Source organism: Jaculus jaculus, chromosome 1, assembly GCF_020740685.1.
Source record: "Jaculus jaculus isolate mJacJac1 chromosome 1, mJacJac1.mat.Y.cur, whole genome shotgun sequence".
Lineage (NCBI taxonomy): Eukaryota > Metazoa > Chordata > Mammalia > Rodentia > Dipodidae > Jaculus > Jaculus jaculus.
In genome coordinates this window covers 317,489,561-317,561,649 of record NC_059102.1, presented here as the reverse complement: position 1 = coordinate 317,561,649, position 72,089 = coordinate 317,489,561, and the positions used below count along the sequence as shown (strand labels likewise).

The 72,089-nt window shown below is 40.0% G+C and overlaps 5 protein-coding genes across 5 annotated transcripts; 1 reads left to right on the top strand and 4 right to left on the bottom strand.

Annotated features, from left to right (window-relative positions):
* Positions 1 to 162: 162 nt before the first annotated feature.
* LOC101602475 (olfactory receptor 6N1) lies at positions 163 to 4,279 on the bottom strand. The gene is made up of 3 exons (XM_004671092.2): positions 4,186 to 4,279; positions 3,364 to 3,409; positions 163 to 1,119 (listed from the first exon to the last, which is right to left on the bottom strand). Exon 3 carries the CDS (start codon positions 1,099 to 1,101, stop codon positions 163 to 165), a length of 939 nt encoding a protein of 312 aa, XP_004671149.1. The 5' UTR covers positions 1,102 to 1,119; positions 3,364 to 3,409; positions 4,186 to 4,279.
* An 8,391-nt stretch (positions 4,280 to 12,670) lies between these two features.
* LOC101596098 (olfactory receptor 6N2) lies at positions 12,671 to 24,885 on the bottom strand. Its single transcript, XM_004671155.2, has 2 exons — positions 24,768 to 24,885; positions 12,671 to 13,629 (listed from the first exon to the last, which is right to left on the bottom strand). Exons 1-2 carry the CDS (start codon positions 24,808 to 24,810, stop codon positions 12,671 to 12,673), a joined length of 1,002 nt encoding a protein of 333 aa, XP_004671212.2. The 5' UTR covers positions 24,811 to 24,885.
* Positions 24,886 to 25,554: 669 nt separating this feature from the next.
* On the bottom strand, positions 25,555 to 26,499 carry LOC123458761 (olfactory receptor 6N2-like). Its single transcript, XM_045144032.1, has one exon. It carries the CDS (start codon positions 26,497 to 26,499, stop codon positions 25,555 to 25,557), a length of 945 nt encoding a protein of 314 aa, XP_044999967.1.
* Positions 26,500 to 35,348: 8,849 nt separating this feature from the next.
* Positions 35,349 to 36,293, bottom strand: LOC101602774 (olfactory receptor 6N1-like). Its single transcript, XM_004671093.2, has one exon. The coding sequence runs from the start codon at positions 36,291 to 36,293 to the stop codon at positions 35,349 to 35,351; it is 945 nt and encodes a 314-aa protein (XP_004671150.2).
* A 14,268-nt stretch (positions 36,294 to 50,561) lies between these two features.
* On the top strand, positions 50,562 to 59,665 carry Mnda (myeloid cell nuclear differentiation antigen). Its single transcript, XM_045142482.1, has 7 exons — positions 50,562 to 50,862; positions 52,130 to 52,414; positions 53,505 to 53,617; positions 54,370 to 54,528; positions 56,863 to 57,279; positions 58,073 to 58,261; positions 59,531 to 59,665. Exons 2-7 carry the CDS (start codon positions 52,150 to 52,152, stop codon positions 59,606 to 59,608), a joined length of 1,221 nt encoding a protein of 406 aa, XP_044998417.1. The 5' UTR covers positions 50,562 to 50,862; positions 52,130 to 52,149; the 3' UTR covers positions 59,609 to 59,665.
* Positions 59,666 to 72,089: the final 12,424 nt, after the last annotated feature.

Sequence of the window (72,089 nt, the reverse complement as noted above, 5' to 3'; positions counted from 1 at the left end):
TACCCTGAGCAGATAATATAATGTAACACTGAAAGCCAGCCAGCACTTGCCCCAGCTCTATCATCCCACAGAAAAGCCTGGAAAGATTGATCCCCCCACCCCACTGATGAGCCAGTCCTACGACGATACTGTGATCCCTTCTTCCACCTGCTCTGCCCACAGTCACCCCAGTATCCCTGCTCTCTTCAGCTGCCTCTTCACGGCCTCCTTGATCTCCTTGTTACGCAAGCTGTAGATGAAGGGGTTCAGAAAGGGGGTGATCACTGAGTAGACCACTGCCAGGGCTCGGTCATAGTCCAATGAGTAACTCTTCTTCAGCCTCACGTACATGAAGAGGATGCTGCCGTAGAAGATGAGGACGACCGTGAGGTGCGAGGCACACGTGGAGAAGGCCTTCCTCTTGCCTGCAGCTGAGGGGATCCTGAGTACAGTGCAGATTATCTGCACGTAAGAGCTGAGGATCAGCAGGAAGGTGGCCAGGATCTTGCAGGAGTTGATAACAAAATCCACCAGGACATTGATAGACGTGTCAGTACAAGCCAGACTTAGCACAGGGGGGAAGTCACAAAAGATGTGTTCAATGTGATTGGGGCCACAGAAAGGAAGGCGAGACACCAAGGAAATTTCAGCCACTGGCCCGGCCAAACCTCCCAACCAACAGCCGACAGAGATCTTGGTACTGAGTGCCCGGGTCATGAGGGTGGGGTAGCGGAGGGGCCGACAGATGGCTAAGTACCTATCATAAGCCATTGCTGTCAGAAGGTAGCACTCGGTAGCTCCAAGCGAGTGGAAGAAATAGATCTGTAGGAGACATCCAGCGAATGAAATCGTCTTCTTTTCACTAAGCAAGTTTGCCAGCATCTTAGGGATAGTGGCAGCCGTGTAGCCCAGCTCCAGGAGGGAGAGCACACTGACAAAGTGATACATAGGTGTGTGCAGCCTGGGGTCCAGGTGGACCACCAAAAATATCAGCAGGTTTCCCAGGACAGTGGTGAGGTAAATGGCAAGTAACAAGGAAAAGAGATAAGCGTGGACACCTTGGAGGTGAGGGAAGCCCAAAATGACAAATTCCGTTACCTGGCTCCAGTTTCCAGTGCCCATTACTCTGTGTTCATGCCTCTACAGAGGAAAACACAGAAGAGACAAGGGGGGAATTAAGCCATAGAAATCTAGAAAGTACTTCTCCAAACACCTTTGATTCCCCCCCCCAAAGTAAGGTGTTCCTCAGCAAATACTCAGAGGCTAGCATTTAAACTCGACTCCTGCATACTTCTCCAGTCAACAGACTTCTTCAGAGTCTCCACTGGATAGTTAGACTTAAAATGCCTTTTCTCAATAACATAACCCGTTTTTGGCCCCCACGTTCCATACTATAACCTGATTGCTTTGCTTAATGAAATCTAGTAGGCTTTCGAAAATTAAATATTCCTTATCTAAATCATGCATTGTCATTTATGTAATCTTCCTTTTCTAATGTATAAACCATCACTTATACTAATAGAATACGGCTATGGTATGTATAGCCGTATTCTATTAGTATAATATGAGGTGCATTTTCTTATTCCATGCTCCAAATTATTTTGTTCTTCAGCTTCTTGACTGCTATAACATCAAATCTTTTCTCCTAAAGTTTTCTCATGGAAACCTCTATCCAAAGTCGTCTTTCTCTGAGCACAGAGATCACAGTTTCAGAATTCTCTTCAAAAGTGGTTAAAAGAGCTGGGCATGCTGGTGAACACCTTTAATCCCAGAACTTGGGAGGCAGAGGTAGGAGGATCACCATGAGTTTGAGGCCACCCTGAGACTCCATAGTGAATCCCAGGTCAGTCTGGGCTACAGTGAGACCCTACCTCAAAAAAAAAAAAAAAAAAAAAGTGGTCAAAAGAGTAGATTTGAGAAAGTTTGAGCAAATAGAAGAGGTTCAGGGCGGGAGAGATGGCTTATAGGTTAAAGTGCTTACCTATGAACCCTAAGGACTCAGGTTACCCATGTAAGCCAGGTGAGCAGGAAGGCACATGCGACCGGAGTTCATTTGCAGTGGATGGAGGTCCCATCCTCTCTCTCTCTCTCTCACTCTTTCGCTCTTGCTCTCCTTCTTACTCTCTTTCCATATATATGTGTATGTGTGTGTGTATATCTGCCTCTTTGTCTCTCAAATAATTAAATAAATTTTTAAAAAGAGGTTCAGAAAGACAGGCAGCAAATCCAGCCTTCCCGATCCTTTTCTATACTCCTGCTCCATGCCAGCCCTTTCCTTGGGTTCTTCTCTTTCATGCTCCAGTTCCCCTAACCTTGATGTACTATTCTAATTTATTTATCCTACAGGTAACATGTGTTATGTTCTGCTGGGATGAGATCACGTGACAAAAATGGAGCATTTCCTATGCTACATACTTAAAAGATAAATAAAATGTGGTGCCTAGCACTACAAAATTACTATTCTTGCTTTAAATAAATTTTAACATCTTTCCGTTGCCCATGAATTTGAATGTTTCTGTCTTGTACAGCATGATGTGGTGAAGTATGGGGCATTGAGGAATGATTAGATAGAGCTAGTGAATATATGACTATGGCTATCATTTTAGTGGTGAGAAAATTTAACATCCATTCTGTGAATATTTTCAAAAATATACTGTTACTAACTGTGGTCTTCATGTTGTCTGAGAAAACCAACATCCTAATAAAGAAAATATGCAACTAATTTTGAGACAGCCATTTTCCAGAACATTCCATTAATATATAAATGTGGCATTACTTTCAGTGTAAAACAGCAAACCTCCACTCTTAACCCACTGTTTTCCAATAACCTGCTTTACTTCTTCCCCTATCTCCAAACACAACTCACTTCAATTCTTTGCTTGCGGCTCAGCATCTCTCTGGTCTTTTGGGGGCACCTTATATAGAAGTCCAGACTTTTGCCATCCAGCATCCATACTGTGGACTGCCATCACCATTCCCAATTCATCACTTTTTTTCCACAAGATTTGTCATCTTCTAGCAAATAAAGTGTGCCTTTTGTTCCTTTTACTTATTACCTCCTCTGTGAAGAAACTTCCATGAGGGAAAGGAAATTATCATTTTATTGTGCTAACTGGTGTAATACTTCCTCAACTTCATATATTCCTATCCTGAGTCGAATGAAGACACCTAAACCATTGTTTAGCTCAAACTCACCACTTTCTTTCCTTGACTTTCATGGTAAAATTGACCTTCCTACCTCCTTATACCCAGTGGTACTTCCCCAGCGCTCTTCCAATTGTATCTCATCAGCCACTGCAAGAATTTTATTCATAAGTCATTATCCCAAAGCATCTTTCCACAAATATTTAGAAATTAATAAACAAACTACGTACCTTAACTTACCTGCAAAAATGCTTGTTACGAAGTCACATGTACTTCAGCGATGGCGCTTGAAGAGAAAGATGATGGCAACTAAGATGATGCCCTGGCTCCTTGCCTCTGGTTACTCACCCCTTCCACTGGTGCCCTGACTGGAGTCCAGGCTTGTACAAAACCCCGCATACACACACATTGACTTTTTTCTTACTTAGCTCCTTAAAATCGTATTTCATTGCTCTCCCTTCACTTCAGTACATGTTTAAAATTAGTGAGGCTTTTTTGGTATTCTGTTCTACTTTGTTACAGCTACATATTCCGGGGCTTATGTCAACTGAAGCAAAAGTCCAAAGAGCTTAAACAAGAAAGTATCTCAGTCACTGTCTTCATTTTTATAAAAGAGGAAACTGGGATCCAGAAAGGTAAGATGCCTTGCTCAAGGCTCTATAGTTAATTAGAAACATAGCCAAATTTCCAATCCTGGGACAGGATTCTTCAATGTAGCATTGAAAAAGCTGGATGTGGTAGCTCACATCTATAATCCCAGCATTCAGAAGACTGAGTCAGGAAGGTTGGTGAAATTTTAAGGCCATTGTGGTCTACATAGTGAATTTCAGGTCAGCCTGGGCTATAGTGTGTGACTCTGTCTCAAAACAAACAATAAGAACACCTTACTTATTAATAATAAATTGCAACATAAAAAGCAGATTATGTCAATAGTAATATTTTGTGTTCTGAATAATATGTTCCATGAACCCTAATTATTCAATACTTTTCCCTATTTGTGAATACTCTAGATCTATTCTTACTGATCAGACTATAAATAAACATGATAAAATGTCTACCTACCACATCCTTACCCAGGGCTTGACTCTGACAATTGGATCCAGCAGTGATTCCTGTCAGGGTTGAAGTTGGAAGAGAACAGTCTGCTCACTTCATAGTTCTTATTTGCAGAGCAACATGCAGCCATTCCTGAGTCCTGGAAGACTCAAAGTTTATCACTTAGATAAAACCTGTGGGAGTAAATCAAACCCTAAAACATTCCTCTCCCATGACCTATACTCGTGATTGGGCAGAAGTCCCCCGGCTTTGGAAGCTGACCCCATGAGATTGCCAAAACACTCCCTCAGGAAGGAAACTGGCAACCACGAAGTTCATTACCCAGTAGTCCTTCCTCACAGACACATGCACTGCAGAAATAACTACCAGTCCAAATTGAGGTAAAATGTGCCTCATGACAACAGTTTCCTGAGTAAGTAAAACACAATAAGCAACCTTGAAAGTCAGGGCCAAGTGAGTGCCTATGATGTGTGACTTGGGAGAAACCACTAACTCCCAGTTATGACAGGGAACCTTCATCAAAGGTGATAGCCTGCTCAGACCCCAAGATAGTGAGGACAAGCTGATCCCTAATCTTGACTGCCATTATATCTACAGTCACTTCAGCTTCTGTTGGCCACCAGTTCCTCATTGAAGTGTGTGTTGTCCAAATGAGATGCAAAGGTTACTTTAAAAAAAAATTTTTGTTGTTTTTGTCGGGTAAACATTAAAATAATGATTTAATATTTGAACTAAAGTATTATTTTATGTCTTGTTATGGTTAGACTTTAAGTGACCATTTTGTTTTTGCATAAACTTATTCAGATTTTCTAAATATCTATGATTGTGAGCTAAATGACCTCTACTACATTTTTTTATTAGAATGCCCACCCACCTATCTTCTTAAATCACTTCCTTTTTCTGAACTCGAATGCTCTTTATCAATAAGAGATCTACATGTATTCCTGTGAGTAACTGTCTAAAAATCATTTGTTTTTTTTTTTTTTTTTTTTTTTTTTGTTCCTGGTGAGAATTCTGTATAGCCATGATCCTTCAAGCCCTTTTCTTGACGACACCTCAATCTCAGCCTATAAAAATATTGGGTTCTCAGTACAAATGAATGTATCTACCATCTCTTCTGGCCCCAGCATACATTAAAATAATTAAGTTAATTCAAACATGCTTTATAGCTCACATCCATATCCGTAGGATGCTAATAGCTCCTCCCCATGTCTGTCTATTAAAGCTCAAGGCTATCAAAATGGGTTGCTTGTTTTAGCCAACGCTTGTATGCCATGACAACCCTTTCTTACCAAAAAGGTTCACATTGGTGAGCCTTTCCTTGACCACTTGAAGATTTATATGTGTAACCTATAATTCAGGATAATGTTAAAGTTTTTCAGTTATGCCATTAGAGTGGGATCAAATTCAACCTGGGATGTATCTTTACAAAAGCACAAAAATTGGGTATATTACAGAAATGGACATGAACCAAGGAAAGATTAGATACACTAAGAAGGTAATATCTATAAGCCAAAGAGAAATGCTGTTAAGTAATTTATCTTGGACTTCTGGCCCAAAGCTCTCTTAGGAAGTGTTCATATTATTTAAGAGTCAGTCTATCTTATTTTGACATGGCCAAACAGAGATTTATGAATGGCCAATAAGTACAAGAAATGATACACGACACTACCAAGTAAGATACTTGCTCACATTCACTGGATGGCTTTGATCAAAAAGGCAAAGAATGGCCTGGAGGGGTGGGAGTGGTTCAGTGGATAAAGTGCTTGCTGTGGATTGCTGTGGGAGGGTAAGTACCTGAGTTTAGATCCTTAGAATCTCTACAAAAGCCAGAAGTTGTCACACTTCCTTAGGACTAGAAGGGAGGTGGAGACATGATATTGATCACCTAAAAGCTTATGGGCCAGCTAGCCTGGAGAAGGCACCTATGAACAAGAGACCCTCCATCACACAAGGTGGAGGTGAAAACCAATGCCTGAAGTTGTCTGATGATCATCACACATGTGCAGTCCACACTTATACACATATTACACACATACCACACACATATATACACACACACATATATACATATACATATATACACATATACATATACATATATTATATGTATATATTATATGTATAATATATGTAACATCAACAGAACATTTGCTGGTGTGGGTTCAAAAATATCAGAACTCTAATTTGGTTACAGACTGAGAACAGAATTTTGTTTCCTTTCAGACCTTTTAAGTATATTAACACTTATTTTAAGACTCATAATATAGTGCATTTTGTGTTTGTTTCATGCATCTGCGTATGGTCAGATGGAGTTATATGTAAAAGTCAAGTTGCTCAGGTGTGCTGACAGTGTTGCTAGATCTTCATTATTACCATCAATATTCCTCCCTGTATTTCTCCTACTAACTTTTGAACAACTGTAAAAGTCTCCCCATAAGGGAATGCACAGGACTAGATGCATCCTCACTGCTCAGTGGGAGGAAATTCATGTCAGGTACTGTGAGCTAAGTCAAAAATCCAATCCTATGGCTTGGAAGGACATAGACACTAGAAGTTAGCTTCCACTGGTCTTTGGCTTAATGCAGATATTATGCTGATCAAAAAGCCTTCTAAGTGTATACATTTAAGCTCTTTGATTAATGGCATTTGCACTTGTAGTTAGAGAACCTTCTTCTTACAGATGGTAGCAAATGCCAGGAGGACCCAAGAATCAACAAAATGACAGGAAGAGTAAGCCTAGGACCCAGAACAGGCTGAATCATTCCTATCACACCCGCCAGGGCTTAGGGAATGTGGCAAATGTAGCAATAGAGAGAATATGATGCTTCTCTCACTGCTAGCCAGAGAACAATCTCTATGAAGATGGAGTAGATACTGAGGGTAAAAAAAAAAAATACTCATCAAAGTATAAAATAAGAAGCACTACACTAAAAGAGATTTCTATCATGGCCTCCAAGGCTCAGGAAACACTGTGAAAGAAGAGGAAGAAAGAAAGTAGGAGTCACAGGGAACACAGGCATACGTTAGGACACAGACCTCCTGACATGAATGGACTCATGCATTCATGACCTTGTAGAGGTATCAGTGCCCCCACAAGACCAGCAAAATTCTGAGCCCATCAAAACTTTGACATGTAGGGCTGAGGAGGAAAATGTAAGGGGGCAACAAAACAGAGGAAAGGACTACCTTGAAAGAGAATGGAGGGTGGAAGAGAAGGGGGAAGGATAAAGGGACAGGAACATGACCTAACATCCTCCTTTGTCCTTTTCCTCATTCCCACTCTAATGAACCCTATCTCTTATTTCTTTTTACTAATGCTTCAGTTGATCAAAATAAAAAAAATATGTAGAGAATATTTAGAAATCTTAGGACACTAAGATATCAGCTCTAAGAGGAAAGACATATTTAATGACTAAAATATCATTTTCCTGTTTTATTTAAAAATTGTTTCACACTCCTTTTTTTTGGGGGGGGGAGATGGCTTCAAAGGAGGGTCTCACTCTAGCTCAGGCTGACCTGGAATTCACTATGTAGTCTCAGGGTGGCCTCGAACTCACAGCTGACCTCCTATGTCTGCCCCCATGTTCCAGGAATTTGTTCCACAACTCCTAAAAGTAGCCACAATAGCATCCTTTTTTAAAAAGAAAAATCTAACATTTAATATATTGAATAAAAAACGTGGATGAATTTTTTTGTAATCTCCTGTCATCACCCTCCTTTGTCCCCCACCTCATCCTGTGCATTGAGCCCCATCTTCTTTCCTGTTATTCATTCTTCTACACTGATTGTTTTGACCCTCCTCCATCATCCACAACAACCTCTTTATCGATCCAATATTATGCAGGTCTTGTGCAGGTGACTATAGCCACTGTGAAGTCATGAAAGTAACAGCCGCTTATTTCTAGAAGATAACATCTCAGAACACTTCTTCCCATCCTTCGGCCCCTACATTCTTTCTGCCACCTCTTCTGCTATAGTCTCTGAGCCAACAGAAGGTGTTTTAAAGATGTTTCGTTAAGTGCTGCACTCAGCCGTCACTTCTCAGCACTGTGATTAGTTTTATGTTGTCACAGCTCTCACTGCCATTTGAAACGACAAAGTAGCCAAAAGTGAGAGCATTGTTTATATATGGCATAAGCATAAGTATTTAGAAAATGATCTGGTAGGCATAATATATCCACATACACCAATAATAGTAATAGCTTCCTACCTATGGCTTAGGGTTTAGGGTCTCCAACCTTCTCAGCAATAGGCTTTTTAAATTTATTTTATTTTTTTATTTTATTTATTTTTTTCTTTTTTTAAATTAAGTAGAAATTTTGTATGAATAGATTATGTGTTGGTACCATCATTTCCTCCTCCCTGCTGCCACTCTACTGAAGACCCTCCTTAGTGGGATTGCTGGTATTCACCACGGAGTTCTGGGTTATGAGCTGTGAGACCAGCAGTCAGTCATTGTGGAAGTGGGGCAATGACACTGGATGCTCCCTCCCACCCTGCGGCTCTTACAATCTCTCTACCTCCTCTCCCACAAAATTCCCCCAAGCCTTGGCTTTTGACTAGGTTTTCAGTATCAGGGATAAATTCTCTCCATTGGAGGGGGCCTCAAATTCTACCTCCAAAGCAGACATGCCACCATTGGACTTCTCAATTTTGTAATAAAATTTCTATTTTACTACTTGACTGCATTTTATAGCTTCCTTGAAAATATCTCCACTTCTCAAACTCATCATAATTTCTGCTGTTACCTTCCCATCCTTGGATCTGCAATAGTGATGAGGGTATCCATGGATGCAGTCACAGGAGTAGTGTCTACCAGCGGTTAATGTACATATATCTGGTGACTCCAAAACTAGACTTTTAGAAGCATATAGAATGTTTGTTCACATACATCGGAAATGTTGGAAATGGAAAACCACTGAAGTGTTTGTCAAGACTGAATATATAAGTAAGGTGTGTATATTTACATAACAAAATTCTACCTCGTCACGGGCTGGAGAGATGGTTTAGCGGTTAAGCGCTTGCCTGTGAAGCCTAAGGACCCCGGTTCGAGGCTTGATTCCCCAGGACCCACGTTACCCAGATGCACAAGGGGGCACACGCATCTGGAGTTTGTTTGCAGTGGCTGGAAGCCCTGGTGCGCCCATTCTCAATCTCTCTCTCTCTCTCTCTCTCTCTCTCTCTCTCTGTCACTCTCAAATAAATAAATAAATAATGAACAAAAATTTTAAAAAAATTCTACCTCGTTATAAGAAGTGAAGTGCCAAACCACATAAGATGAAAGGGATGAATCTTATAAACAGTGTCGTATTGAAACAAGTTAGACACTGAAGGGAGCATACTGGCAGAGTCAAGTTGTATAAAAACCCAAGCAGGTAAAGTTAACTCGCAGTGTTGTGTTGTGTCTGGCTCCTAGTTATCCCTGGGAGGAGGGGAGCAGAGTGTGCTCATTTGAAGAAAGGAAGCCGGAGGTGTTTGGGAGATGATGTTTGCTTATTATGAAAAGCATTACATTTCAATTTAAAGATTTAATGAGTTTCACATTTACATTTTATGCAATCTTTTGTATGTGTGCTATACCTCAATAATTTTTTTTCTTTCTGTCATTTTATTTATTTATAAATTTATTTATTTTATTATTAGATATGGACATGTTTTGTATGTAAACATCACATGTTGGTACCATCCTTTCCCTCTTCCTTGCCCCTTTTCTGAAGAGGCCTTCCTCATTGGGGATGCAGGTCAAACCCATGGGGATTGTGGATCATTTTTTTAATATGGTAGTTTACTCTTCAGTTATGCATTTTGTCTTCACTTGGAAAATTTAGGTTCTGCATAAAAAAATGTTTTAACATCCAAAATAATAACATCAAGTAATACTTAATTTACCTTCATGCATGTGGTAGATTAAAAGAAATTATATTGACCTTGAAAGAAATTCCAAAAGATGTCAAAATACAGTTGAGCCTTTACCCCCGATGATTTGTAAATCTTCTTGCTCTCCTTTTCACTTTCTGTGGACATTTAAGTTTGGCTACATTGAAGCATTTCTGAGGAGGGACAAGAGAGAAGAGGCTGAAGCTACCCGATCTTGAGCAGTAGTAGGAGAGTGTGAATGCTTTCTGCTCTACATGTGCCTCCAGGACTCCAGGGGAAAACAGTAACTGTGAATAATAAACTTGAAAGACGAGTACATACAGAAACAGTGCAGGTGGAAGACGAGATATGGGTAAAGAACTATTAGGGAACTTTCATTCATAAATAATGAACATGACTTCTGCCTTCTTCCTTCTATGGAGCTGGGAAAGAGTGTGTGTACATGTGTATGGACTTGGAAGCAGTCATTATTACAAGTATGTATAAGCAATACTCAAGAACCATAGTTTCAAATATTCTTCTAATCTGTCTCCATGACAACAAAAGTCTCATGTTTGAAATAATCATTTAGATTTCTATAAACAGGAATAAATATTGTAGGAATCTTCAAAAATTTCAGAAAATTTCTAAGAAATAAAGCATATCTTTTATTTTTAGTTTTAGTTTCTAAATGATTTTTATTTTATTTTACATATAGGAATGGCTTATCTAACTTAGGCTTCAAATAAGTGGTTGCATGTGAAAAAAATATGATAGAACAATAGTAGGAACAAGAAGAGTAGGTAGACTATTGATTTTACTAATTCAGTTGAGATATGCTAGTAATTTATGCCAGGATAGTAACTAGAAAGATAAAAGAAATATACATATTGGAGCTGGAGAGTTGGCTCGGAGGACAAGGCACTTGTCTGCAAAGCCTAATGACCTGGGTTGGATTCCCCAGTGCCCATGTAAAGCCAGAAGCACAAAGTGACAAAGTGACGCATGCATCTGGAGTTCATTTGCTGTGGTTAGAGGAACTCATGTGCACGTTCTCTCTCTCTCCTCACTCTCTTTTCTCTGTGTCTCCCCCTGCTTGCAAATAAACAAAAATAAAACAGACTGTTAAACTTCTAGCATCTCTTTATTTTTGGAAAAATGATTAGCATGTAGTAGTAATGAACTTGAAATAAGGTAGAAAAAGAAGTAAAATATAATTATTAAAATGTCATGTCACAAACACAGAGAAATAGAGGCCTCATTTTGTGAAGGTTAGAAATATGAACCTTTTAATTTGAAATATTAATTTTTGGCATTCTAAATACATCCAGCTAGGGAGGTTTGTAGTTTCTTATAAACATAGGAAATCCATGAGCCCTTAGTACTGATAGGAATATTTTGAACTACAAGAACAATTCTAAGCATCAGGGAAAAAGACTTGTAAAATATGAGATATTGAGAAAGACATGCTATAATGTTTGGAAAATTAGAAGGTAACCATGCCATTGAAAGCAGGAGACAAACATTTTTGAAATGTAAGGAGTTGTTATGTGTGCTAATATTTGAAGAATGGGAAGGGGAAAGAAAGTCCTGGGGGATTTGGCATCACACAGATCCATTAATATTCTTGGCAAAGTATTAGTCAGAAGGCCTGAAACAAAGCTAGACTGAAATGTGTGGAGAGTGATTGGAAAGGGAAAAGAGAGATAGACTCACTATGTGGACAAGTTTAGTTGGGAAAAAACTTGACCTCTGGTTTTATGGAACTCTGTTTCAAGGAAATATATATGTTCCAAGTATGAATGGGTATATTAAGATGGTCTTAAATGTTTATAGTACTTGTCAAGTCATTGCCCCCACAAGGTCTGCAAATCAACATTAGAACATAGAAGACAGAGGAGGTCAAAAAAGAATATGAGCCGGGCGTGGGGACGCACACCTTTAATCCCACAAATTCAAGGCCATCCTGAGACTCCATAGTGAATTCCAGGTCAGCCTGAGCTAAAGTGAGACCCTACCTCAAAAAAACAAACAAACTAACAAAAAAACCACCTGTGACATCAATAAAGAAGGAATGTTTCAACAGAGGGGGATTCTCAGGGGAATAGAAGCAGAAGAGGGGGAGAGTAGAAGGTCATCGGATGGGAGCATGATCATTTAAAATGCTCCCAGGATGGCTCAGGGAATTTTGTGGAAGAGGGGGTGCAAAGATTGTTAGATCCACAAGTTGGGACATTTTGCACAGGGACATTGCCTCTCCCCCATAACTGACAGCTGCCCCCTTAATGCATGACCCACAATCCCCATGGGGTTGACCTGCATCCCCAATGAGGAGCGCCTCTTCAGAACAGGGGCAGGGAGGATGGTACCAACATGTGATGTTTACATACAAAATATGTCCATATCTAATAATAAAAAAAAATTCTTAATAAAATCTTTTTGCTCCAAAGATTAGAAGAGTTAAAGATATAGAAAACATAAGTAACTAATGGCAAATGAATGAAGTATTTGAAAAGATGAAGAGGAATTAGGATCCAGAGCATGTGTGATAATGGGGAGAAAATTCAAGGTCAGGCCAAAAGTATACAGATGCTTCCAGAAGTGAACATTGAGGTAAGGGGAAGGAGGAAAGTCAAAGGAGAGTTGGACTGGCTTTCTCGCCCCTTCTGAAGATAGTCCTCTTGATGGCCTGAATGAGCTCCTTGTTGCGCAGACTGTAGATAACGGGGTTGGCCAGGGGTGTGAGTACGGAGTAGACTACAGCAAGCGTGCGGTCGAGAGTCAGTGAATAGCTCTTCTTCAGCCGCACATACATGAAGATGATGCTTCCGAAGAAGACGAGGACCACAATGAGATGTGAGGCACACGTGGAGAAGGCCTTCCTCCTTCCTGCGGCGGTTTTTATCTTCAGCACTGCTGCAATGATTCTCCCATAAGAAACCATGATGAAGAAGAAGGTGATAAGGATGATGAAGGCATTGACAGCAAAGTCCACCAGGACATTTGTGGATGTGTCCTTGCAGGCCAGACTCAGAAGAGGCGGAAAGTCACAGAAGATGTGTTGTATTTCATTGTAGTCACAGAAAGGGAGCTGGGAGACAAGAATGACCTCAGAAATAGGACACAGGAAGCCACAGGTCCAACAACCCACAGCCATCTTAGCGCAGAGTGTCGTGGTCATGATAGCAGGGTAGTGGAGGGGCCGACAGATGGCCAGGTATCGGTCATAGGCCATAGCTGTCAGAAGGTAACATTCAGAGGCCCCCAGGGAGTGGAAGAAATAGGTCTGAAGGAGGCATCCCGCAAAAGAAATGGTCTTTTTCTCACTGAGAAGATTAGCTAACATCTTAGGGATGGTGGTAGCGGTGTACCACAATTCCAAGAAGGAGAGAACACTGACGAAGTGGTACATTGGTTTGTGCAGCGCTGCATTCAGTCGAATGACTAAGAAGATGAGCAGGTTTCCACCAATGGTGAGCAGGTATGCTAATAGCAGCATGACGAAAAGCCAGCCTCTGACATGTCTCACATTGGGGAAGCCAAGGAGTACAAAGTAAGTCAGGCTTGAGTGGTTGTGCTGTTCCATGGGAGCTGAGACAGACAAGGGAAGACGAGAAAAACTGGATTAGGGAAACTGCCCGTCAAAGTCAAAGCTCCATTTCATTCCTCACAACATTGGAAGGTAGCACTTTAATCACTGTTCTTAATGCTATTGTCATCAATATGAACTTAAAAGCAATAGGTAGCTCTTATGCTAAAAACATCCAGTGAGAAATCTACCACTGTGCAGATTTCCACATGGAAAGGGAAGGAAGAGATGATTACAAGTCTATTTCACATAAATACTGTCAGACAAACACCTAACAACACTCTAACTCCTCATTGCTTATCTCTGAACTGTGTGGTCTTCCCTAAATAGTCTATCCTTTTTCTCAGTCTAGAATTTTGGCTTCTTGTATAGGAGATTGATGTTGTAGCAAGTCTTTTCTTACTGTTAGTTCAGATGTATAAGTATTTACTGAACCAATGTAACTCAGGTATATAGGATACAAAACTTGTGGCTGGAGAGACGGCTTAGTGGCTAAGTGCTGGCCTGTGAAGCCTAAGGACCCCTGTTCGAGGCTTGATTCCCCAGGACCCACGTGAGCCAGATGCACAAAGGGGAGCATGCATCTGGAGTTTGTTTGCAGTGGCTGGAGGCCCTGGTGTGCCCATTCTCTCTCTCTTTCTGTCTCTCTCTCCCTTTGTCTCTCTCTCTCTCTCTGTCCATTGCTCTCAAATAAATAAGTAAAAATAAACAAAAACATTTTTAAAAAAAGAATACAAAACTTAACAAGTGTCACTAGACATCCCTAGAAATCCCTGGCTACTTTGGCAGGGCAGGTACATCAGTCTTTTCAATATAGCCCGTGAAAGGAAGCACAGTGCAATGTGCCAAGCAAGGGACTCATTTCTCAAACCAGGGTGGTTGAAAGGATCTTGGAAGGGAAGCCCTTAAGCTGAATAAGTGCAAGGAGAATCATCCAGAGAAAAAAAGGAAAAAGAGGACTGCAGACACACACTACCTGCCCTGCGCAGCAAACAAGCTGAGACACAGAAATGCCTGTTACCCAGTGGGAAAGACACTGTGAAAGTTCACGCGACTGCATAGGACCCTCTTCAAAAGGTTTGACACTTAAGGATGCTTATAAATGAGTGATATGATCAGACGTAGATAGGTTACAGGAAAACTGAAATATAGCTCTTCTGACAAGAAACTTGGAGATAAGAGTGCAAACGCACCTTGTGAGTATGGCTGGCAGACAAGCTGTGTGACTAATGGTTCGTGGAGAGAATGCAGATTTAAAATTAGAAATGATAAATTATCAATAAGCAAAACTTCTATATTTTCAAGCACATAAACACGGGTGAAGAATATATAGCTAACTTGGTGAAACACCATACTTAAAATGTATTAGCAGTAACAAACACTCTGTCAAGATTTAATTTTTTAATACAAAATAAGCAGATGTATCTATCACACTAGTACACAAACTTGCTCTTCTCTTAAATGGGTAGTAAAATTACATGTATGCCAAAGAGTTATTTTAAAATAAATTCCTATATGATTCACTATCAGAAATATATTGTGCATTCTTAATGTTCTCAAGCATCATGTAAGAAGAATCAAAAAGAGAACAAAGGAAAGGAAAGAAAAGAAGAGCAGAGGCGACAATAACCTGACTTTAGATGTATAAAAATAGTAGCCAGCATCAGTCACTATGCCCAGTGTGCATCATACTGCCTTTGAAAAGGGATGTTCCATTCCAGCCATCATACCGACAAACGGCAATCTCTTTTTTATATTTGTTACCTTAATCCTTAGTATAATAGCTTTCACATGAAAGATATTCAATAAAATCTTCCCGGGGAGAGCCATTCCAGTCAACTTCTGTCGCACTGGTAGCAACTCCTACCTAAACAGCTAGAAACAATCCTGAGCGCATCCCAGTCAACAACTTCAATCTGAATGTCTTCAATAAGTCCTCACAGTGGCTAATAATTCCTCACAGTGGCTAATCATGCAAAAGCAAATTATGATCAATCTGACAACATGGAATATCAACTGGCCAAGTTGGATCATTCCCTCAGGACCAATAACTTTCGTGGTACCCTCAAAGTCATCCAAAAACCCAGACTCAGTGATAGTGGCCTCAATCATTAAAGGCACTGAATGGACAAAAAGAAAAAAAATATTTCCCCAAGCCAATTAATTTAAAGAATTAAATAATCCTCACTACACAACATCTTCCTTTCAATTCATACCACTCATTTGAACCAAATTTCCTTCCAAGCCCAAATATCTCTCAGTAGAAATAAACTTATAAGTTTGATATTTTAAAATGTTAAATTCACTCAAAGCAATTAGTACTTGAGGGATTCTTTTGAAATCCCTTCTATATGGAGAGGATTATTATTCACCTTTACAACTATGGGAGGCAGACACTAAAACTATAATCTGTGCTTCACTGCAATTTTGTGCACTTTTGCCCCTCTTGGACATTCGCTTCTGAATTACTCTTCTTCTTTTATCTCCTCTGGGAGCCACTTCTCATCCTTCAAAATCAGGTCAAAGGTTAGCTCCTTAGTGAGGCATTTGATCACTCTCCAGAAAGGGACTTATTCCTTCTGCTATAGCTTTGGGCAGTTACAGTGTCTAATTAGTATAATGTTACCTTTATAGCAAGTCCACCTTCCGTATGAGTTGGCAAGGTGTTTGAGAGCAAGTACCGTGCTCCACTAATTAGTGAGCAGCCCCACACTGATGACAGCAACAATATTCATAGAAATGTGAAATCAGTTCTTATACTTTCTTGAATTGTTTCTGCTCTCAATTGACATTCTTCAACTGCACCAGAACACTTCCTTCTTGTTCTCCTGGCATCTCAGGATCAATAGATTCAAATGAATTTAGCCCTCCAAATTTAGACTGCCCCTACTTCCCCTGTTCTGTTTAAAGATACACTTTCTATCCCCCACTTAGATAAATTCAAGAAATATTTTTGATGATCTGCTGCATTTAAGAAACTATTACATGATAATTTTTCTTTCTACCCATGAGCTTGTCTAAAGCAGGTCAAGAAAGGTCTCACAAGCATAAAACGATTTCAGAATCACTCCAAAGAATTCTAGACCCTAATTTTTTTCATCACCAAGGATATTGAGCTCCACAGTAAGGAACCTGTGTAAATCTTGTTTTAGGTGGTTTTCCAAATCCACTTATTCTTGAGAAGATTCAAGAAAGCTCATTAGAGCTTATTGCATTCATGCCATTTTTGGACACTTGCACTTTATATTATCAATCTGTGATATCACACAAGACAACTTCCCATCTCTCAACATTATCTGAGTAGTCATTTACCAATATCTTAGTTGTACAATAAAAGTAAGATCAAGTAGGAAGACTGGTAGGAAAACTTCTTGTAAAGTCTTTAAGGTTTGTAAAACTGAATTTTCCAAGATGGAATTAAGTCAATTATCTCTCCACTAAGCCCACTACAATTTAAAAAAGTTGTTTCAAATCCCTTATCCATCCCACCGCTTAGATCCCCAATCCACACATCTAACTGACCAACCACTGAACATTGTTCACTTCAGTCGTTCCTGGACGGGTGGAGGATGAAGGCTGGATCCAGGAGCCTTTTTCTCTTCCTTTGACTTTTATCCCCATAGCTAGACTCCCTGGAGGCCACACTGATGAGTTAAGATCAAATGGGGCTACAGAGAAGGGAGAAACCCCAGTCCCAGGGGCAGGAGGCACTGGATGCAATCCAGGCTCCTGGGGAGCATGTGCAGATGGGAAGCTGACTTCTCCCTAGAGAGGAAGGCTCACAAAATGCGTGCTGTCTTGTCTCCCCCCTTTTTTTTTTTTATAAATTTAATTTATTAGTTTTCTTTTCAGTAAATACAGGAAGTTTGGTACCATTATTTAGGCTCATCTGTGATCTACCCCTTCCCATTAGACCCTCCTTGTTAATGAAAATGGGTCGTGCATTGTGGAGTAGGCCCCCAGTTATTGGTATGATGAATGTCTCTGCAAATCATGACCCAACATGTGACTCTGACATTCTTTCTGCCCCCTCTTCCGCAAAATTTCCCTGAGCCATGTTGGGTTCATTTTTGGTCTGTTTCAGTGCTGAGGTGTTGGGGGGCCTCTGAGGCTCTGGCTCTCTGCTTTGGTAGGAGTTGATTTTTCTCTGCGTTGATCTCCTTCCCCTTTGTGCTGGTATCCAGTTCACAGGAAAACATCACCCTTGCTTATTTCGCCAGTTGTAAAACTTTCAAACCAAAAGCCAGAGAGATTTGCTCCCTTTCTTGCTACTCCTCTTCATCTCTAGTGACTTCTCAACATGGCAGAAGCCTAATATTGCCCAATATTATTTTCTCTTTGAGAAACTGATAAACGCTCTCTACCCTGAAATAAAGCAACTGTATGGAACCCCAATAGATTTAATTTGAATCACAGATGCACTACAATGCCCACTAACTGAGCTTTTCCTGGTAACTCCTGTTTCTCTAAGCACAAGGCATGCAGTTGTGAATCTTCACAAGCACTCATGAATTTAGTACACCTATCATTCCTAGGTAACAGAGCCCAATAATGTGCCAAGGTTATACACATGCCTGTGTGAGAATTGTGAAACAAGCTCTATTCATTAGTGTCTTTGCCTCTGAGAGTGTTGCCAGTGATCATCATCATCATCATAATAATAATCAAGATGGCAAAGCCACAAAACAATGCCTATCACAAAGCCCTTGCTCCTGATCATCACAAGGCCCATGCTCCTGACCAACCCTTATTTTCTGTATGCCCCGAAGCAGTTTATTATTTTAATCTATATCTCATCAGGTATAAAACTGTTATTATGACAGGTAAGGGATATAAAATACACAATGTAATTATACTAATTTAAAAATGTTAGTCTGCATTTCTCTTTTTTTTTTAATTAATTATTTATTTATTTGAGAGCGACAGACACAGAGAGAAGGACAGATAGAGGGAGAGAGAGAGAATGGGTGCGCCAGGGCTTCCAGCCTCTGCAAACTCCAGATGTGTGCGCCCCCTTGTGCATCTGGCTAACGTGGGACCTGGGGAACCGAGCCTCGAACCAGGGTCCTTAGGCTTCACAGGCAAGCACTTAACCGCTAAGCCATCTCTCCAGCCCAGCATTTCTCTTTTTTTATGGTAGGCGTCAAACACCTATTTGTCAGACTCCCTAAATAATAAACCTAGTCCAGGTAACTTACCCTTTCACAGCACTGTTTTTGGTACTTTTGAAGAGAGCATATTTAAGCTGTTTTGATAAGCAAATGATATGTCAATGCCTTCTTCCCTAATAAAACATATGTGCCTATGACTTAACAACAGTGATTTCATTCACTTTTCTTTTTTTTTTTTTTTTCGATATAGGGTCTCACTCTAGCCCAGGCTGACCTGGAATTCACTATGGAGTCTCAGGGTGGCCTCGAACTCACAGCGATCCTCCTACCTCTGCCTCCCGAGTGCTGGGATTAAAGGCGTGCGCCACCACGCCCGGCCTCATTCACTTTTCAATGAGAGGGAATCACATGGTATAGGAACTGAGGAGCATTTCAGTAGAATCACGTTAGCATTGTTATGCGGGGTTATGTTAGCTTATTTGGGGATGAGATCAAAGGAGCAGAGCTGGCTCTGGATCAGGTCCTGTAAATTAGTAGTATCCATAGATACCTTGATGGATCTTTTCCAGTAGGTAGATTAAAGCTATAATTGATGGAGACTGAACACTCACTTATATTAGCTAACAGATAAGAATGGTTTTTGTGTGGGAGGGGGTTAAAGTGATCATATTTTTTACATGTTTAAGTGAACTGCTTCTCTTATATCATTGAATATCTCTGTCAGATTGTGATATTCTGTGAAAAACATGAAGGGCTAGCTTTGAATGTTATTTAAAATGTAGTTTTCAGGAACTGAGATCCATCTTCCTGTCACTTTCCTGCATTGATAATCAGATAACTTTGGGGGCCCAGCAAAGGCTAAGGCCTGTAAGCCCTAGAACTTTAGTGCCTTGTCATCTTTTCTTCAGGCTGAACAGCTTTCCACCAACTAATGTGTCTCTTGAATCCTCACAGTATGACTCACCGCTTCTCAGATTGGCCCTGGTGTCACTGCCTTCCTCCCTGAAAGGAGCAACAAGGCAACAGGCACTTCATATAAAATAAAAATGGACTAAATTTCCTAAATTGTTGTACCATACTGTCCACAACTTAGGATGATATTAGAACGTAATGCAGTTTCTGTTCCAGAATCACTTTGACCAAGATGAAATGTCAGGATACTCCAGTTACAATTCAACATCACATCTTCAAAGACATTTCACTGTACTTTACTGTTTAGATGTGTGGTCTTCCAATATCTCGTCTATCCTTTACATCCAATTCGTCCTTTTCATATCACTAATAACAAACTAATTATATACTTATATCTTCAAACTATTTATATACTTATATATTTGGGTTTATTTTTCTTTTGCTTGTTCTTGTTTTGTGGTCCTGGAAATTGAGCCCAGAACCTTGAGCATGCTAAGCAATAATTTGACCACTAAGCCATGTCCTTTTCCATCTTTGCCTTTCAACAATAAGTTGTAAAGTCCATGAGGATGTTGATCATTTTTTTTTCAGTACTATTATTTTGTACACTGTGTTTTTTAAAATTTTGTTTATTTGAGAGAGCAAGAGAGGGAAAGAGGCACATACACACACACACACACACACACACACACACAGAGCGAGAGAGAGGGAGAATGGGCGTGCCAGGGCCTCCGCCACTGGAAACAAACTCCAGACGCATGTACCACCTTGTGCATCTGGCTTACATGGGTCCTGGGGAATTGAACCAAGGTCCTTTGGCTTTGCAGGCAAATGCCTTAACCACTAAGCCATCTCTCCAGTCCCACAGTGTTCTTTTTTATCATAAGGCAGATATGCAGTAACTGAAAGACTGTATGACCCCACTTATATCCCTCTACACATATATGTATACAATATTTATATCTACATTAGGTCAAACGTCCAGTAATAGGTTTCCAGCACACTCTTCATTTCTTAATTCATTTCACTTTTAATAATTCACTCACTATCTACTTTTCAAACTGAATTGTGAGGGAGACCATTTTTGCCTCTTTTATATTTAACCCATTTAATGTTGTTTCTATAGATCTGGCATGTAGAATTATATATATATTTATTATATTTCATAATTGGATTTAAACAGTCTTTTGCATATGTGTATTTAAATTTTATTTTTATTTATTTATTTATTTTGTCTTTTCAAGGTAGGGTCTCACTTGAGCCCAGGGTGATGTGGAATTAATTCACTCTGTATTCTCACTGTAACCCTGAATTCACAGTGATCCTCCTACCACTGCCTCCTGAGTGTTGGGATCAACAATCTGTGCCACCATGCCTGACTTTTTATTTGAGAAATTTCCATTTTGACTCTGTCTTCTCTTTCCTTTTGCATTCCCAAACACTTTAGGTAACAACCAATTTGACAAGTCTGCTATTTAGCTTTTCATCCATGTTATTACACACCTGTAGATGTCACTGTTGATTATGTAAAGATCACTTTGACAGAGCCTTAGGTCTTTTTTTCAATATAATGAATCGACCATTTTTTAGAAAGATTTAGCCATACCTAACTATAAACTTGTCATAGCAATAGAGTCATTCAATCTACAACTTTTTTCTCTTCTTCCTAACTTGTATTCCAGATCCACCCCCTCACCTTAGAGATGGACCCTGGGATCTGCTCATAGTGACACCTTCTCTGGCTGGTCAACTGGACATCTACACTATGAACTTTAATAAACTGCTGAATCTATTGAAGGACACCCATTCAAACTACCACATGCTGTCATAGAAAAGGTTAGAACTTCTTGGAACTATTTCATACCCAACCTACTTCCAAATTCCTATAGAATTTTGCTTAAATTATTTCCTACATATCTATTGCTTTAGTTTGCTTCTCTTTAAAGACAGAGAGGTTTTGATGGATGACTTCTCAAACACTACCAAAAAAAAAAAAAGTCAAAAATCCAATGATTAACCAATTTCCTATTCACCTGTCTAAAAATAATATTGCTCAAAAGGAAACACTGGTTTTATTTACCCTAAGACTTGATACTAGACACTTATCACCAAAATATATACATACATTAAAGACACACATATATATATACTCATACTGTGGTAGTTTGAATGGATACTCCCCAAGAGATTTAGGAGTTTTCTGAAAGTTTCTAGGTACCTGGATAGAAGGGGTGTTACTGCGGATGGATCTGAATCCTAGCATAAGATATGCAGAGTTCTTGAGCTATACCTGGGGTTCCTGGGGCGTGCTTGCCTATGTTGTTGGTGGTGGCTTTTCTCTCTATGTGAACCTGTGAAAGGGGCCAGCTTCTTCTGCCATTATACAACTTCTCCTGGTTCTGTAGACTTCAATAAATCCCTTCCTCCTATAACTTGGGACTGATTTAGAAGCTCATCCCAACAATGTAAAGTTGACTGTGGCAGAATTGATACCAGGAGTGGGGTAGAGTGGCTGAGATAAATCTGGCCATGTGGATTTTGGTCTTTTGGAACTTTAATTTTAGAGAAATAAACATGGAAATAAAGCCTACTGAAAACTTTGTTGCAACTGGGCAACTGGCATCAAGGCTGTCTATGTTCTGCTGTCCATGCCCAAAGAGTTTGATCAAAGTTAAATTTGTAATGGACTCATGTGCTTGACAAAAGATATGAAACTGAAAATTTTAAGATTTAAAGTTGGAAAAACTCAAACAAGTTTAAAATCAAGGGCATGGAGACTGGATGCTAAAACTGCTATTGTCAAATGCATTAACATTTAGAAGAAGGCCCAACTACTTTACATTGAAACAATGAAAAGGATGCCTGAGGTGATTCTACCCAAGAAAAAGTAACTGCTAGAAATACATTTGTAAGAAACAAACCTCCTCTTCAAAGTCACTGATTCATTTAATTCCTGAATTAAAAATATGGCTGTGTCCTGCATGCCTGGTATTGGTTTCAGAAACATGAAAAAGGCTTGGAGTGGGTCATGAAAAACACATGGTTCCAGGAGTCTCTGATGAGATGAGGCATGAAAAACAGGATGTCCCTTTATAAAAGCTGATGAAGCCATTGGAAGATGGGCCATGGTTTACAAAGACATCCAAAGGTGTTTTGAATCAACCAAGACTGTACAAGGGCTACCATGACACACTGTTGGCTCTGGATAGAAGTTTTCCCTAGCTATTTAACCCAGCTGAAGAGGCAGAACTGAGAATTTCAGACTATCAGTTACTGGTTATGGATATCAGAATTAAAGTACAGATGTTTGATGTCTGTCTGATTATTATTAGGTGTACATTGGTCCATTCCCTCCTTGTTATGCCTAATAACATTTGAAAATATGTACTCTGTGCCTTTATATGTTAAAAGTCTATAACTTGTTTTGATTTTATAGGACTCACAGTTCAGAGACAATCAAATCTTAGATGAGACTTGGGGCTGCAAAACAAGCTTAAAATTGATAAAGTCTGTGAGACCGTTAAAGTTAAACTAAAACCAACAAGTAATGTCATATGGTTAGAAGTCTATTGGGAACTGGGGGCAAAATTTGGCAGGTTGAATGGATGTGCCTCAATAGATTCACAAGTTTTATTAGAGCTTCTTATGTTTCCATCTACCTGATTGGAATAGGTGTTACTGGAGGTGGATCTGAATTCCAGCCTCGGATATTCAGAGTGCATGACCTCTTCTTGGGGGTCCTACAGTGTGCCTCCGCAAGGTGTCAGAGGTAGCTTTTCTCTCTCCATGGACCTGTAAAAAGGGGACAGCTTCAGCTGCCATTATAAAACTTCCCCCGGATCTGTAAGCTTCAACATCCTTTCCTCCTATAACTTGTGTCTGGTTTAGAGGTTTGTCCTATCAACAAAAAACTGACTATAACACATACATGCATGCTTACATACATATATACTTTGGGAAACAAAAAAATTGCAGTTTGATTTTTATTATTACTTTTTCTCCCCACAACCTAAATCTTCTTTAGTTTCAGAACAGAGAATATGGTATACAGTCTAGATCAGAGCTTGATGGTGAGGGAAACATCACATACATTATCATAGGAATCCTTCAGATTGGACAATCTATATTAAAATTAGGTATTCATGCTCTCAGCAAAGATAACTGGGCTGAGAGAGAATTGATAAGATGTGCTATGAAATGTGCCCCTCATTTTCCTATGCACACTTTTGCCGTTAAAGTCATTTAACCACCATGACATCCTTGCATTAGAAAGAAAGCATTTTAAAATTATTATTCCAAAACAAGGAATATAAAATTCATTAACCCTTTCATAAAAAACCAATGTTCCCTAAAGAGTTGTTATTTCAAGTATGTTTTTATTCTCCTTTTATATTTTATTAGAGCAGTGTCCACATTATCCTGAGGTAGAAAACTCTCCAGGGAGGATTATCCAGTTCTACATCTTACTTAAAAGGACCATCAAAGAAATACTAACCAGGAGTTCCATAGTTTCAAATTTGAAGCTTAGGAAAGCTTTTGTGAAAGTTACTTTTGTGTTTCTCACTTTCACTATCAATCCTTGTGCTCTTTTCACTACTTTTCAGGGCCTTTATTTATCACACTCCTAAAGCAAAGACAAAAATGTGTTTCTGGGTGTTGGACAGTATTCTGCTGCCATAGCTTGACGGTGTATGTGCTTGTACAGGATGGGGGAAGGAGGGAGAAAGAGAGAGTCTGTGGAGGAAGGCGGGAAAAGTTAACTACTCAAAACAAAAGTGTGAAGTCCTATGTGTGTACATGCAAGACAGGGAAGGATGAGATTGAAGAGAATGGTAGAAAAAGTTAACAACTCAAAATGAAACTGTGAGTTCCTCCACCTGTGAATACAGGAAGGGGTGAGGAGAAGGCTGAAACAAGAAGTGAGAAAATACCAGTTTACATGTATGTGCACATGTATATATTTTTTCTTGATTCCCAGAGTTAGCTTCACACACGAAGCATTGCATCAATATTGTTCTTTGGTTAAGTTATGACTTGTTCCACTTCAGAGCACAGAATGTGTCTTTATAGCTCATCCAGATATGGAACAGGCTCAGCGCCCTTGCCTGCAGTCTCACCTTCTTTCATAGGGCAGACATCCTCAACTTCTGCTTTCCACATCCATTATTGCAGAGCTGCCCGGGAGGACCCATTTCACCCTCCTGTGGGTGCTGTCTCCATGGCTCAGTGGTCGACAGCTCAGCATTTAAGCAAGATGTCCTTCTGATGTCCCTTTGCTTAGCTGATTTCATTTACTCTGCTTTGAAACTTTCTCCAGGAATTCAGTCCAGTTCACAATCCCATAGCCAGCATTGGTTCCCCAACTTCTCTCAGTACAACACAATTTCTTTTCAAGTCCTTCTGTCTACCTAAAACTGTACTTTACTTCTGTTTTATTTCTCTCTCTCTCTCTCTCTCTCTCTCTCTCTCTCTCTATATATATATATATATATATATATATATGTACATACATACATATACATACATACACACACATACATATATATATATATATGTATGTATATATAAAGTTTTATTCCTCATATGTTCTTTGAGGTAGGGTTTTGCTGTAGCTCAGGCTGTCCTGGAATTCACTATGTAGTCTCAGGGTGGCCTTGAACACTTATGGTGATCCTTCTACCTCTGCCTCTTGAGTGCTGGGATGAAAGGCATGCACCAACATGCCTGGCTTTATTCCTCATCTTAATAGGTTCAGAGACAGTAGTTCTCTTTCTACATTTCTCTGTTCATCACAAACCAAGATAATTTAGGGTGTACATTTCACAGACAATTTATTAATTTACTTGACTCTGATTAACTTAATCTTACAACTATCAAGTGCATTGACTACTAACATATAGGATTTCAGAGTCGTTTCAACATAGCCCTGATCCTCTCTGTGACCCTCTTAACAGCCTCCTTCACCTCCTTGTTGCGAAGGGTATAGATAATAGGGTTAAGAAAGGGGGTAAGAAAAGTGTACACCAAGGCAATAAGCTTGCCTCTGCCCTCAGCTCTAATCTCAGGTGGCCCTACATAAACAACGAAAGCAGAGCCAAAGAACAGTGTGACTACGGTCATGTGGGAGGAGCAGGTGGAGAAGGCCTTGGCACGGCTAGCAGCCGAGGGCAGCTTCAGCACAGCTCCCACAATACCTCCATAGAGGCCCAAGATGAGAGCAATATTGCATAAGTTGATGATGCCTATCACCGTAATATAAACCTGAGCATGCCAGCTTGTGTCCACACATGCCAACCGCATTAGTGGTGCCAGGTCACAAAAGTAATGCGCTACCTCTTTCCAGCAGTAGGGCAGAGTGGCAGTGAGACTGGCTGGCACTAGGGCAGCTGAGAACCCAGCCACCCAAGTAGCCCCCGCCAGCCACAGCTGTACCTGTCTGCTCATGAGGGAGTGGTAGTGGAGTGGGCGGCAGATGGCCAGGTAGCGGTCCAGGGCCATGACTCCCAACAGGTAGCACTCAGTCATGCCCAAGGAATGGAAGACATACAGCTGGGCGAAGCACACGACCGGCGAGACGGGCGAGCGGCCACGGAGCAAGGTGTGCAGCAGGCTGGGCGCCGTGGTGCTGACGTACCAGAGCTCTAGGAAGGACAGGACACTGATGAAGAAGTACATGGGTGTGGACAGTCCTGAGTCCGCCTGGACCAGGACAATGATGAGCAAGTTCCCCGCAAGGGTGAGGAGGTAGACGCACAAGGCCCCCAGGAAGGCAAGAGGTCTCAGGGCGCTAGAGGCGGTGAAACCAGCCAGGATGAAGGTCTGGGGCCAGGTGTGGTTGACATGATCCATGATTTCTAAGAATGAAAGGGTAAGACAAAAGATACGTGACTTTAGGCTTCCTCTTGAGAAGTTTCTGTGAAACTCAAAAATATGTTGTATGGGGCTGGAGGGATGGCTTAGTGATTCAGGCATTTGCCTGCAAAGCCAAAGGACCCAGGTTTGATTCCCCAGGACCCACATTAGCCAGATTTATAAGGGAGGGGGCATGCGTCTGGAGTTTGTTTGCAGTGGCTGGAGGCCCTGGCGTGCCCATTCTCTGTCTCTTTCTCTGTCAAATAAATTAATTAAAATTAAAAAATATGTTGTGTGGATCAGGAAGGGAGGTAACATTATCTAAACCACTCACTCCAGTTTATGAAAGGAAATGAATGCTCGAAGTCAGAAATGATTATCAAATTTCATTGCTGAAAGAGTTGGAATGGAGTTTAGGCAGCAGAGTCTCAGGCTCGAGGATTTTATCAGTTGTCCCAGAAAAAAAAAAGAAAAAAATATCTTTCTCATCCTCCTACAATCACTAATGAAATAGTCCATAAGTTAAAATCCTGGCTTTTAACATATACTCTGTCAAGTAATCTGGCATATTAATGGTAGAAAAATGACTCTTACTTTGTAAAGTCATATTGCTTGTTAAGGCTTAATTTTTTTTCTTTGTTTATTTTTATTTATTTGTTTGAGAGTGACAGGGGGAGAAAGAGGGAGAGAGTGAGAGAAAGAATGGGCACATGAGGGCCTCCAGCCACTGCAAAGGAACTCCAGACACATGAGCTACCTTATGTATACGGCTTATGTGGGTACTGGGGAATCGAGCCTCAAATTGGGGTCCTTAGGCTTCACAGGCAAGCATTTGACTGCTAAGCCATCTCTCCAGACTTGCTAAGGCTTCTTTACAGGACCTCCTGGAACTCAGCTATACTCTCGTCAATGGCTGAAGTAGGAAGGATGAGGAAGAAAAAAAACTGGGGATCCTCAAATCTTATAACAATAGGACAAGGTGAAAAATCTAAGAGAAGACAGGGTCATATATTTTATGGAAGGATCCCAAAGGGTTGTGGAGAGGGGAGACAGATTAAATAAGGTCCCTGTGATGTAAGTCAAGAGGTGCTAGTGTAACTTGTAATGCATTCTTTGAGAAATTAGACGTCTAAATTTGTTCTGCCGCTACCTCAGAATGAACATTGAGCCCAACCACTTCTCTCTTTACTTCAACTTCCTCTTCTTTAAAATGAATAAATTTAAATAGATGTTTATAAGCTCTGTCTGTGATCTTCCAGTCTTCAGAAGATGTTTCTAAGATTACCATGGAAATGGGTAGGGTCTGTATCAATATCTCCCAAATGTCATTTCCCACACCCTCCCAAAAAATCATTCAAGAAATCATTCAAATCCATCCCCCAACTCTCTTCCTTGGTCACTTGTACCTTTTCTCCACCACTTCTTCCAATTACTTCACTGGCTGGATGGCAATGGGATTTGTCTCATCTTTCTCAGCAGCATTTCTACTCTGTGGCACTCTCTTAGTTATATTTGATGTTTCTGGCAATGTGGGTCTCTCACAGGCTCCTTAATGTGTGTTCCCTGGAGGTGTGGAGATAAGCTACGGGTAAGGGTCCCTCGGGGACAGGGAGGAGAAGCCAAAGCTGTGTTTCTCAGGTGATTTCTCAACTCTGCCATCCTCACTCAGGCCTCTGAAACCAAATCCCAAGGACATCGCCTACTCTGGTTTACCAGAAGCTTTGCCATTACCCTACAGCTTGTCATTAAGGAGAATCCGCTGTGCAGAGCCAAGTGCCTGCATAGAGAATAACAACGTCAGCACCCGCGGAGTAGACTACATCATATTTAAAATCTATACTGGGGGCTGGAGAGATGGCTCAATGGTTAAAGGTGCCTGCTTGCTTGTCAAGCCTAAAAGCCCAACAACCCAGAGTTTGATTCCCCAGTACCCACATGAAGCTAGGCACGCAAAGTGGCACATGTGCCTGGAGCTCATTTGCAATGGCAGGAGCCCCTGGCACACCCATTATCACTCTCTTTATATCTCTCTCTTTTTTCTGTCTCTCGTTCTCAAATAGATAAATTAAATATATGTATATATTAAAAAATCAATACAGGGAGGTTTGCCATCTATGACTATTTAGCTCACTGCCATATAGACATGATCCACACAGGTGCCATCACTTTTGTACAGACTTTTTCCCCTTCATTCCTCCTACCACCACCCTCTCTCTGCCGTGCCCACTACCAGTCCTTCACTATTCCAGACACTGCTTATCAGAGCTCTAAAACACGTCTCTCCATGTGGCATTCTGCGTTTCCTTCAGAAGGATTGCTGCCAGTGCTCATTCCATTCCTCCTTCATTTTTATTCATGAGACAAATCCAGTGTTTCACAATACCCTCAATGTTACTATCAAAACTCCTTCTGTTCATATCTGAACTTTGATCTCAGCTGAGTACTATCCCTGGCTGTGCATATGTGCAGCTAGAGAGAATGAATAAATGAAAAAGGATAGCTGCATTATCCACTGGGTGTAAGGCATTGGAATCACTCGTTAATCCACAGATACTGTTTATTTCAGAGGGGCAGAGACAAATCAGTTGCTAATCAAACTTCAAAGAAGGAGGCAAGGGCTGGAGAGATGGCTTAGCAGTTAAGGTGCTTGACTTTGAAGTGTAAGGAGTCATGGTCGGACTCTCCAGGTCCCACGTAAGTCAGATGCACAAAATGACAGAAGTGTACAAGGTCGCACATGCAGCAAAGGATTGCAGTGGCTGGGGGCCCTGGAGGGCCAGTTCTCTCTCTCTCTCTCTCTCTCTCTCTCTCTCTCTCTCTCTCTCTCTCTCATGTGCATGTGCATTATAAAAAAGGCAAGTCTACTGGGCTTGCCTCAAAAGAAATTAAAAAACAAAAAAAGAAGGAGATAAGCACAAAATCTTAAAATCTTCAGAATTTCATAGTACATGGAATTTATGGTATGTTCTAAGATCAAATTGAAAGTTTCCTGAGGAAGGTGGAGATTTGTGGTCTAAAATAAGGGGACAAGTTTCCTTCTGAGTGCTAATATAATTGCAGGACAGGAAAACCCTGTATCTTACTTCCTGTGAAATAACTGGCCTTTCACGGGGAAGATACTTGAAATTGTTCTTCAGCACGTTGCTGGGTCTCCTACAGTGACACACATTAAGAAACACTCCCTGTTTTCATACTGATTTGTGAATCTGCGTGGATTTGCCATCTGTCCCGACCTGTAAAATGAGTAATAGGGCGCCCCTCGGAGCAGCATGGTGAGTACAGTTGTGCGCACACTTGTCCTTCTGCACCCCTGCTTTGTCAGGTAGCCTCTACGGCAGACTGGCCATGTCACTTTTGTATCAGATGTACATCTCCTCTTTTCATGTCTGATGTTTTGGTTTTACTTGAGTAGATTATACTGTCCTTGCCCTGTGTCTATTAGAAGGCTATTTTAAATATAAGCACATACACCTGAACATGGAAATATTTAGCATTAGATGGTAGAAAAATAAACACTAAAGGACTGAGGCTTCTGAGTATATTCCTGGTGTAGCCTGGAGAGATGTTCTTCATTTTCCTGTTGGTAGAGGATGTTTCTTACCATTTATTCATATAAGGAATGCAGAAAGGGAAATGAGTAAATAAGTCCATCAAATCATGATTTTTAGAGAAAAATGTCTCTAAAATAATCTGTGTCAAAAATTTAAATAAGAGCTGGAGCTTAGCAGTTAAGATGCTTGTCTGTGAAACAGAAGGTTCCAAGTTCAATTCCCTAGTACCCACATAAGCCAGATGCACTAGGTGGCACATGCATCTGGAGTTTGTTTGCAATGGCTAGAGGCCCAGGCATGCCTATTCTTTTTTTGTTTCTTCTTTCTTTCTCTATAAAATAAAATAAAATAAAATAAAATAAAATAAAATAAAATAAAATAAAATAAAATAAAATAAAATAAATTTAAGTAAGCCAGAGCAGGATGTACCATGTCTAAAAATTCACAATATCAGGCTAGAGATATATCTCAGTCAATAAAGAGCTTGTTGCACAACCTGGATTTGAATCCAAGCATGCACCTACAATCTCCTACCAGTAGGAAGGTGGACATTGGAGGCAAGTTGCAGGCCAATGAGAGACCCTGTCTCAAATATAAGGTGGATGGCTCCTGAAGAATGGCATCCATGTTTGACCTCTGGTTTTCAAACACAAATATATGTGCACATGAACATACAAACATGCACATACATGCATAAATTCATAGTATCATTGGCAAACTTATAAAAATAACATGTGTTTATTTGAAAGTAGAAATTAATAGATGAAGAATCCAAAGTAATGAAATTATAAGTGATTTTTAGGTTGGCATTCAGATAATCATTTTAATGTATTGTGTTTATATGCAGCACATTATTTTAAAATATGATTTAGAGGCTAAAAACTATTGAGTGTAATGAAAATTTGAGAAATGAGAAATCACAATGACTCACTGATTTAATACAATTTAAAAATATCCTTTTTGCTCTAGGCCTTAATCTGGAACTGGGATGAACTACATCAAATAATGTTCTTTCCTTTAAGCTACTTACTGTCTGTTGGAACAGGCCCTTTACAAAGACAATTATAAGAAGGTATAGATTTTATAACATAAATTTTCTGCCTCAGATATAAGATAAAATTCAAATTCAAAACCACAATGAAATATAATCTCTCAATTTTCATAATTATTAATTTGAGCTGAAACATACTTTCATCCACTTTTGATTGAATAACAGTAACATATTACTTTTGAGGAAAATTTATCCAAAATAAATGAAAATTTTTTGTTATGATCTAGGAATCCCACTTTAGAATTTTGTAGTGTGTGTGTTTCCTTCCACAGAGTTCTAGAAAAGTTAACCACAATGGAAGATCAGTTGTTAAATTAGAAGGCACAGTATGCAAAAAAATCTTCAAAATTATTTACTGGGGACAAACAAAGTCTATAGAATGGGGGACATGGTATATATGAATGGGTGGTAATAAAATATTCACATAGCCTGAGTCTTCCAATGAAACAAAGAAATCATACAGGGAAAACCGCTTGTGGTGGTCTCTATCAGGGTTAGTGGATTAACACAAAGGAGCATGTAGGTCTCAGTTGGATCAAAACTCAAGTAAATAGAAATCATTTTAAACGACTTTAACTTTTGGACTCTATACTTGTATCATTTACTGAAATAAATAAATTATGCTTTTTTAAGCAAAAAAATCTATGTAATTGAAGGGATAACTTGTCATAGGTCATTATGCAAGAGAACTCTGCAGGTTTTCACCTAATGGTGTGGTTATGCCCAAACCGTAAACATCATGCGTGGCAGAACGGGAGCTTCTAGGCCAGTGCAGGGTGGGTGGTGTGATCGTGCTCCCTCGAGCCCTGGCTTCTCACTGCTGTCTTGAGAAAGCTACGTCCCAGAACCTCCATGGGAGAAGTGGCCAAGAGATCCTGCAGAGGCTTACTCTGACTTGCCATGCTAGGCAACCCCCTTAGGGCTTTTCTCCACAGAAGAGTCCTTACAAAACATGATGCTATTTAAAGAACAATGTGAAATGAACCGAAAGTCACTTCCTGCCAGAGACAAGCGCAGTAGAGAAACCTCAGTGTCCTTTGTGTAGCTGACCACTCAGAGGGTTTGTGACGGGGTGAAGAGCCATCGAGTCTGCACACTTGCTGTCTGTATGTGCTGAGAAGTGGTGTGTAAAGGATAACCTCAACCTGGCATTATAAATGAAAGACCAAGGGAGTTCACAAGGGAAAGGCTACAGAAAGAAAGGCAAAGGCAATTTGGGATAGAGAATGGATTTGTGAAAGATATTTTCTTCATTGGAGTTATAGGAGAATTTAATATCTACAACACTCATTTGACTCTTAAGGGTTAGTTCATTCATTCATTCCTGTGGTCATTTTTTTTAAAAAAATCTGAATAAATACCAATAGCTGTGTTAGAACCAATGGCATGGTATTTATGGCCTTCTTGAATTATTACAAGATTACCTATGTCTTCACAGCAGGCATGAACTCTATGGAGATGGAGACCTTCGGGGCTATTATTTGAAGTGACTAAAGCCATTGCTAGGGTAAGTAGCTTTCAGCCATTCTGTAGAGCACGGCTTTCACTCACACTCAGTGGCCTAAGTGAAGTCAGGCGCAGTAGGGAGACAGCATGGAGTAATAGATAGATGTAGCGGGCCAGCAGAGTTCAGCGTTAGAGAAGAGCACACAGGTAACAAGTGGGAGCCCTCCTCGGGGTATGCAGGGATGATGCCGGACATGTCCCTCAAAAGGTAATGCTTCATTAGTGGGGTCCAACTGCACTAACTTCACACAGGACAGAAATGTGTGATATGTGTAAAGTTAAGCCTTGTCAAGGCACTAAATACCTTCTGCATAAATGTATGTGAAAAGCATTGGAATAATAATAATCAACAATTGTACCAGTGCTCGGGGTCCTATTATTGTGTCCATTTGATCAATGAGAAGATCAAAACTGAGGTTTAGAAGGGAGAGAGATACATTGCCTAAGGTCACTAATGCAAGTAGATAGTAGAACGAATGTCTGAACCCATGAAGGCAAGCCTTCAATCTCTTTCCCAATCACTATTGGGAGATAATATGGCCAGTTTGTTTACTGGACACCATATGTGTTATTTTATTAAATTTTTAGAAAAATTTGTTATATACTTTTAAGGCAAAGTAACCAAAGTCAGAAGGAAGTTATGTTTTTTGGACACCAATGGGAAAAATCTGGAATTAGACCAACATGTTTCCTTCTTTTCTTTTTTTTAATTTTTTTTTGTTCATTTTTTTTTATTTATTTATCTGAGAGTGACAGACACAGAGAGAGACAGGTATAGGGAGAGAGAGAGAATGGGCGCGCCAGGGCCTCCAGCCTCTGCAAACGAACTCCAGATGCGTGCGCCCCCTTGTGCATCTGGCTAACGTGGGACCTGGGGAACCGAGCCTCGAACCGGGGTCCTTAGGCTTCACAGGCAAGCGCTTAACCGCTAAGCCATCTCTCCAGCCCTGTTTCCTTCTTTTCAAAATACTCAGGAGATATCCTGCTGGGCCTAGTCCAGACCCTACTTTCCTTACAGAGTGTTTCAATCATAGACCAGAAACTGTGGAAGCCAGAAAGAATGTAAGCAGTGAGTCCTTGCCAGCCACTCTGTGCACACACAGAGATCTTGCCAAGGTCACCCAGACATCTGGAGAACATCTCTGGCTCAATCTAGGTCTTGTTAGCTATTCCAGAATTTTTCTAAATTTATTGTAAACACACTGAGATAATTCTTTCTCATTCAGAAAGATATTATGAAAGTTAACCTTAAAACAGTGTAAGCTATGCATGGTGGTGGTACAGGTCTATTATCCCAGCTTTCAGAAGGCTGAAATAGGAGTATGAATGTATGTAAACAATAATCACTTTTTCTTCTGACATGGAGTAGATTATGATTGCTTTGACTTTTTGTATTTGGAGAACTGATTCACAAAATTGAGAAAAATGAGGGACATTCAAGACATATAGTACCTAGACAGTGCCTAGGTTTTAGTGCTGTATTCCTAATTATCAGGCCATGGTTTAACAGCCATTTGATGGTCCTGAATTCACAAATTTCTGAAGCATAAAGCTGAATTAAATCAATTATGGCCAATTCTAACCTGAGGGTTAGACCTGACCTTGTCTTGTTTCACATGTGCTTTTCTATGTTGTATGCACTCACCTCACATATGAGACTTGTAAGGCGTTTTGTTTTTTCTTTGTGATGCTCATCTTTTAAGATATGGCCCCACATCCTTGCTAAGAAGGATTTAATGATATTTAGAGAGACCACAGGCAGCATTCTTGACTCCAATACTCTATGCTGTAAGTATACACTCTTGTCCCACTAGAGAGTAAGATTCCATTCTTAGCCTCCAGCCATCTGCCCAGATAGCTCTCTGTCATCCTGAGCTTCCTTTGGTCATGGGGTTGACTCAGAATCCCTGGACTCCATGAGGAATCTCTCTGCCACAGCTCACTGAGGCATATGAAGTTTACTATTTATTTGAGAGAGAGAAAGAGGCAGATAGATTAGATAGATAGGTAGGTAGATAGATAGATAGATAGGTAGATAGATAGATAGATAGACAGACAGATAAGAGAATTGGCACACAAGGGCCTTCAGCCACTGTAAATGAACTCCAAAATTGTGTGCCACTTTGTACATCTGGCTTCTGTGGGTCCTGGGGAATCGAACCCGGGTCCTTTGGCTTCTAAGGCAAACACCTTCACCACTAAGCCATCTCTTCAGCCCTGGCATATGAAATTTTACACAAGCTGTAATTACATTCTCATTTCTGCCAATCTTGTTTTCTGCCTTTTTAACCTCACTGCAGGAATATTGACTATCATGCTAGCTCTTGGCTTATTTTTTTAATTTATTTTTTACTTTTGGTTTTTCAAGGTAGGGTCTCACTCTACTCTAGCCCAGGCTGACCTGGAATTCACTATGGAGTCTCAGGATGGCCTCGAACTCACGGTGATCCTCCTACCTTTGCCTACCAAGTACTGGGATTAAAGGTGTGCACCACCACACCTGGCTTTGCTTTTTATCAGTGGTGTCATTTCTTCTCCATCAGATTGGGAAATATTTAAGCATCAAAACTGCTTTCTCTTTACCTGTTCACCTCTAAATCAGTCAAGGAGCAGGTTAATCTATGATTCAATGACTAATAAGATGATTTTATTGGCATTTATTTTGACTCTGACTAAATGACTAGCCAGCCAGTTGACTTTCATACTCACCCAGAATTTGGTAATGCCAGAGGAGACCATCAGGATTCTCGTAAGAGAATCCTGATCTTGCCAGTCACCCTTTTCACAGCCTCTTTCACCTCCTTGTTGCGCAGGGAGTAGATGATGGGGTTGAGGAAAGGAGTGAGAAGGGCGTACACTAACGCAATGAGCTTATCAGTGCCCTGGTGTCTGCTCCCGGGTGATCCCACATACACTGCGAAGGCAGAAGCATAGAACAGCGCCACGACCGTCATGTGGGAGGAGCAGGTGGAGAAGGCCTTGGCACGGCTAGCAGCCGAGGGCAGCTTCAGCACAGCCGTCAGAATGCCCCCGTAGAGTCCCAGGATGAGCACAAAGTTGCACCCAGTGGCCACTCCAATCACAGCACCATGGACCCGAGCATACCAGCTTGTGTCCACACATGCCAACCGCATTAGTGGTGCCAGGTCACAAAAGTAATGCGCTACCTCTTTCCAGCAGTAGGGCAGAGTGGCAGTGAGACTGGCTGGCACTAGGGCAGCTGAGAACCCAGCCACCCAAGTAGCCCCCGCCAGCCACAGCTGTACCTGTCTGCTCATGAGGGAGTGGTAGTGGAGTGGGCGACAGATGGCCAGGTAGCGGTCCAGGGCCATGACTCCCAACAGGTAGCACTCAGTCATGCCCAAGGAATGGAAGACATACAGCTGGGCGAAGCACACGACCGGCGAGACGGGCGAGAGGCCACGGAGCAAGGTGTGCAGCAGGCTGGGCGCGGTGGTGCTGACGTACCAGAGCTCTAGGAAGGACAGGACACTGATGAAGAAGTACATGGGTGTGGACAGTCCTGAGTCCGCCTGGACCAGGACAATGATGAGCAAGTTCCCCGCAAGGGTGAGGAGGTAGACGCACAAGGCCCCCAGGAAGGCAAGAGGTCTCAGGGCGCTAGAGGTGGTGAAACCAGCCAGGATGAAGGTCTGGGGCCAGGTGTGGTTGACATGATCCATGATTCTCAGGAACGAAGGGTTAAGGTTAAAGTTGAACTACTTTAAGCTTTGCATTTCTTTAACAAATAGCTCTGTGCCAACTACAACAAACATAGGCATCTGAAAGAACATGGGCATTGTTTAATAAATTCCTTATGCTACAATAGTGGTATCATAACCCCAAAGGCAGAAATGATAGGTCATATCTCATAGCATCTGTAAGTTTCAGGGATGGAGCTGGAAAGAAATTCTACTGGCCCCTGTTTTTTCTTTTTTCTTTTTTTTCCTTTTTCCTTTTTTTGGGTTTTCGAGGTAGTGTCTCACTGTAGCCCAGACTGACCTGGAACGTACTATGTAGTCTCAGGGTGGCCTCAAACTCACAATGATTCTTCTACCTCTGCCTCCCAAGTGCTGGGATTAAAGGTGGGCACCACCATGCCCAGCTCCCAATTTATTCTTAATGCATGTTCTAATATTCAGCTCCAGAGATTAAAGTATTGTGATCCTCCCCAGAGGCTACTATATAATAAAAAGAAAGAAGAAATTTCTACTGCTTCCTCTCCTGTGGGTTCCTGATAACAAAATAACCAATAATATTGGGCTAAAGTAAAGGAAGAAAGGTCATCCAAAAAGGAACTATGGTGACCTCTTTGAGGAAACCTCTGTACAGTATATAGACTATTCTGGTAAGAACTAGAAAATATAGTAATCAAAGTGACACAGAAATTCTGTGATTAGTTCTTAAAATCTCATGCCCAGGAAACTCAATTCCACATTCACACTGTACCTTCTGAAAGTTGATCCTCAAAAGAGACATTCCTGGGAAATCTTAATGTAAAACCATGTGTCATAGCTCCCAAGCAAGAAAGAGTGATCTCTGAAGTCAGGGAGTGGCCGTGTTCACTTGCTCTGACCTTCACACACTGCACACTGTACACTGGAAAAGGGAATTTTTCACTTAACCTCAGCTTCCTCTTCCTTAAAATTAAGTAAAAAAAAAGTTTGCCAGTTGTTTTATAAAACTCGTAAGACAAATAAGTGATGATTACCTAAGGTGACAGGAAAGTGATTATCAGTTTTAGAGGCACCAGCACCAATGTTACTTGAGCTTTCCTTCCACACTCTAAGAGGGCGCCCCAGGAAATGTAAAAGCTTTCCTTTCATTCTCTTCTGTTATTCTCATCTCTTCTGCACCACTCTTGCCTGTTATCCGACATATGATGATAGGACTGTAGCATCTTCCTTGTAGTCTTTCTATCCTTGCCTACTTATATCTTACAGTCCTAGAAATGGCAGGTTCCCAGAGGTTCCTAGTAGTTGCAGGAGTGACTTGCTCACAGTAAGAGTCCCCCTGGGGCAAGAAATTAGGCATGGGGAGCCAAGACAAATCAGCTCTATTTCTCATATGACTTTTCTCCATTTGCAACAACCTGATGTTTTCATCCAGAATCTTAAAGTTGAGCAAGAGAGATAATTAAACAATGCTAATGCTAAAGAAAATAATTGCATAAAAATTTTGAACAATTATTATTTTATGTGCTGGGCTTGGTGGTGCACACCTTTAATCCCAGCACTCGGGAGGCAGTGGTAGGAGGATTGCCATGAATTCGAGGCCACCCTGAGACTACATAGTGAATTGTAGGTCAGCCTGGGCTGGAGTGAGACCCTACCTTGAAAAGCCAATACATATATACATATATATGTGTGTGTGTGTGTGTGTGTGTGTGTGTGTGTGTATAATGTGATTAAAATTTTATCTAAATAGCCTCTATTTTTTAAAAATTTTTATTAACATTTTCCATGATTATAAAATATATCCCATGGTAATTCCCTCCCTCCCCACCCCCACACTTTCCCATTTGAAATTCCATTCTCCATCATATTACCTCCCCATTACAATCATTGTAATTACATATATACAATATCAACCTATTAAGTATCCTCCTCCCTTCCTTTCTCTACCCTTTATGTCTCCTTTTTAACTTACTGGCCTCTGCTACTAAGTATTTTCATTCTCACGCAGAAGCCCAATCATCTGTAGCTAGGATCCACATTTGAGAGAGAACATGTGGCGCTTGGCTTTCTGGGCCTGGGTTACCTCACTTAGTATAATCCTTTCCAGATCCATCCACTTTTCTGCAAATTTCATAACTTCATTTTTCTTTACCGCTGAGTAGAACTCCATTGTAAATAGCCTCTATTATCAGCATATTTATTTGTAATATCTTCAGTGAAAAATGTGAGCCAATGTTTATAAAAAGTAACTTAAAGAGCAACTAAAATATTGAGAAAAGAAGGAATATGTCAGTGATTCTGTGACTTATTCATAAACCATATTTATGTAATATAATAACTAATATTGATTGTTAAAATGATAGGATCTAGAATCACCTAGGAGGGGAAAAATGATGGGCATGTTTATGGGAGAGTTTCTAGACTGGATTAATTGTGGTGGGAAATCACTGTAAATCTGGAAAGCATCATTGCACTGGCTGGAGTCCTGGACTGAGTAAAGATGGAACAGTGAGCTTAGCACCAGCCCTCATCTCTCTCTGCTTCCTGACGTGGGAGCAACATGATCAGCTGCCGCATACTCCCGCTGCCATTTCTTTGTGCTGTGATGGGCTTGACCCTCAAACTGAGAATCAAACTAACATTGTCCTTCCTTAAGTTGCTTTTGGCAGGTCACTATAATGGGGGAAGTAATTCATACAGAAAGTTGGTACTGACCCTGGGGCTGCGGCAGTTTTAAAATGTATGGCTCCATAGACTCAGGTGCTTAATTAAAATTATTCATGTTACTTGGATCTCTGGCCATCTGGCTGGAGATGGTGTCACTGGGGGCAGAGCCTGGGGTTCAGCCCAATGGAATGTTTGCAAGTGGGTCTGATTCCAGCCTGAGGGTGTGGCAAGAGAATTCGAACTTGTGGGGGGTTGTATGTATGTTCTGGTACTGGTGTTTGCATACTGCAGTTTTTCTTTCTTTCTTTTCTTTCTTTCTTCCTTCCTTTCTTTCTTTTCTTTTTTTTTTCTGTTTGGATCTATGGAAGTAAGCAACTTCTTGTACCATTGATGGAACTTTCCCTAGATTTTTAAGCTGAAATGAACCCATAAGCCTGTGTGGTTAGAAGTTCATCCCAGCCCTGTAGAGCTGACAACATCCACATTATTGCTGTGATGGACTTCACTATGTGGTCGTTGGCTCTTTAAAAACGGCTCGTGAGAGGAGTGAGAAAGTTTCAAACATTGCCCTATAGAATCACTACCAAGGCTGTCAGCAAAGTCTAGTAATCCATTCTGGTGGGAGTTTTGAAGACAGAGATGCTCCATACTTCCTCATGAGGTTTAAGAAGGGAACAAGTGCTTTGCTAGGTGCTGGGCTAGAGGTCATCCAGGATATAGTCTAGCAATGACGTTGGCTACATTCTACTTGTGTGCTGAGAACTCAAGCAGGATGAATTCAGAAATTATGGACTAATTTGGGGAGAAAATGTCAAGACAGAATAGCATTCAGGCTGTGTCATGGTTACTTCTCTCTGCTCTGAAGTTGGTCTACAGTGAGAGAAAAAAAGTGGAGGAGAAACATGAGAAACGTACTGTTTGGTAACATGATTGTGTGAAACAAGTCTAAGGTTTCATCCTGAGCTGGCAGTAGAACTTGACAATGTTATCCACATGCCACTAGTTTTTCAAGTATGGAAGATATTAGATCAAGATGGTGATGGAGTCATAGTTCCTCAGAATGGCTCAGATGAGGCCGAGAGGCCACTGAGCAAGGCTGTGAAGTCAGTATTGCAACAGGTGCTGGAGGTGTCATACCTGGATAAAAGGGAAGAGAGCTGGATGCTAGTGTCCCTCTCCCTCGGCTTTCTAACTGGGTTACAATGTTATGAGATGCTTCACTTTCCTATTGGTACCATCATGGACACTTACTTCAAATGTGAATCAAAGTAAATGCTTCCTAAGCAGGGTGTGGTGGCGCACGCCTTTAATCCCAGCAGAGGTAGGAGGATCGCCGCGAGTTCTAGGCCACCCTGAAGCTACATAGTAAATTCCAGGTCAGCCTGAGCTCAAGTGAAACTCTACCTTGAAAAAACAAAAAGATTTTTAAAAAATTTAAAAATTCTTCCTTAAGTTCATTAACTACAGCAATGACACAACAATTGATATAATGGACTAATGTATATTTCCTAAACTTCAAACAACAAAGTTTCTTTTCTCAATAAATTTAACTTATAATGTGAGATATAGACTAAAACAGAGAGTTTTAAAACAAATTTATATAAGCATATGTAATGTTATTCAACCTAGCTTATGATAAGGTGCATTCAATTTTAAGATACATTGTGATATTTCACTCATTGTTCATATTGACAAAGACATAGGAATTTAAAAATATACTTGATTCATAAGGTTACTATAAAACAGGTATCTTCGATGCATTGTTTATAAGAATACAAAAGAAAATATTTTAGATGAAATGTCAGCAATCCATTGCTCTCTCTCTCTCTTTCTCTCTCTCTCTCGTGTGTGTGTGTGTGTGTGTGTGTGTGTGTGTGTGTGTGTGTGTGTTGCTTGCTGTAAATTGAATTTAGTTCCTCAAGCACAGTATGTAAGTCTCCCACTGAACTATAGTCCCAGTCATTGAATTTTGTTTTTTCAGTTTTGTCTGTAATAGCAAAACTACTGGAAGCTAAATGGTTTCCAAGGGTGTCTTCTTTGAGCTTTATGCAAGAGAGTGTGGTCTGCTGTTCACTAGGGCTATACAGCAATAGCTGAGGCAATGTGTCATGATAGGTGTCCATATAATTCAACAATGCATTTTGGGTGAAACACAAGCTTTCAGTTTATATCATGCTCCCATGTGTTACACTGGTACATTGTTTCCTAATTTTAAAAATTACAACCGATAAAACAAAGAGATAGGGCTGGAGAGATAGATGGTGGTTAAGGTATTTCCTGTAAAGCTAGAGTGCACAGTTTCAAGTCCCCAGGACCCACATAAGCCAGAGAAACAAGGGAGCACATGCATTTGGAGTTTGTTTGCAGTGACTGGAGGCCCTGGCACACCCATTCTCTCTCTCTCTCTCTCCCTCTTTCTTTGTCTTTCAAATAAAAACAAAATATTAAAAAAACAAACGGATCATATTTATAGGTCACAGCAAAGTGAACAGAAATGGTCTGCACTGACACATGTAAACAGCCCAAGGGCCATGGTTTCCTCGGGCTCTGTGTGACTAGTCAAAGGGCAAGGAGCAGCGACATCATCAGTTCAACATCCCTGATACCTTCATGTGGCGAGTATGTCTGTGGGGTGGGGGGAGCTCTGACCTAAGGAGGGTTTGAAGAAAATTACCCCAGAAGATTGAGAAGGCTCAAAGATGGTGAAGTAAGAGGGAGATAAGCAGGAAAATTTAGGCCTCTGAAGTAGCTATGAAAAAGAAAGGATTCCTTGTAGGATTCCAGGAAGAGTGAGTCACCTTCAGCCTCATCTGATCATTAGAAGCCATTCATGTATAAATGGATTAATTTGTCAAATCCTGTGTGAGAAATCAACAGTGAGTTTAGAGACTGATTAAGTCTCCACATTAGGACTGTAAAATTGTACAGCTAGCTCAGGAGAACAGACCCCATGGTGGGAATTAATGTCCATGAAGGTAGAATAAATAGCATAAACATGAAGCAGCTGGTCATGTTGTGTCCTTGGTCAGGAAGTAGTAAGTGGTGACTGTTGCTGCTCAGCTGGCTTTCTTGTTTTGATTCAGCCTGGGATGGCAGCCATGGAAAAGTGCTGCTGATCAGTTAGGGTGGCTCCGCCCACCTCAACTCACCTCACATACATCCCCAGAGATTTGTATATTATGTGATTCTAAATCCTGGCAGTTGACAACCTGAGTTTAACTACCATATGGGCCTTGTGCAGGCCCTGCTTTAGGAAACCTTACAGTCAGATTAAATTTCTTGAGATGTCAATAATGTGAGCCATCACCCACTAGCCAGCCTTCAGTTTTCAGAGAGAGAAAATGAAGCGAAGAAAGTCTTTCCGAGGTCACACAGGCCTCTGGAATGGATTTAAGGATGGTTACTCATCTCTCTGTCTCAAGTTTGGTAATGATAAGTGCATAGTTACTGGTATAATACATAGATATAAAAACAATAACTGTTGATCAAAACCATAAAATTGAGTGTTCATAGTGACCTGTCTCTGCCAACTATAATCTGTCTAATGAGTTAGCTATCTTTTGAAAGGCTGTACGTTAACTTTATGGCCTTCAGTTCACTTATCAAAAAAGTGAGAGGGGACTGGAGAGATGGCTTAGCAGTTAAGGCACGTGCCTGTGAAGCTTAGGGACCCAGGTTTGGTTCCCCAGTACCCACATAAGCCAGGTACACAAGGTGACACACGTGTCTGTAGTTTATTTGCAGTGGCTAGAGGACCCGATGTGTCCATTCTCTTGCTCTCTCTCTCTCAAATAAATAAATTTTATTTTAATAAAAGTGAGAGGGCTGAACTAAGTCATCTCAGTAGAGAAACCTGTGGGGAGTCTTGGAGAAAAAAAGAATGGCTATGGTGTTATATCCCTATTTCTTTTTTTCTATTTCTATTTTCTACTTTATACTCATCTCTTCACATAATGTTCTTCCAATGTGGCTTGCTCATGTGTCTTTGACAATACAGGAGCTGAAAGGTTTCCAGAGTGTCTTTTTTGAGCTTTCTGCAAGAGATTTGGATCTACTTCTTGCTAGAGCTGTGCAATGACAGTTGAAGCAATTGAAGGAAGAGAGAGTGTGCTCAGTTACCGGAGCTCTGCTTCCTGTGGCACACGTAGACATGGGTACTTTAGGAAAAGAACCACAGCCTATTATAGCAAAAAGACTAGGACCTCAGGTGTGTGGGCTGAGGTCCAAGAACTAAGGTCTGGATGATGATATAACTTAAAAATCCCATCTAATAATGTTGGGCAGAAATAGAGAAATTGATAGAGCCCTGATCTTTCCTGAATCCAATGTACTTGAGTCTCCCACTGGCCACCCTTTGCGCACACCCCTAGCTGTCTACTCTGTGCAGTTAGTAATTACTGAGCCCATCTCCCACCCTTCCAGTATTCCTTTGTATGATGCCCTCGTCCTACTTTCTTCACCTAGGCTCTGGTGTTAACAAGAGCCAAAATTTTCTCTATGATCCTATGCTACTCTCATATCCTTTCTAAGCCAGTGCCTTGATTAACATATCCACATAAGTGGGTACTCTACAAATTACATTACTGTTATTGCTAGATAATAAATGATTATAAATATACATTGAGTAAGATTTCTAATGATTGTTCAGAATGGGCTGAAACACTGGGCAATTATGAATGTCATTTTATCCAAGCTTATCTTAGGGCTAGAAATCAACTACTATTGTCAGTCTCTTCTAGGTAAGTAAGTAGGATACTAGACCTACACTTGAAAAATGAGGAACAATGCCAATCTATTGTGCCTTTTCTTGCATCAGTGGGGATGTATCAACAAAATATAAGAGTATGATCTAGCTTTAAAACTCATGCCAATGTGCAGGAACAGCAGAAGTTCTGTGCACGGAGAGGAAAGACCAAAAGGCATGCATCCCTCTGCTCAAAAGCCCATCAGCAATAAGCAATGAGCCTCGGAAACCTTGAGCAGAGGGTCTAAATCAAGTCTGAAATATCTCCTCTTTCTTACTTAGATCTCAGGCAATTGCATTGAGCAGTCCTGCCCTTAGCCAGCCCAGACTCTTGTTTCCATGTTTGTTTGTTTTTTCCTATGAAGAGGACCTTGGTGTCACTGCTACACAATCTATCATTTAACACATATCCTGTTTGGGTGCATATCTCATAGGGAAACATCTAATGAAATCTTCCGACAAAACTTTTCTTATAATCAACCAACTAACAAGTTTTCTAATGAGAAGACAAACAAGTTGCTTAATTGATCTGGGGAAGCCACAGAGAGAATCAAGGGCACCATTCCCAGGAGGGTGGTTGTACCTGCTTAATGATACAGACATAACTTTAGTAATTATCAGCAGTGTCTCTTCAGAGAACACCAGTACAGAAGTTAAGGAGCAGGGAACTGTGGGGAGGTCCTGCTCATCTTTTGACTCCTTCAATTAGTGCTAATTGGGATCATGGGAATGCAGGTCAAGATGTCCAAGAAGCTGCTTGCAGGAGGCCCTTCCCCAGGCTGGTCAAGAGTCTTTCCCCACATCACAAATTCATTTCCTACATTCACTGAAGGCCCTATAAAGACTTGGACTGGCAGCCAGGCCTGGATTTCCGTCTAGGCTTTACCACTAACTAGCTTTGTAGCAAAGTGTGTTACACACCTTCCCTGACCTCAACTTTCAATATGTAAAAGGAATTAAACTTCATGTATTTTGCTGTTTCTTTTAATTGTATGTTTGAACTATGATAAATGATGTGGGACAGAAAAATAAGTACAATTAAGATAAGTTCATTCTGACAACAAGGCACCAGTATCAAGATACTCAAATCAAATTTAATAGAAACACTTTGGTCAAATTAGTAGACATAACTATATAATAAAACATAACTGCACTTAATTACAGGGCTCCAAAATTATATAGCAAATTCCAACCACAACAAATGGAATATAACACAAACCAATAATCATAGCTAGTATTTAGAACCTGTAGCTCAATACTGACAGATAAAAGATAAAATCAAAAATATTGATGAAAAATCTATATATCATCTTAGACCAATATGACCTAACTTGAACTTACAGATCACTGTAAAGACAGCTAGCTGGTCCTATATGTTCTTTATAAGAGTGTTTACAGTGATCATCAAAGTGAAATATGTGAGGCACCTTCAGTAAGTTTCCATAAAGTTCCTATCTAAAATTATAGCACAGAAAGAGTAACGATATACAGTGCCAATAGAAAAAAAAAATCATTTCTTTATGTGCTTATGCTATAAAAGAAGACAATAGTAATGTAACTGATGTACATTTATTCACTATAACAGTATAAAGTCAAGAGAAAACAATAAATAATACATCCAAACAAAGCCATAAGGAAAAGCACGTACATTAAAAATCACTTAAAATTTGAGAAAATGCACCCAAACTTCTTTTCTTTATAAAAATCTAATTTAGGTGTCTTATCACCTAGTGAATGTGCAAATCAACTTGAGAAACTCAGGCAAAGACACTAATAGACTTTTCTTTTGGGCTTTAAAATAAGAAGATTGGCAAGAACTTTATTTAGGATATACTCTCCTCTTTCATTTTCATTTTTAAAATATTTGTGTGCAGGCACACGTGCATGTGTCCCTGTTTTTCAGGTGTGTATGTATATAGGGGTGAATGCACAAATGAAGGCTGGAAGTCCACCTTGGGTATTGCTCCTCAGAAAGTTCTTTTTTTTGTTGGGGGGGGCAGGCCTTTCAAGGTAGGGTCTCTCTTGACCTGGAATTCATTATGCAATCTCAGGCTGGCCTTGAATTTATGGCAATCCGTTACCTCTGCCTCCTGAGTCCTGGCATTAAAGGCGTGCACCACCACACTTGCTTCAGAAGGTTCTTTTATTTTTTCTTTTATTTTTTTGAGGGAGGGTCTCACTCTAGCTCAGGCTGACCTGGAATTCACTGTGTAGTCTCAGGGTGGCCTCGAACTCATGGTGATTCTCCTACCTCTGCTTCCTGAGTGCTGGGATTAAAGGCAAGCACCACCATACCTGGTAGAACATTGCTTTTTGGGACCGCATCTTTCACTGATTTGGCTAGACTGGCTGGCCAGAGAGCCTCAGGGACCCTGTTGTGTCTGTCTCCACAATACTGGGGTAGATATATTTTTAAAATATTTTATTTATTAATTTGAGAGAGAAAGATGAAAATAGAGAGAGAATGGGCACTTGGTGGTCTCTAGCCACTGTGAATGAACTCCAGATACATGCTCCATTTTATGCAACAAGCTTTATATGGGTCCTGGTGAGTTAAACCTGAGTCCTTTGGCTTTGCTGGCAAGTAGCTTAACCACTAACCCATCTCTCCAACCATTGTTAGCTTTTTTTAAAAAATATATTTTTATTTATTTATTTATTTTATGAAGAGAAAAAAGCACAGAGAGAAAAAGAGAGCTAGAATGGGCACACCAGGGCCTTCAGCCACTGTAAACAAACTCCAGATGCATGCAACACCTTGTGCATCTGGCTTACATGGGTCCTGGAGAATCGAGCCAGGATCCTTTGGCTTTGCAGGCTAATAATGCCTTAACCACTAAGCCATCTCTCCAGCCCCGTTTTTAGATATTTTTATGTGAGTTCTAGGGAATGAATCTAAGTCCTAATGCTTGTAAGACAAGTACCTCACCAACTTAGCCATCTCTCCTCCTCCAATTTTCCTGGCTGACACAACAGATCAAAGCTCTCCACATTTATCCATAGTTCTAACATATAAATTAAAGGATCAAGAATCTGGCTGCTATTTCTTTTTGTAATCTCTCTACTTAGTGCAATCATTGTACTTATTCTGAATTCTCTCTGAGTATGATGACATGGTCTACACTTAATATATATGGTGTCATTCTAGGAGACATCTTCAGTGAGGACTTTGAGAGATTTTTTTTTTTTTTTGGAGAGGCACTTGAGAAGATAGGCAGTCATTAAGGATTTTTTTTTAATTTTTATTAACATTTTCCATGATTATAAAATATATTCCATGGTAATTCCCTCCCTCCCCACCCCCACACTTTCCCATTTGAAATTCCATTCTCCATCATATTACCTCCCCATTACAATCATTGTAATTACATATATACAATATCAACCTATTAAGTACCCTCCTTCCTTCCTTTCTCTACCCTTATGTCTCCTTTTTACCTTACTGGCCTCTGCTACTAAGTATTTTCATTCTCACGCAGAAGCCCAGTCAGTTGTAGCTAGTATCCACATATGAGAGAGAACATGTGGCGCTTGGCTTTCTGGGCCTGGGTTACCTCACTTATCATTAAGGATTTTTTAAAAATATTTTGTTCAATATCAGGAATTCTTTTACACCCGAGCTGTGTGTAAGTGGCTGATCTCATTTTACCAGTGTAGCCTTGAAATTTCTGGAAGGACATGGAGCCTCTAGGAGTGACTAGGATGCAACAGTGACATGTTATAGTAGCTTGGAAACTGCATAAGAGGAAGAAAACTCATTTGTCCACTTTTTTAGCCTATAGGAAGAAAATCCAACTGCCTAGTATGGGTTTGAGAATGTTAACCTGACTTCCTTTTGGGTATCAGCAATTTATGTGTCATCTTCTGAAAAATCAAGAGTGATAGCTTCTCACATATGTTGCCTTCCAAAACAGGAGACAAGAACATCCTACAACATGAACATTTCTGGTGCATACCCTTTACCCAGTAATCTCTGCATTGAGAGCCTCACTGTTCTCCCCAACCTCTTACTTTCATCCATGCAGAAAACACAGCTCTCATCTCCAGAGGAATAAAAAAGACAGTCTATGCTGGAGCCAAATATGAGTGACCATGACCCAGGGAAACAGATTTAAAATATTCCAAACCCCATTCTCCAGTGTCGGGATGGGCTTGTGAAATAGTTATACAACAAAAAGAGTCATAAGCCAGAATGTTATTCAAATACCTGCCTGGATACCTCAGGTTAACAGGTTACAGCAAAGTGGAGAAATCTCTGCCACAGGCCGCAGATGTTAACTAATGAATGATATGGTTAACTTCTTAGTTGGTGGGAGCTAGAAATCTTGTGTGTACATTCCAACAGGATTTACCTAGTAGTCACAAGGATGTTAGATCACACACTGAGGTGGGCAATAAATGGCCATATGGGGGGTCTAAGGTACCCAGAATAATTTGGCTCTGGACCTATTCCAAACTCTCCATAATCATTGAAATGCTAATTATTCAGTCAGCCTTATATGATGTTCAGACTAGGTATGGCTGCTCTCTAGGAACTTCACTTAATGCATGTGCTCAATCTCCCCTGTCGCCATAAACAGTCATAAAGTTCATCCTGTAGAGTCATGAATGCCCAATGATGTTTGCAGTAGTATTTGCAGATCCAATTTGCTTACTTAGTGTGGATAGCCAGTTTTCCAACTCAGGCTTCTCACCCTTCATGAACCTAGTCTGCATTAGCATATTAGCTCTCTTCTTACTCAGATAAACATAGTTTGAATTAGCATATTATCTTTCCTCATGTTCACATGATCTCTGATCATGACCTTGCTTAGCTGGTTCACTCATGTTCTTCTTGCAGACCAGACAGGGACTGCCACAGGACCATCTTTAACTGGATTCATTTATTTGACTTCTTGAAGATTCAACTACCAGAGTCAATCCATGGCTCTATATGCAGAAAAATTGTCATTAGGTTCTCCATGTTTCTCTGGAGGCTTGGTGCTTTTCTAGATATGCTCTATCATCCGTTTGTGTTTTTTTATGGATGATTCTGAGAAGCTGGAATAGTCATGAAGTTCAGTAAGAAAAATAATGGATCCAAAGTCTCAGATAAGAGTTCAAAATCTACTCATAAGTACCCTAGAAAGAATCTTTACATAAATGATGAGAGTCCCTTGACACCTTTCAGTGTTGTTGAACTATTTAGAACTGCGTGGATGCCATACACCATTGTAAATTCAAGAGATGTCCTGTCAGACTTTTCTTCACTAAGAAGACACAGCCAAATGCTGACAATGAGATCTCTGACAGGAGGGGGCAGGAGCCGGCTGACTCATTTCCTTCCCCTTTAGAGCTAGATGAGAAGAACCCACTTATCTCTGGAGCAGGAATTAAACAAACATTACTCAAGTATTATTTATACCATTAATAATAAGCATTTACTGAAAGCATCCCTTTACATATTAATGCTTATTTAAGCTCTGTTATTGGGGGTTTGGGGTGGTTTAACTCCTTGATAACTCTTACTTCTCTCACTCGTTCCCAGGCTGCCCTGAGGAAAGGACTCAGCCAGACAGACAGTAGACTGCCCTGATTCCAGCATCAGACTCCGAACATGCCACACAGCAGTCTTGAGGAAGTTACACACGGATTGTTCTCGCTGCCGAAGTATAAGTCCACTTCAGCTGCTGGAAGAGCAGCCCCAGCCACGAGTGTTTCAAGTGGCTCGTGCCAGGCTTTGTATCATCTCAAGCAAGCCTCCATGAACTGTAAGTGACCTCTTCAGCCCTTTCCACACAGGCCACAATGAATTTGCTCATCCTGGGGCCCAGCAGAAAGCCCTCAGAATGCAGACCTGGGACTTCTTCATTTGCATGGGGGGGCATATTGTGATTGGAGCAATGTGCAGTTTCTATTTGCATCAAGGACTCGTGATAAACAGTGTTTCAATTGTACTGATTCCTGCTATGATTGGTGAAAACACCCTTCCTGGGTATTTAAGCAGGCTGATCAGTTCACTCTGTGAGCAGACGGAAACAGTTCTGTGTTTGACTCTTGATGTTGTGACATAAAGGCCCAACAAAAGACTTTTCTGAAGTCATCTTCTTGCTTGCTTTTGGTCTTCATCATTGGTAGTGAGCTGAGCTGTTAACAAACACTAAGAAGGGAGACAGCAATGAAGGCGACCTTGGTACAGCCGGCAGCAGCAGTGACGATGGCAGTAAAAATGAGGCGGGCAGCTGAAGCCTTCCAGGGAGTACATGGGGCATAAAGGAAACGATCAACAGTGAAGACAGACAGGGCTGTGAGGAGCCAAAGCTCTGCCACGGAGCACTGAGGGAATGCTAAACAGTTGGCAGGCTTTCAGAGCCAAGAATCCTCACACCCCAGCCAAAAAGCTGTGACACGAGGCACCACCAAGGTCCAAGGATCCTGTCATTTTAGCCCAAGTTCTAACACCTAACTGCCACGGGGCTTACAGCCCCGACACTTGTGGTCTCCAAATGAGGTGTAAAACTAGAAGGCCCTGCCTCCTACTGCGTGTTGCTGTGTATAACCACCGCCTACTTCTTCCAGAAGTGCCAAACAGCTGGTAGTTTAAGCCCAGAGCCGTAGCCCCTCAACCTCAATGTCTCTGGCTTCCGGAGAATTTGGAACTGGACTGCTAATCCACCTCCTAGTTACTCCCGACTCATATCCAGATGGAAGATAGGGATCTGATTGATAATTCTTTGTCATTTAAGCCTCATTTCAGTGAGTTTTGTGTCAAATGACCCATTTGTGTTAGTCATGAAAGGTCTAAGGTTGGAATTTATACCCTGAGATTTTCAGGAAAATAATCTGAGTATAAACTGTGCTCTAACTTCTCATCACTGGGATGGTTTACAGGAAGGAAACTGTTCTGTTTTATTAGCTAAGGAAATCGAAAGCTATGCAGATTTCTGGGAGGAGTCCTCAGTGTTTCAGTAGTACTGTGCCTACCAGACAGCAGTGTGAGACAGTGAGGTGGCTCCAACTAGGGTTATTTTTCCTGCTGTCTTTATTTTCTTAGCATTTCAAATTACAGCAGCCTCTTGTTCAGTTTCTGAGAGATTTGCCAAATTGTCTTCCCACTCACACAAAACAAGTCCTGCCTTGCAGAAGGTCTACATTCTGGACATTGCTGAAGAATTTTCCAGGGAGGTGAGTCCTGCCCTGGCATGTGTGCAGATGAGACACCTAGTCAGCCCTGTTCTGTGGAGGGCCGGGCTGCTCACTGCCCTCACGGCAGCCGCGTGGCAGCAGCCGGAGTCTGAGGTTTCCTCAGGAACAGACTAGTTTGATTGCTTTAAGTTATTGCTTTCATCAGTGAACTTTTTTCCAACTTAAAAAACCCTTCATATGAACTTTTGTCCATGATATGTATTTGTCAATCACATTAAAAAAACTATGTCTTATTTAACATTTTTCAAATTTTATCCTTGATTTTATGATTTGTATGTTCTATGGGGTGAATTATGGTGTTGACACATCCACACAATGTGTATTGGCCCAATCAAGGCAAAAAACATTTCTGTGTCTTCAACAACTAATATTTGTATGTGTTTGGTATTTCATTATTATTTTTTTCTAACCATGTTGAAATATACCATATAGTGTTTTTCCCAATGATTTCCCTACTGTGCTAAAAAAGAACCAGGAATAATCCCCTCACTTTGTTTTTGGTGCCCCTTATTGTATTTCTTTCTGTCCTGACAACCCCCTATTCTTCCCTATCCAGTGACCACTACTGATTATATGCTTTTATGGGTTACTGGTTTTTACAAGCGAGAACCTGTGGTGTTTGCCTTTCTGTTTCTGCCTTTATTTCACTTAACAAATTAGCTCTAGTTCCTAGTCATGCTGCTTCATGTGACAAAGCCTCATTCTTTTCAACAGCTGAAGAGTACTCTATTGTGTATGTTTACTATATTCTGTATTCACTTTTTCACAGAAGGGCATCAGAGGTGATTCTGTATTTTAGTTGTTGTGAATAGTTATACAAAAATAAATGAGAATGCAGTAACCTATATCTATGACAGCCATCATGGACGTAGAAAATCAGGAACCAACAGACAGGTATCTAAGAAAAGACTTCAGGCCTTAAAAGAAGGGATTAGAATCCAGGAACATTGATACAACAAAACTGTACCACTGAGCATTGCAACAATCACCTATTTACAGATATATTTTCACTACAGCTACACTTAATCCAAGTATCATCTTTAACAGGGAAGAATTTATAACACTTGTTAATACAGCAGTTGTAAACTAATATTCTAAGTGACATAAAGAGTGACTATTCTTCCCTTTTGTCATGAACATGTCTGTATATACCAATTCCACATGGGCCATTTACTTACATAGGCATGCGTGAGTTTTGAAATTTCTGAATACATATGCAACATTGTGTACTAGTTTTCTCTTATAGGATCACTGATAATTTAAAAGATGGTGAATGAGTATAAGAAAATTGTTCTGCTGAAAGGGTTAGAGAACATCAGCAACCATCAATTTAGATTACTTAAGTGCTTACTGGCTCCTGATTTAAAACTGACCAGAAAAATGCAAGAGGAATATGACAAAATTAAGATTGCTGACTTGATGGAAGATACATTCCCAAGTGATGCGGGATTGAGAAAAATGATAGAATTGTACCAAGACATACCAGAACTCGAAGAGCTTGCTGAGGTTCTTAAAAAAGAGATGTTAAAAGGTAATAGGGGACAAAGATCCCACTCTCCCTAAGCTTGCATTACCCTCTCTGCACACCTCCGAGCCTTGACTAGAGCCCCACTTCATGGTACCATCATTATCCTCTCTACTAACCAAGAGAAGGCAACACTAAGGAAAACTAGAATGAAGCAGGCACAAGGAATTTGCTTTCTTGTAAAATTACTGAGTTAAGTACAAGATTTTAGAAAGTAAAATCTATAACCACCATATAATCCTTCACATCTGGAGCATATTTCCCTTTACTGATATCTGTAATTTGAGTATGATAGAGAGATTTACACACACCCCATATATATTCTTTTTACATTTATATATATATATATATTATATTTATATTGTATATGTATATATGTATATGTATAGTATTGACCAATAAGTATGATGAAAGCTCTAGATTTTTTTTGTTGTTGTTGTTTTGTTTTGTTTTTGTTTTTCGAGGTACAGTCTCACTCTAGCCCAGGCTGACCTGGAATTCACTATGGAGTCTCAGGGTGGCCTCAAACTCACAGCAATCCTCTACCTCTGCCTCTTGGGTGCTGGGATTAAAGGCGTGCACCACCACACCCGGTTCTAGATGTTTTTGTATTATATTTATATTATATAAATGAGGGGAGAGAGAGAATGTGTGCATCAGGCCCTCCTGTCACTGCAAATGAACTCCAGGCCCATGCACCACTTTATGCATCTGGCTTTATGTGGGTACTGAGGAACAGAATCCATGCAGTCAGGTTTTGCAAGCAAGCACTCTTCACTGCTAAGAGATTTTTAAAGGAAATGACAGAGAAATGGGAATGAGAATGGCATGACTGAGGCACCTGCAATTCAGAGGACAGACAGGAGCTTCTCATTGCACAGGGGACAAGGAAGAAAATCACTGATGAGCAGGAGACACTGCTTGAGCCCATGACAGACAACTGCCCCTAGCAGCCAGGCCAAAGTAATATCCCAGAGGTAGACACATGACTGAGCTTGTGAGGAAGAGATACTGACCACTTCTAGACCATCTGCTTTGGGTTGGTGTAGGTACCTTTTATATGCATTTGTTATGATGACATTTACATCCATCACAGTAAAAGGGAAAACCCCAAAGGAAAAAAAGAAGCAAGAATACGGTTGTGCCACACCAACATCGACCACAAGCAACACCTTCCCACACAAAGAAGTAGAGACACCCACAGCACAGGTAAGAGTGAGGAATACAGGCCTCCGCCTGTCCCTTAGAAGAAATGTGAAAACTCCTTCAATTCAGTCTCTCTATCACATTCTTACGGCTGCATTGATTTCCCTTCAAGCTTTAGCTTTACCAGATTGCATAGTACTTGATCATATGACTAGAGATGTGAAATTAGGAATCCGGTAGAATTATTTTTGTCCCATGTTTACACAGTTCAGTTTTTTTGGGGGGGTGGTGGTGTTGGAGGTAGGGTCTTACTCTAGCTCAGGCTGACCTGGAATTCACTATGTAGTCTCAGGATGGCCTTGAACTCACAGCGGTCCTCTTATCTCTGCCTCCCGAGTGCTGGGATTAAAGGTGTGCGCCACCATGCCTGGCCTTAGTTTTTTTATTTGGGGGGGGGGGGTTTGAGGTAACATCTCACTCTGTACCCCAGGGTAACTCCAAACACTTGGTAATACTGTTACCTCAGCCTCCCTAGTACTGGGGTTGTAGACATGAGCCAACATACCTGGTTTGCAAATCCAGTTTTCTAATTCCAAGCCAGCCATGACAGAGGTAATTGTGATTACTGATTTGTAAATTCTTTTCCTCTCACCTGATTTATTGAAATCATCTATGCTCACAGTTTATAGCTGTCCAGAGGGTGGACAGCACCCTGTCAAGCTTCTAACATGTTCAGGCATAATAACGCTATGCCCAACACACTCTGCTTCACCTGATACTGAGACTCATTAACAAGAAAATTAAACCACTTTCAGAAAAGAAAAAACACCAATAAAGAAAAGACTGAACCAAAAAAGAAGAAGCTGTCTGAGGGGCAGGCTCCTCCTCCCTGTTCTGAAGGAGTCACAAGTATGTGCCAAGGTCCACACTTCCAGATCTCATCACTTGCTCCATCCAGCGCTTCCCAGGATGAGGTAAAAGCTTCCTGACTCTCTATTCTTTCATTTCTTCAATCCAAGTATAAGGATAGAATCCTGAAATCTGACCACACCAATAACTTGAAATTAGACCGACACTAAATCAAAAGCACAGAGGTAGACATAAACAATACAAATAAGAGAACTTCCTGAATCATAATTTTGTGTTTTCAAGCATTTGACATTATTTTGGACAGCAGGAAGTTCTCCGTCCTGTGCTGATCCTGGACCGAAAGAGAAAGTACAGAGTCCAGTGCATGCAGGTGTCCATATTTTCCTACTCTTGTCTCTTTTTACCAATTATGACAGTTATAGCTAATAAGCGTTTATCTTTCCATGCTAGTGTACATTGTGATATTATGTCCACCTCATTTTTCCTGTGCATTACTATAAACCTAAGCTTCCCACGAGCGCCTGGAAGTGCTGACGTAGGAATGAACACATCTAAGGAAGGAGAAGCCAGGAATAGCTAATCCAGTCAAGGCTCTGATACCTAACCTGGGACATGTCGAGGACACAGAAACAGAAATGAAATAGCTACACAGGACAGGGAACTAAGGAATTTCAAGGAAAGGGAAGGCCATACACCAAGATTCAGAGATGAAAGGAAGTGAATCGTAATTTATTATTTCATGTTCATTCTTATTAAGTTGTCATCCCCCTCTCCCTCTCTTTCTCTCTCCCTCAATACCTCCTTCCTCCATGCCTCCTCTCACTATCCCCTCCCTCCCTGTGCTCCTGATTCCTTCTCATTTACTGTACAAATGGCATGTAATTATTTTAGAACTTGAGGAAATGAGTACAATCAACCAGCCAGGCAAAAACAAAAAAAAATGTAATTTTTAATTACCTGAAACCTTATATGTAGACATTGCCAAGTTATTTCAGCTTTTTTTCAGATAGTTTTGAAACTATATAGTAAGCTTCCCCAGCACAGAATCCTACAGTGATGAGTATCTAATTATTTTTTAAATTCATTTAATATATCATAACTATCTTTCTAAATCCTTAAGTTAATGTGTATAATTATTAACTGGCTATATAATGTTGAATTGCATATATACAACAGAATTTGGTTTAATAAATCTCTACCCCAACCTCACTTTACTCACAATGAATATGGATATATCTGAGTATATTAAGGCTAATTTTAGGTCCTTCAGGGTAATTGTATAATATCCTTATGCAAATTCTATAACTTTCTTTTCAATTTGAATATTGTTGTTACTATTTTCTCAAGAGTTACTACTACTACTTAGTTGCTTTATTTATGCATTTATTTGGGGTCCATTCTAGCTGGAATTCTCTATGTAGTCTCAGGTTAGCCTCAAACTCACTGAACTCCTCTTACCTTTGCCTCTCAAGTGCTGGGATACTTAGTTGCTTTTTAAAGTGTTTTTTTTTTTTCATGTTATGCTATTTGTTATACTCACTGATAAAAAGTCAAATCCAAGTAAAGTCCAGTCACTCACAGAAATGGCTGTGTGCAACATGCCTGATCAGAAAATTTTTACCATTTTTGCTATATGATGTCAAACATATATATGCTTAAACCTGTGAGGTGCCTAGTCTTCTTTTGTTTTACTTTCTCTTACAGATTAGTCAACTTTTTCCTCATTAAATTCCAATACCCACTGGAGACCATTTTCAAGAAAAGAAATAAGAGGCACACCAGCCAGTCCCTAGTTTTCCAAAGCTCTGCTGTTGAGGAAAACTGTCTATGTAAAACATAGCCAGGGCATGGCTGTAACCAAAGTACTTCTACCTGAGCCCTCTTAAAATTGGCAACTGTGAGCCACCTCACATATTTCTGATCACTTATAACAGATCATCCTTTCCTGGAAAGGTATATTATAATTTGGATCCTCAAACTAGTGTTGGATATTTTATTGGTAACCAAAAGCCTCTAACATTTCTGGAAGTGGAAATAGGTATTTTTCCCCATCTTTACCACAATGTACCATTTTTAAATTCTTTTGTTTGCATTAACCATTTGAGTGAGGAAATGCTAAGTTGAAATTCATTATTATATTATAATCTTGCACTGAAGTGTTTCATAAAAATTATCTCATTACTGCCTATTGAACATTGTTCATGGTAAAGTTCATATTGTACTTTGCTTCAGAAAGATGGCGTTCTAACTTTTGTGCCTATACTTAGCATTACACTTCCTTTAGCTAAACGATGCCAATTCACCAGGCTTTCCATTCCACCAAGGAATCCTTCTCTGGCTAGTTGATAGGACCAATGTTATGATTGAGATTTTTCTTATGAAAGGGTGACCTTGTATTCATTTCCTGCTAAACTTATGCCCTTATTTTCCTGAACCAGAAAACACAGGCCCACCCTCAGCAGTTTCCCAGGAATAATGTTCTCCGTAAGGAACCCACGACAGTAATGGTTCTCAAAGCAACAAACATATTTGATTATAACCTATCACAGCAGGGGATGAAAAAGATGTTTCATGCTACAGTGGCTACTGAGAGTCAGTACTTCCAAGTAAAAGTTTTTGACATCAACCTGAAGGAGAAGTTTACAAAAGACAAAGTCATAACCATCTCTAACTACATCATGTACAAAGGGATACTAGAGATAAATGAGGCATCATCTGTGTCTGAAGATTATTCTCACCAAGAGATTAAGGTCCCCAATAGTGTCAAGCAAAGAGCAAGTTTAACTCCCAAGATTGATCAACTTTACAAGGCATCATCTGGAACAATGGTATATGGCTTGTTTATGTTTAAAAAGGTAAGGCTCCAAAAATGTTCCTTGTTTTTTTTTTTTTAAATTTTTTCCCTTTTGTTTCACCATCACCAGGAATTAAATAACTTTCTGCATTTTGTTTGAAACACATGGTTCCACTTTGCTTAGAAATCTTTCCACACAATACAAAATAGAGGCAGACTTCTAAGATTCTGCTGCCATGATTTCACCAAGAAAGCTCTTTGAAATGTATTTGTCAAAAAGCCTCATTTCACTAGATATGATTCTCTTCCCTTACCCATAAGAACAAAGAACAGTGCAGGGAGCAGAACAATGTGACCATCTCATTCCTTAAAGCTTCACAGCTACTGCATAAATGCTTGTTTTCTTTATTTTCTAAAAAAAAAAAAAAAAAAAAAAAAAAAGATCATGCAACAATGCTGAACATTGGTTGTGACATGCACTTGAAGTCATAATAAATTGATTGGTATTCTCCTAAATGTAAAAATATTCAATATCTTTTCACTCAATAGAGAGAGCCATTCAGTGACATTGTGTACATATTATTTATTTAATCATTTCTTAAGAATTTTTTAAACAACTTAGAATTATTCCATGGCATGACATTGGGAATACAAGCAAACCTAATGTCATCTACAAAAAATACATAATTACAGACATTTTACTGATATATCAGTGCCCAAATTCATGCATTAAATCCATAAAATCTTTAATTTTTATGAACTTTACTACCATCTTCTATGATTTCATACATCCTTAACTTTTGGTTAACCTCATTTCTCCCCTCTCCTATTAAATGTTAATTTTAATTTTTCAGAAAAAAGTGCACCACAAGAACACCATCTATGAAATACAAGACAACACAGGAAGTATGGAAGTGGTAGGGAATGGAAAATGGCACAATTTCAATTGTGAGAACAGAAATAAAGTTCGACTGTTTTGCTTTCAACTAAGAACAATTAATAAGACACTGAAGTTGGTGTCTACAAAACACAGTTTAATTATGGTGAGAACTAAATATAAAAACATCAGTTTTTATATGATATATATATTTATATATATATATAAATATAATATTATATATATTTAATGTATATATTAAGGAAATGGTATTTATATAAGCTTTCAAAGGATATTATACTTATGCTACATAATAGGATATTTGAAGAAGTTAGGAGATACAAGTCTATTCAATTCATGATTAACAGTAATATTAAATATCATTAGAGTTATATGAAGAGAAAACATTTATTGTATACTCAGAACAGCCTAGATTTGAAATGATGGAGCTATAATAATCATTCACACTTCACAGATAGGTTTAGATACAGGTGATCAGAAACCATAAACAACATTTCTTGTCGTAGCCAATAAGTGGAGGACTGAGATCCACCCTAGGCTGTCTGGCTTCAGAATGCAGATTCATAGGCAAGATGAATAAGATCCAAGAATGAGAGTGAAGTTCTGGCTGTATTCTGATACAGTTAACAGTGGCTAGAGATCAAGGATGCGACAATTAGAGGTGAGAAAATAAAAACAGAGGTCAGGATAAAATGAAAACGCATAAAATAGGTACTACTAAAAAGGTTTCAAGGATGATTGTCAACATTGTTTATGCCAAGCAGAAATGCATAAGAAAATCTCATGGAATAAATGTACCGTAAAGTAAAAGATTCATGTTTTAGTGAAAGATGCACCCCAACCCTGAAGTAAAGGGTATAGTTGATTCTATATTTCACATTGACTGACTCATGCTCAAAGAAAGACACTCCCACACACCAGTGAATGGAAAGTCCACAATAGGATCCCCCTAAGACTAATCCAAGAAAAATGTATGTATGGACAGCCTAACACTGGACACACACATACATGTCAGTTTTCCACTTTCCTGATCCTGTGAGGCAGGAGCCAAGCTGTCCACCTCAAAAGCAGGGCAGTAGCACCGAAGAATGAAGGGGCTTCTGTTGCCTTGCTTCACTTTATTTGCTTCAGTCAGAGCTTCACAGCTGATCAGCCAGAGCTTTTTCCTCTTTGCTTACAGTTCCCCTCACCACTCTTGGGGAAATTTTTGACCTGTTTAAATATACCCTCATTGAGTATGGAATACAGTAGTCAAATAAAGGAGATGCAAGAAAAAGGATGGACAGCCTTTCAGGTGGAGAGGGGGAAGGATGTGGCCCATGAAAGGAGTAGGCGAGGATAGGTAACAAGCAATAAGATAGGACTTTATCTCAATTGCTGGAATCTCACAGTATCTCTCCATGTCTATTTGAAGGTCACCAAGAGTGGGAAAAACAAGAAAGAAAAAGCTAATGTTGATTCAAGTCTGGAAATTGAAGCAAAAACCCCGTAAAATGAATTCGGATACTGTTTTCCCAGCCAATAGCATAATATAGTTTATTAGCACATTAAGAACTTTTATTTAACTGTTTTATTTCATGTATATTTTGCTTGTTTCTCATAAATTTTCTTATTATTTTACATCTGTTTCTTCTTAGAATACATTTGTCATTTCTGTTACTTAAAATAGTAAAATAAAAATTTTCTAAAGGGCACCAGTCTTCTAAAGTGCCATGCTCCTTTCACTCACTGGTGAGTTGCTTCAGGCTTGTTTCTTTGAACTTTCTGGGGCACATAGGGTAAAATGTGCAGGACCTCATCAATATTCTATATTCTACATTCTGTCATCACTACTTCCAGACAATCAGGGCCTATGAAGCTTGTACTTAAGTTTTTGTGTTGACCAAGTACTTTACCCTGAAAACGAAATCTGTTGTCCAAAAAATGGAGGGTTTTGTTGCAATTAAATATACATGAAATAACAGTGAGTATTGTACAAAGATTAATAAGCATGGACTTGAGTTCAGATCCTCAGGAACCATGTAAAATGCAGCGTTTCTATAATAGTATCGCTAGAGAGGTGAGGTGAGTGCGTCCCGAGGGCTTACTGCTCGCTTGTTTCATTGAGTCCGTCAACTCCAGGTTCAGGGAGTGCTGGTGGCCAAACAGTAGCAACCTGGAGCGCGACGCTGATGGGACGCTGTTCAGCAGGGCTGCGGCATCAGAGACGGTCTCTGGAGGGGCCAAGAAGTCTTTCAGCGACCTCCTGAAGAGCCTGTTGTCTTGACAGTTTGTGCTACTGCTATCTTCTCCTTGGAAATCTTGGAATTATAAGTTTATTACTACTTATTTTGGTTTTCCTTTTCCCCTTCTCAGTAGTAATAGGGGAACCCAATTCAAATGTGTATATATAGTTGCCAATGATTAAACAGAAGTTTCTGAGGCTGTAATGTTTAAACAGGTAAACAGATTATGGATCCTGAAACTACTGCTAGTTTGAATGAACAAAGTCTCTCCACACCACATATGCATATTTCACCTAGTGAGAGATGTTCCTTGCAATGCTATGCCACATGCCTTACCAATTGTTCCCAAGAAACATTACTTATGATTATAGGAATTAATGGGCACATTTCCTGAACCTACAGATGACTTATAGAAAAGGAGCCTGAAGTGCTAGGGAGCAAAAGTAAACATCTTTCAAATGATAGGGTTGGGCCTACACAAGGAAGTCAAACAGAATATGTAACTTTCAGAATTAACAATAGAGTCAGGTTAAGCTCCTAAAGGAAAGACATCAATGCAAAACACTGGTTGGATAGATCAACCTTTACCATGTACATAGGCATACATTAGTGGAGTAAGGATGGTCTGGAAAGATGGAAAAGAGTTAAATATCAAAATCTCCCTTTTATGGAGACACTTGAAGTCAGGACCAAACTGTAAAATAGAGCAACAAAGAAAAGACATGGGAGACAATTAAATCAGTACTGGACTAGAAAAAGAGAAATGTGCTGTTATTCAGGCTGCAAGGTAATATTATGTAGAGAGTGGCTAACACTGCCCTTTCTGAGGTAAAAAATGTCTGTCACCTCATAACCACAAAAGCTACCTGCCAGGGCTCTTGGCTAGTTTCCATGAGCCTGGATAAGACATTAACCACTTGCAATAATTGACTTTCTTGTTTAAAAACCACTGGTCCACATCCTTTCCTCACAACGCCGACTCCACACACCACTTCGAGTTCTACAACCCGGCTGCTGAGCTGGGCCTTGGCAAGGGAGAAACTATCCAAAATTAATGTGGAGAGTAATTGAGGAAGATACCTGACATCAACCTCTGGCCTTTATGGGGGGAAGATGGGATCTTATGTAATTCAGGCTGGTCTCAGACTGACTGTACAGTTAAGGGCATCTTTGGATGTTTGCTTCTCCTGCCTGAGCTTTACAGGGGATTACAGGTGTGCACCACCACAACCAGTTTATGTGGCGCTGGGGGTTGGACCTAGGGCTTCACGAGTGCTGGGCAAGCAATCTACCAACTATGCTACATCTCCAGCCAGGAATTTATATTGCTTCATCATTACAAGACAAAAAATGAAACCTAGAACTTTGAATGATTAGCCACTAATTGTAACAGCTATAAAAGGCTCAACCACAGAGCATGGTGGCACATGCCTTTAATCCCAGCACTCAGGAGGCAAAGGCAGGAGGATCACTGTGGGTTCCAGGCCAGCCTAAGATTACATAGTGAATTGCAGGTTGCCTGAGCTAGAGCTTGCAAAACAAAAATAACAACAAAATGATAACCACAATTATTCCCTCAAAGATTTGTCTTTTTTTTTTTAAACAAATATTTAAAGTAGTCAACAGAAATTGCTGCTAGGAGAATTCCTGCTTGAAAGAATTCTAGCAGCAATTATCAATATGTGCAAAAATTGATAATCATGTATGTTCAAACATCAGAGTAAAAGCATGTATGTTCTCAGGGGTGAGCACTAAGAACAGAGAAATGTGAATTACTAAAAGTAGCCAAATGGAGGCGTGCAGATACAGCTCAGTGGTAGAGCACTTGCCTAGCTATGCATGGACTTGGCAACAATCCTATGAAAACTCTCCTCATACAAAAAAAGAAAAATAAAAACCTAGTGACATTATCATCAAACTGTTGATAAAAAGGTATAGAGTATACAGAAGATATTTACAGTGACCAAAAGGATGGCAAAGCAGTAGAATATGGCTCAATAAAAGGCATAAAACTTAACTCTTAGCGTATGATCTTTGACCAACAAAATCTAGATCAGAAATTGATATAGCCCGGCGTGGTGGTGCATGTCTTTAATCCCAGCATAGAAAGGCAGAGGTAAGAGGACTGATATTAGTTCAAGACCAACTTGAGACTATATAGTGAATTCCAGGTCAGCATGGGATAAAGTAAGACCCTACTTAAAAACCAATAAAGTGACTTCCGGTTAAGATGGCGGCGTAGGTACCACGCCAAAACAGCCTGGGGGGGGGAAAGACCAAAAAAAACTCAGCAAAATACACACTTTTACTAAAAAGTGAGGTGTATAGGAAGTTGAGGCGGCAGCGGAGAAGTGGAAGAGTTATAGAGCATCCAGAGCCTGCACAGGCGGGAACAGCGGCTCCGGGGCCGCTCGGCTACCCGCCGCAACCGCGGAGCGGCAGAAAACCGCCGGACTCTCAGCTCGAGCCGCAGGACAAGCCAGGTGCGGGATTTTCCCCTCACACCGCGCTCTCCACAACTCGGGAAACGTGAGGGGAGAGCGGCAGCGAGCAACGGAGGGAGGAGCAGACCGCGAGGTAAAAGCACACGTGGAGAAACGATACAACAAGAACAGCTGCGGCTCCCTCCCCTCCCCTGCCGCCTGAACCCAGCTCCAGCGAACACAGCAGCGGCCCGGGACCCGGCCACGCCAACTTGGGCTGACGGCGGGACCCAAGCAGGAGCAGAATTCGGCAGCAACTTCAGCAGCTCCAGCACCGGTACCAGCGGCCCCAGCAGCAGCGGACCCAGGAGCAGCAGCGGTGACAGAACCCGCAGCAGCGGCTTCGGGGTGAGCAGCAGCGGTGGACACGGCAACGGCAGCTTCAGCAGCGGTGGGGGCTCCGGGGGTGGCACCTACAACAGCTGCAGAGACGGCAGCAGCGGCTCAGTTTGCCCCGTAGGAAAAGCAAGTGCCCAGCTCCAGAAATCAGAACAGCAGCCCGACGACCCAGGCAGCAACTTGACTGAGACCACAATCACCCAAGGTAACTGGGATTGTACCAGGGAAGGGTCTCACTTGGTCACAAGCTGACTTGGATACCTCAACAGACCAGAAATCTAAACCTCTTTGTTGATAGAGGATCTGGTCATTATAATAACTACTCTTGCATACATACTCGGGGCTGTTTTTGATGGAATGGGTACAGTGTTTAGCTAAATTTTAGAATCTACCTGTATTTTATTCCACTCAGCCTGCTTGAATACTCCTATAGCAGGGAAACTCAACCCCTAAGAACATCTTTGTAGATACTCTGAGAGTCTTAAGAGCCACACCTAATACCTTAAGGTCCTACCCTGAAAATATATTACATCAAATCAATTGATACAGCTAAGAATACACAGCTAGCTAGAAAATCCAAGCATTAACTTAATCCAAGATGCAAAAATATATACATTATAACACAAGAAACACTAAAAAGCAAGACGATATAAATCCACCTAAAAGTATTAATGCATCAGAAATGTCCTCCAGTGAGAAAGAGTTAGAGGAAATGCCTGAGAAAGAGTTCAAAAGAATAATTATAAATATGTTCAAAGAGGTCAAAGAACACATGAAAACAATCAAAGAAGAAATCAAAGAGGAAATCAAAGAGGAAATCAAAGGAATCAAAGAAGAGGCAGGACACCAATTTAATGAAATAAAGAAGGCAATACAAGACATAAATAGAGAAATAGAAATAATAAAGAAAAACCAGTCAGAATTACTAGCAATGAAGAACACAGTTAATGAAATAAAAAACTCTGTAGAAAATCTCACCAGTAGGATGGATGAGGGAGAGGACAGAATATCTAAGCTAGAAGACCAGGTGGCAGACCTAATGCAGTCCAACAAAGAGAAAGACAAACTTATAGAAAAGTATGAGTGGGAATTTCAAGATATTCGGGACACTATGAAAAGATCCAATATAAGAATTCAGGGCATAGTAGAAGGAGAAGAATTCCACTCCAGAGGCATAGTAGGCATCTTCAACAAAATCATAGAGGAAAATTTTCCCCAAATTGGGAAAGAGGTGCCAATACAGATACAGGAAGCCTTTAGAACCCCAGCCAGACAAAACCCAGAAAGAAACTCTCCTCGCCACATTATACTCAAACTTCCAAACACACAAACCAAAGAAAAAATATTGAAAGCAGTTAGAGAGAAAAATCAAGTTACCTACAAAAGCAAACCCATCAGGATTACAGCAGATTATTCAACACAAACTTTTAAAGCCAGAAGGGCCTGGAGTGATATATTCCAAGTTCTGAAAGATAACAACTGTCAACCAAGGTTACTTTATCCTGCAAAGTTATCCATCCAAATAGATGGAGAAATAAAGACATTCCATGACAAAAGCAGGTTAAAGGAATATCTGAAGACAAAACCAGCTCTACAGAAAATACTTGATAGAATCCTCCATGCTGAACAAAAGGAAAAGCACACATATAAGGAACCTAGAAAAAACCAGCCATACTCAAATACCAGTTAACAGAAGAGAGCACAGGTAGAACAAGTAACACACACACACACACACAAATGGCAAACATAAATACACACCTTTCAATAATATCTCTTAATATCAACGGTCTCAGTGCCCCAACGAAAAGACATAGATTTGCACACTGGGTTAAAAAGCAGGATCCTACAATTTGTTGTCTTCAAGAAACTCACCTTTCTACAAAGGATAGACATTATCTTAGGGTGAAAGGTTGGAAGACGGTGTTTCAAGCAAATGGGCCTAGAAAACAAGCAGGGGTTGCTATCCTAATATCAGACAGGGTGGACTTTAGTCCGAAGTTAGTCAAAAAAGATAAGGAAGGTCACTTTATATTGATTAAGGGCACACTCCAACAGGAGGACATTACAATCCTAAACATATATGCACCTAACATGGGGGCTCCCAAATTCGTCAAACAAACACTATTAGAACTAAGGTCACAGATAACACCAAACACGGTGGTGGTGGGTGACTTTAACACCCCACTCTCATCAATTGACAGGTCATCCAGGGAAAGAATAAACAGAGAGGCATCTGGACTAAATGAGGTCATAGAAGGAATGGACCTAACAGATATATACAGGACATTTCATCCAAAGGCTGCAGAATATACATTCTTTTCAGCAGCACATGGAACATTCTCTAAAATAGACCATATATTAGGACACAAAGCAAATCTTAACAAATTCAGGAAAATTGAAATAATTCCTTGCATTCTATCTGACCACAATGGAATTAAACTACAAATCAGTAGCAAGAAAGGCTATAGAGCATACACAAAATCATGGAAGCTAAACAATACACTACTAAATGATGAGTGGGTCAATGAAGAAATCAAAAAGGAAATCAAAAAATTTATAGAGTCAAATGATAATGAGAACACAACATACCAAAATCTCTGGGACACAATGAAGGCAGTTCTAAGAGGTAAATTTATAGCCTTAAGTGCCTATATTAAGAAATTAGAAAGGTCGCAAGTAAACGACCTAATGCTTCGCCTTAAAGCCTTGGAAAAAGAAGAACAAGGCAAACCAAAAAGTAGTAGACGGGAAGAAATAATAAAGATTAGGGCAGAAATTAATGAAATAGAAACAAAAAGAACAATCCAAAGAATTAATGAAACAAAGAGTTGGTTCTTTGAAAGGATAAACAAGATTGATAAACCCTTAGCAAATCTGACCAAAAGAAAGAGAGAAGAGACACAAATTAATAAAATCAGAGATGAACAAGGTAACATCACAACAGATTCCAGAGAAATTCAAAAAATTATAGGGACATACTATAAAAGCATATACTCCACAAAGTATGAAAATCTGAAAGAAATGGATGATTTCCGTGATCTATATGACCTACCTAAATTAAATCAAAATGAGATTAATCACTTAAATAGACCTATAACAAACATGGAGATCCGAGCAGTTATCAATAATCTCCCAACTAAAAAAAGCCCAGGCCCGGATGGATTCACTGCTGAATTTTACCAGACTTTTAAGGAAGAGCTAACACCATTGCTTCTTAAGCTTTTCCAGGAAATAGAAAAAGAAGGAATCCTACCAAACTCCTTCTATGAGGCCAGCATCACCCTGATACCAAAACCAGGCAAAGATAGAACAAAAAAAGAAAATTACAGACCAATCTCCCTCATGAACATAGATGCAAAAATTCTCAACAAAATATTGGCAAACAGAATACAAGAGTATATCAAAAAGATCATTCACCCTGACCAAGTAGGCTTTATCCCAGAGATGCAGGGATGGTTCAACATACGCAAATCGATAAATGTAATACATTACATGAACGGGTTGAAGGACAAAAATCACATGATCATCTCATTAGATGCAGAGAAAGCATTTGACAAAATCCAACATCCCTTCATGATAAAAGTCCTACAGAGACTGGGAATAGAAGGAACATATCTCAATATAATAAAGGCTATTTATGACAAGCCTACAGCCAACATATTACTAAATGGGGAAAAACTGGAAGCTTTTCCACTAAAATCAGGAACAAGACAAGGGTGTCCACTGTCTCCACTTCTATTTAATATAGTTTTGGAAGTCTTAGCCATAGCAATAAGGCAAGAGACACACATAAAAGGGATACAAATTGGAAAGGAAGAAATCAAGTTATCATTATTTGCAGATGACATGATTCTATACATAAAGGACCCTAAAGACTCTACTAGCAAGCTGTTAGAGCTAATCAAAACCTACAGCAATGTAGCAGGATACAAAATAAATACACAGAAATCAGTAGCCTTCATATATGCTAACAACAAACACACAGAGGATGAAATCAGAGAATCACTCCCATTCACAATTGCATAAAAAAAAATAAAATACCTTGGAATAAACCTAACTAAGGAAGTAAAGAATCTATACAATGAGAACTTTAAGACACTCAAGCGAGAAATTGCAGAAGACGCTAGAAAGTGGAGAAACATCCCTTGTTCCTGGCTTGGAAGAATCAATATCGTGAAAATGGCAATCTTACCTAAAGCAATCTACACATTTAATGCAATCCCTATCAAAATTCCAAAGGCTTTCTTCATGGAAATAGAAAAAACAATCCAAAAATTCATTTGGAATCATAAAAAACCTCGAATATCTAAAATAATACTGAGCAACAAAAAAGAGGCTGGTGGTATCACCATACCTGATTTTAACCTATACTACAGAGCCATAGTAACAAAAACAGCATGGTACTGGCACAAAAACAGACATGTAGATCAGTGGAACAGAATAGAGGACCCAGATGTAAGCCCAAGTAGCTATAGCCACCTGATATTCGATAAAAAGGCCAAAAATACTCATTGGAGAAGAGACAGCCTCTTCAGCAAATGGTGTTTTGAAAACTGGATAAATATCTGCAGAAGGATGAAAATAGATTCTTCTCTCTCGCCATGCACAAGAATTAAGTCCAAATGGATTAAAGACCTTAACATCAGACCGGAAACTTTGAAACTGCTAGAGGAAAAAGTAGGGGAAACCCTCCAACATATTGGTCTTGGCAAAGACTTTCTGAATACAACCCCAATTGCGCAGGCAATAAAACCACAGATTAACCACTGGGACCTAATGAAATTACAAAGATTTTGCATCGCAAAGGACACAGTGAAAAAAGCCAAGAGGCAACCTACAGAATGGGAAAAAATCTTCGCCAGCTATATATCTGATAGAGGATTAATATCTAAGATATACAAAGGACTCAAAAAGTTAACTGATAAGGAATCAAACAGGCCAATCAAAAAATGGGCTAAGGAGCTAAATAGAGAGTTCTCAAAGGAAGAAATACGAATGGCATATAAGCACCTAAAAAAATGTTCTACGTCACTAGTCATCAGGGAAATGCAGATTAAAACTACATTGAGATTCCATCTCACTCCTGTCAGATTGGCCACCATCATGAAAACAAATGATCATAAATGTTGGCGGGGATGTGGAAAAAAAGGAACCCTTCTGCACTGCTGGTGGGAATGCAATGTGGTCCAGCCATTGTGGAAAACAGTGTGGAGGTTCCTAAAGCAGCTAGAGATTGATCTACCATATGACCCAGCTATAGCACTCCTAGGCATATATCCAAAGGACTCATCTCATTTCCTTAGAAGTACATGCTCAACCATGTTTATTGCTGCTCAATTTATAATAGCTGGGAAATGGAACCAGCCTAGATGTCCCTCAACAGATGAGTGGATAATGAAGATGTGGTACATTTATACAATGGAGTTCTACTCAGCGGTAAAGAAAAATGAAGTTATGAAATTTGCAGAAAAATGGATGGACCTGGAAAGTATTATACTAAGTCAGGTAACCCAGGCCCAGAAAGCCAAGCGCCACATGTTCTCCCTCATATGGGGATCCTAGCTACAGATGACTGGGCTTCTGTGTGAGAATGAAAATACTTAGTAGCAGAGGCCAGTAAGTTGAAAAGGAGACATAAAGGGTGGAGAAAGGAAGGGAGGAGGATACTTAATAGGTTGATATTGTATATATGTAATTACAATGATTGTAATGGGGAGGTAATATGATTGAGAATGGAATTTCAAACGGGAAAGTGTGGGGGTGGGGAGGGAGGGAATTACCATGGGATATATTTTATAATCATGGAAAATGTTAATAAAAATTAAAAAAAAAAAAACAATAAAGTAAAATAAGAAAAAAAATAGCAATATTTAGAAAACTACCCAAACATATAGAACTTATTTGGAGGATTTTAGAATTATTCATAGATGAAACAAAAAAATCTTTAAGGAAGTAAGAAAATACATTGAAATAAAAGACTAGAAGCATATCCTTTAAAAATGTGTGAGATGAGGGCTGGAGAGATGGCTTAGTGGTTAAGTGCTTGCCTGTGAAGCCTGAGAACCCCAGTTCGAGGCTCGATTCTCCAGGACCCACATTAGCCAGATGCACAAGGGGGCGCACGCATCTGGAGTTCGTTTGCAGTGGCTGGAAGCCCTGGCATGCCCATTCTCTATCTGCCTATTTCTCTCTCTGTCTGTTGCTCTCATCTCAAACAAATAAATAAATAAACAAAAAAATTTTTTTTAAAAATGTGTGAGATTAGAGGATGGAAGAAACAGCTGTGCTGATAAGGAAGCATTATTGCTTTGCATTCTTATGCTAAAAGACAGTCAGTCTAATTATCTAAGTTTCCATCTTTAAACATTAATCAAAAAGAAAGCAAAGCAAATAGTGAAAAATTACTAACTATAAAAGATGAGAGCAATACTCATCAGAAATCAGACAAAAGAAAAAAAAAATCAATAGACAATTTAAAGTTAGTTCATATTAAAAATTTTTTAAAATAATAACCCCCCACTAAGACAAATAAATACAATTCTGTGAAATTTGTGAACAGCAAATATCACTATAGTGTTTATGAATTTGAAAAGGATAGCAAAGTAGTATTTGAAAATATGTCAACAAATTTGATACCTAAGATATAAAGTGATCAAAAACCCCATCAAACACAAATTTTAAAATGTATCATGATAAGAAGTACAGTATTTGGATAGTCTTAGGCCTATGCAGTAAAATGTATTTAATAAAAAATATTTCCATTAAAGTAACTCACTATTAAAGCTGGAGAGATGGCTCAGCAGTTGAAAGTGCTACTTACAAAGACTGAGGGCGCAAGTCCAATTCCGTAGTCCCTGTGTGAAGCCTGAAGGCCAGACGCAGAAAATGGCACATGTGCCTGACATTTGCTCTGGCCTGCCCACCCATTTCTCTCTCTCCTCCCTCCTCACTAGTAAATAAAACGTTAAAAGGATAAAGATAAAAAGTAACTTAGTATCTGGATTTTTGCACATGGGCCCAGGTTTCATTTTCATACCAGAAAAGATTGGTACCTGTTAGCCTCAGAAACAAGGCCTTTAAATAATCTCTAGATGACATTAATAATAACTATTACAATATGAGTTCTATGTAAGCATTATTATGTTGTATGGTATAGGGAAGAGTGCCAAGACAAAACATGTCTATGTATTTTTAGGCAGTACTTTTGTAGAATATTTTCAGTGCACAAATGGGCGAAATAATGAGGCAGAGCTTGTACTTATAGAGGGCTGACTACACAGAATCTCTTACAACGTGAGTGTTTGAATTCAGGCAATTTACATTTCAGTACATTTTGCATCAGTGAGTTGTTTGCACTTATTTTGTTCCAAAACAATCATGTATTGAAATAAAGTAAGTCAGAATAAGAGAAAGACAGAAAAAATTATAGATGTGAATTTTTCCCCTTGGGCCCACTACGAACATTTTCCTTCATTGGGTCAAAAGAAGAAAAAAAAAGAAAACATAAATTACCTTTTCTAGCCTAAGCAACATAGACATTTTATAATAATTATCAAACTGTCACTGATATATGCTGGACATACTGGGGGAGGGTAAGTTCATATCACAGGGTAGTGTAATGAGAAGTAGGTCATTGTAACTCATTTCCTATCAACTATAGGTATGGGTAGGTTTCTTCCTTCAGCCTGGATTTCCTCAAACCCTTCAGCTCCCATGTGTGTGTGTGTTGATGGTGTTGTTGGACTTCCTTTGATCTTAATTTATCACCTTTTCATTGAATTAAGACAACATTCATTTATGCTTCACCAGACACTACAGAAACTCAGTTTTGTTGTTTGGTTTAGTAGCATAAAAAACAGGTTACTTCTACTTTTTTTAAGAATTTTTTAAAATTATTTTTATTTATTTATTCGAAAGTGACAGAGAGATAAAGAGGCAGATAGAGACAGAGAGAGAATGGGCACGCCAGGCTCTCCAGCCACTGCAAATGAACTCCAGACATGTGCACCCCCTGGTGCATCTGGCTAACGTGGGTCCTGGGGAATTGAGCCTCAAACCGGGGTCCTTAGGCTTCACAGGCAAGCGTTTAACTGCTAAGCCATCTCTCCAGCCCTTACTTCTACTTTTTAAACTTATAGTGTGGACAAAATACCATGTCACTGGGCTGGAGAGACGGCTTAGCCAGTAAGGCACTTGCCTGAGAAGCTTACGGACCCCATTTCAATTCTCCAGGCCCCACATAAGCCAGATGCACATGGTGGTGCATGTGTCTGGAGTTCGTTTGCAGTGGCTAGAGGCCCTGGCATAGCCCATTCTCAATCTCTCTCTCTCTCCCTCTCTCTGTCTCTAATAAATAAATAAAAATCTTAAAAAATTCCATGTCACTGATTACAGATGGCATAAATAATAAAAACAATGTGAAAACACATACCTACCTATCTACCTATCTATACACACACACACACACACACACACACACACACACACACACACCATTTTCTCCTATGATGAGATTAAATGCAAGGGAAGAGTTCCTATGAGGAGATTCTAACACTGGCAGGCAGGCTAAAGAATAGTCTGGCCAAGAGATTTCCAGGTAGAAACAATATTGCATATGAAAAGTATAAGCAGAAAAATTGTATGGCATAGTTTGAGAAAGACTGGTCTCAGATTTTCCATGAGGGTTTGATAGAATTATTTCCTTGTATTTCTGCTTCTCTCTCTCTCTCTCTCCCTCTTCTCTTTCATCTCTCTCTCTCTCTTTTATATCACTTATCTGGTTCTTCCTTCTCTTCTTGGCTGCTAACCTGTAATTCCCGGTACCAGCAGGTGGATATCATCCACAATGAGCTTTTGATCACAGAGATCTATAAGGTTTCCCAAAAGAAGACAGATTTATGTCTGAGAGCTTGAGGACCCACCCAAG

Bases quoted from the DNA above. Each gene is read 5' to 3' on its own strand.
- LOC123458761 (XM_045144032.1), bottom strand. From the start codon at position 26,499: ATGGATCATGTCAACCACACCTGGCCCCAGACCTTCATCCTGGCTGGT.
- LOC101602475 (XM_004671092.2), bottom strand. From the start codon at position 1,101: ATGGGCACTGGAAACTGGAGCCAGGTAACGGAATTTGTCATTTTGGGC.
- LOC101596098 (XM_004671155.2), bottom strand. From the start codon at position 24,810: ATGTGGAAAGCAGAAGTTGAGGATGTCTGCCCTATGAAAGAAG. The intron at 13,630-24,767 runs GTGAGACTGCAG...TGTCTGTCTCAG, and splicing joins TGTCTGCCCTATGAAAGAAG to CTCCCATGGAACAGCACAAC.
- Mnda (XM_045142482.1), top strand. From the start codon at position 52,150: ATGGTGAATGAGTATAAGAAAATTGTTCTGCTGAAAGGGTTAGAGAAC. The intron at 54,529-56,862 runs GTAAAAGCTTCC...TTCCTGAACCAG, and splicing joins CCAGCGCTTCCCAGGATGAG to AAAACACAGGCCCACCCTCA. The intron at 57,280-58,072 runs GTAAGGCTCCAA...TTAATTTTTCAG, and splicing joins GCTTGTTTATGTTTAAAAAG to AAAAAAGTGCACCACAAGAA.
- LOC101602774 (XM_004671093.2), bottom strand. From the start codon at position 36,293: ATGGATCATGTCAACCACACCTGGCCCCAGACCTTCATCCTGGCTGGT.